This window comes from Loxodonta africana, chromosome 4 (genome assembly GCF_030014295.1).
Source record: "Loxodonta africana isolate mLoxAfr1 chromosome 4, mLoxAfr1.hap2, whole genome shotgun sequence".
NCBI classification, from domain to species: domain Eukaryota; kingdom Metazoa; phylum Chordata; class Mammalia; order Proboscidea; family Elephantidae; genus Loxodonta; species Loxodonta africana.
The window spans coordinates 66,612,257-66,684,345 of record NC_087345.1 but is presented as its reverse complement, the minus strand read 5'-3'; the positions used below and the strand labels follow the sequence as shown (position 1 = coordinate 66,684,345).

The window sequence follows — 72,089 nt, the reverse complement described above, 5'->3', positions numbered from 1 at the left end:
TAAATAAAGGGCATCCAGATTGGCAAGGAAGAAGTAAAAGTATCTTTGTTTGCAGATGACATGATCTTATACACAGAAAACCCTAAGGAATCCTCCAGAAAACTACTGAAACTAATAGAAGACTTCAGCAGAGTGTTGGCATACAATATAAATATACAAAAATCAGTTGGATTCCTCTACAACCACAAAAAGAACATCGAAGAGGAAATCACCAAATCAATACCATTTACAGTAACCCCCAAGAACATAAAATACTTAGGAAGAAATCTTACCAGAGATGTAAAAGACTTATACAAAGAAAACTACAAAACACTTCTGCAAGAAACCAAAAGAGACCTACGTAAGTGGAAAAACATACTTTGTTCATGGATAGGAAGACTTAACATTATAAAAATCTCTATTCTACCAAAAGCCATCTATAGATTTAATGCAATTCTGATCCAAATTCCAACAACATTTTGTAATGAAATGGAGAAACAAATCACGAAATTCATATGGAAGGGAAAGAGGCCTGGGATAGGTAAAGCATTGTTGAAAAAGAAGAAAAAAGTGAGAGGCCTTACTCTACCTCATTTTAGAACCTATTATACCACCATAGGAGTCAAAACAGCCCAGTACTGGTACAACAACAGATACCTGGACCAATGGAACAGATTTGAGAATCCAGACAAAAGTCCATCCACATATGAGCAGTTGATATTTGGCAAAGACCCCAAAATAGTTAAATAGGGAAAAGACAGTCTTTTTAACAAATGGTGCTGGCATAACTGGATATCCATCTGCAAAAAAATGAAACAAGACCCACACCTCATTCCATGCACAAAAACGAGCTCAAAATGGGTCAAAGACCTAAATATAAAATCTAAAACGATAAAGATCATGGGAGAAAAACTAGGGACAACATTAGGAGCCCTAATACATGGCATAAACAGTATACAAAAGATTACTAACAATGCAGAAGAAAAACTAGATAACTGGGAGCTCCTAAAAATCAAACACCTATGCTCATCCAAAGACTTCACCAAAAGAGTGAAAAGATTACCTACAGACTGGGAGAAAGTTTTTAGGCATGACATTTCTGATCAGGGCCATTAGCCATTAGCCTTTAGCCATTAGCCATTGCCATTGAGTCGATGCTGACTCATAGTGATGCTATAGGACAGAGTAGAACTGCCTCATAGAGTTTCCGAGGAGCGCCTGGTGGATTTGAACTGCTGACCTTTTGATTAGCAGTTGTAGCACTTAACCACTACACCACTAGGGTGTCCCGATCAGGACCTGATCTCTAAAATCGACATGATACTGCAAAAACTCAACTACAAAAATACAAATAATGCATTTAAAAAATTGGCAAAAGATACGAAGACACTTTACTAAAGAAGGCATGCAGGTAGCTTACAGATACCTGAGGAAATATTCATAATCATTAGCCATTAGCAAAATGGAAATCAAAACTGCAATGAGATTTCATGTCACTCCAACAAGGCTGGCATTAATCCAAAAAACACAAAATAATAAATGTTGGAGAGGCTGTGCAGAGACTGGAATACTTATACACTGCTGGTGGGAATGTCAAATGGTACACCCACTTTGGAAATCGATTTGGCACTTCCTTAAAAAGCTAGAAATAGAACTACCACACGATCCAGCAATCCCACTCCTTGGAATATATCCTAGAGAAATAAGAGCCTTTACAGGAACAGATATATGCACACCCATGTTCATTACAGCACTGTTTATAATAGCAAGAAGATGGAAGCAACCAAGGTGTCCATCAACGGATGAATGGATAAATAAATTATGGTATATTCACACAATGGAATACTATGCATTGATGAAGAAAAGTGATGAATCTGTGAAACATTTCATGACATGGGCGAATCAGGAAGGCATTATGCTGAGTGAAATTAGTCAGCTGCAAAAAAACAAATATTGTATGAGACCACTAGTAGAAGAACTCGAGAAATAGTTTATTTAAACAGAGAAAATATTCTTTGATGGTTATGCAAGGAGGGAGGGAGGGAGGGAGGGTGGAAGATGGATATTCACTAATTAGGTAGTAGATAAGAACTACTTTAGGTGACGGGAAAGACAACACACAATACAGGCGAGGTCAGCACAACTGGACTAAACCAAAAGCAGTTTCCTGAATAAACTGAATGCTTCGAAGGCTAGTGTAGCAGGGGCGGGGGTTTGGGGACCACGGTTTGTCGGGACATCTAAGTCAACTGGCGTAATCTATGAAGAAAACATTCTGCATTCCACTTTGGAGAGTGGCGTCTGGGGCTTTAAATGTTAGAAAGAGGCCACCTAAAATGCATCAATTGGTCTCAAAACACCTAGATCAAAGGATAATGAAGAACATCAAGGACACGAGGTAATTACAAGCCCAAGAGACAGAAGGGGCCACATAAACCAGAGACTACGTTACCCTGAGACCAGAAGGACTAGATGGTGCCTAGCTGCAACCGATGACTGCCCTGACAGGGAACACACCACAGAGCCCCTGAGGAAGCAGGAGAGCAGTGGGATGCAGACCCCAAATTGCCAGAAAAAGACCAGACTTAATGGTCTGCCTGAGACTAGAAGGACCCTGGTGGTCATGGCCCCAGACTTTCTGTTGGCCCAGGACAGAAACCATTCCCAAAGCCAACTCTTCAGACAGGGATTGGACTGGACAATGGGTTGGAGAGGAATGGTGGGGAGGAGTGAGCTTCTTGGATCAGGTGGACACTTGAGACTGTTGACAACTCCTGCCTGGAGGGGAGATGAGAGGGTAGAGGGGGTTAGAAGCTGGTGAAATGGACATGAAAAGAGAGAGTGGAGGGAGGAAGCAGGCTGTCTCATCAGGAGGAGAGCAACTGGGAGTATGTAGCAAGGTGTATATAAGTTTTTGTGTGAGAGACTGACTTGATTTCTAAACTTTTAATTAAAGCACCATAAAAATTAAAAAAAAAATTATTTAGCACTCTTAATATATTTCCTGTATCCTCACTTGCACCCAAACAGCTGGATATTGCTGCAGAAAAATACAGAACCTTCCTGATGGTTCTCACTTTAAATTCATCCCTACAAGTCTCAAATGAACGCTCAAACTTGTCTGGCCATCTTAGTTATTTCTCTGCAGTCCTTCTCTGTTGGTGTCCCCACTCTAAAATAACTATTACTATTTTACTTCTCCTCTCTCTCCAAAGTCCTCCCCCCAGTCCTCCACTTCGCCGAGCCCCCACTCGCCTCATATCATACTGAGAGAATAGGTGTGTTCTTCACCCCACTCAGGCTCTGATACCTCTCATTGGGCTGCCACTCACACACACCTGGACCTCTCCTTACTGTGTCACTGCTCTGACACACCCTGCTGAACCCCTCTCCTCATAGAAAGGAGGGGAAAACTTTTTTACCCTTATCTTCACGCGCACCTGTGTGGCACAAGCAGTTTGCCGTCGGCTTCTAAGGTGAAGGTTGGTGGTTCAAGCTCACTCAGTGGCTCCACGGAAGAAAGACCTAGTGAAGTACTTTCATAAAGATTACAGCCAAGAAACAGGACCCATACCTCACACCATGCACAAAAGCTAACTCCAAGTGGATCAAAGACCTAAACATAAAGACTAAAACGATAAAAATCATGGAAGAAAAAATAGGGACAACCTTAGGAGCCCTAATACAAGGCATAAACAGAATACAAAACATTACCAGAAATGACGAAGGGAAACCAGATAACTGGGAGCTCCTAAAAATCAAACACCTATGCTCATCTAAAGACTTCACCAAAAGAGTAAAAAGACCACCCCCAGATCGGGAAAGAATTTTCAGCTATGACATCTCCGACCAGCGCCTGATCTCTAAAATCTATATGATTCTGTTAAAACTCAACCACAAAAAGACAAACAACCCAATCAAGAAGTGGCCAAAGGATATGAACACGCACATCACTAAAGAAGATATTCAGGCAGCTAACAGATACATGAGAAAATGCTCTCGATCATTCGCCATTAGAGAAATGCAAATTAAAACTACGATGGGATTCCATCTTACTCCAACAAGGCTGGCATTAATCCAAAAAACACAAAATAATAAATGTTGGAGAGGCTGCAGAGAGATTGGAACTCTTATACACTCCTGGTGGGAATGTAAAATGCTACAACCACTTTGGAAATCTATCTGGCGTTATCTTAAACAGTTAGAAATAGAACTACCATACAACCCAGAAATCCCACTCCTCGGAATATACCCTAGAGAAATAAGAGCCTTCACACGAACAGATATATGCACACCCATGTTTATTGCAGCTCTGTTTACAATAGCAAAAAGCTGGAAGCAACCAAGGTGTCCATCAATGGATGAATGGGTAAATAAATTGTGGTATGTTCACACAATGGAATACTACGCATCGATAAAGAACAGTGATGAATCTGTGAAACATTTCATAACATGGAGGAATCTGGAAGGCATTATGCTGAGTGAAATTAGTCAGAGGCAAAAGGACAAATATTGTATAAGACCATAAGATCTTGAGAAATAGTATAAACTGAGAAGAACACATACTTTTGTGGTTACGAGGCGGGGAGGGAGGGAGGGTGGGAGAGGGTTATTTACTGATTAGTTAGTAGATAAGAACTACTTTAGGTGAAGGGAAGGACAATACTCAATACATGGAAGGTCAGCTCAACTGGACTGGACCAAAAGCAAAGAAGTTTCCAGGATAAACTGAATGCTTCAAAGGTCAGCGGAGCAAGGGCAGGGGTTTGGGGACTATGGCTTAAGGGGACTTCTAAGTCAATTGGCAAAATAATTCTATTATGAAAACATTCTGCATCCCACTTTGAAATGTGGCATCTGGGGTCTTAAATGCTAACAAGCGGCCATCTAAGATGCATCAATTGGTCTCAACCCACCTGGATCAAAGGAGAATGAAGAACACCAAGGTCACATGATAACTATGAGCCCAAGAGACAGAAAGGGCCACAGGAACCAGAGACTTACATCATCCTGAGACCACAAGAACTAGTTGGTGCCCAGCCACAACCGATGACTGCCCTGACAGGGAGCACAACAGAGAACCCCTGAGGGAGCAGGAGACCAGTGGCATGCAGACCTCAAATTCTCACAAAAAGACCAGACTTAATGGTCTGACTGAGACTAGAGGAATCCTGGCGGTCATGGTCCCCAAACCTTCTGTTGGCCCAGGACAGGAACGATACCCCAAGACAACTCATCAGACATGGAAGGGACTGGACAGTGGGTAGGAGAGAGATGCTGATGAAGAATGAGCTATTTGTATCAGGTGGACACTTGAGACTGTGTTGGCATCTCCTGTCTGGAGGGGGGATGGAAGGGTAGAGAGGGTTGGAAGCTGGCAAAATTGTCACGAAAGGAGAGACTGGAAGGGCTGACTCATTAGGGGGAGAGCAAGTGGGAGTACGGAGTAAGGTGTATATAAACTTATATGTGACAGACTGACTTGATTTGTAAACGTTCACTTGAAGCTCAATAAAAATTAAAAAAAAAAAAAGATTACAGCCAAGAAAACTCTTTGGAGCAGTTCTACTGTGTAACATAAGGGATTGCCATGAGTCGGGGCTGACTCAGCAGCAGCTAACAACATATCCCAAACACTTAGAATAATGCTTTCAATAAGGGACATTCTCAATAAACACTGGTCGATTGAATGAATCTGTTGTACATTCTTTAGTATGTTTCTCCATGTTGATTCTTGCAAAGCTTTCATAGTTTTAAGCCCACTTCATTCCATTACAACAGCTTCCTGTATTCTAAGAGTCAGCCTCAAGTCTATGTGAATGTAGTGCATAAAGCATCCGAGGGGGGTGGGCAGCAGAGGGCCCCAACACAGGTGCACCTTCAGACTCTGGGCCTATCTTGATATGAATAAACTCAGGAAGCTGACACAGGATTCTCTGAGGTGTACGACGTATAGGTCAACATAGGGATGTTGTTGTTGCTGTTCGGTGCCGGCAAGTCGTTTTTGACTCACAGTGACCCTATCTACAACAGAAGGAAACACTGCCCGTTCCTGCACCGTGGTCACAATTGTTATGCTTAAGCCCGCTGTTGTAGCCACTATGTCAGTCCATTCTGTTGAGGGTCTTCCTCTTTTTCAACAACCTAAACTATACCAAGCACAATGTCCTTCTCCAGGGACCAATCCTTCCTGATAACATGTCCAAAGTATGTGAGACATAGTCTCACCATCCTTGCAGGTAGGGGATAGACACTTGAAGAGTGACAGTTAAGAAACAGAGGTGAGACATATCCAAGAAGGCTGACTGAGGAAACAGCAGAAGTTGGCTGAAATGAATGTTTCTTAGAGATTTTATTTAGTGTTTTCGGTAATACTGGTTGTTTTAATACGACCAAAATCCCACACCAAATTTCTACTCTTATGCTGATAACCGTATAAAAATCAGTATGAGCGTCTGATCATTGTCAAAAGAAACTCACTTTCTGTGTTGCTTAGTTTCACCCCTGGATGCTATTTGAAATTCAGAGTGGTAACAATGCAATGAGTGAGCTAGCTCTTGATGTGCACTAATTATAACTAAGCTCTGAGCTCGTTTTCTTAGGCTTCAACTTAGTGGAGTCATTTTAAAAACATTTTTTATAAGTTGCTCAAGGGAATTACTAAAAATTGGAATCACTTGAAGTTGTAGTCATTAATAGAAAAGGTATTTTTCAAAAATCATTTTTAATGCCTAACATATAAATTTTAAAATTGCTTTAACTTTTAATTACATTAAAAATCCTCAGTGTTTATAGAGTCAAATAGCTCTACAAAACTTCTTACAAAAAATGTACCCCCCATCTCTCCCTCTTCAGACGCAGCCACCTTCTCCTCTTTTAGCTTATTTATATTTAGCTCTTCTTATATTTACATTCATGACTTTAAATATTAGGATTATATCGCTCCTTCTTGATTTTTCCATTTTAGGACACTGACTTCCCACTATGGATATTGAGAATTAAGCTCTAGCCACCCTTCCCACCCCCACCACACACACACTGTTCCCCAAAGCCCATCCTTCCAATGCAATTACATTATTTCTTTTTTTGTTGTTGTTAGTCAATACTCAAGGTTTACATAGCTGTAAATACAGTTCCTTTCTTTTCTTACACAAGATTTTGTTTTCCCCAGAGTCAATAGATGCATGATTTTAAATTTTGCCTAGGTTTCCATGTATCTGTCATTCATTGAACTCCCAAACTCTAAGTCTTATATTTAAGTCTCCTCTCATTTCCTTAGATACAGCTGGACTTTTATCAATTTCATCTTCCTGAAGCAGTATCACACAAAGATTTCTGACCAAATCTGATCTAGACTGGTTGCTGGGTATGCCTACTACATAGCTGTCATCCTACGCTCTTTCTTTCAGCACCATCTTGAGATTCTCTTCTTCTCTGTCCATGTTTGACATTTATTGTGCTTCCTATATTTCATGATTTCCTCTTTTTTGGCTTGTTCCCTCATTTTGGTGGATTACATCTCCAGGCCTTTCTGAGGAAGGGCGTATGAGAGGTTTTGTCTTGAGTGTTAGCATGTCTACAATGTCTTTATTTTATTACACACCTGACTGATAGTTGACTGTAAATATATCCAACTTAGTACACAATACTAAGTTGGAGGTAATATTCTTCAGAATTTTGAAGGTGATACCTCATTGCTCCCTAGAGTCCAATGTTACTCTTCCTATTAAGCAGTCTGAAGCTATTATGATCCCTGAATCTTTATGACCCAGACATTTGTGAAATCTTCTTGTTATCCCCTCCCACGCTCTGAAAGTTCATAATGATGTGTCTTGATGTAGGTCTGTTTTCATCCTCCTACTGGTACTTGGTGGGATCTTTCAGTTTGGAAACATATCCTCTAGTTTTGGAAAACTTTCTTGAATCATTTATTGTTGATTTGTTTCCTTCCATTTTCTTTGTTCTGTCTTTTGGGAACTCCTAGACTGATCCTCTGTTGTTCTTGTCTTTCCTATCCTATTTTCCATCTCTTTGTCTTTTGTTCTAGCATTTGGGAGATTTCTTCAATTTAAGCTTCTAATATATTTGTTGAGTTTTTCATCTCTGCTACCGTATTTTTAATTTCTAAAAGCTCTTTTTTGTTTCCTGAATGTTCCTTTTTCCCTGTTTTTGTGTCATATTTGCGTGCGACATCTTTTTTTATCTAAATAATGATAATAGTTTTAATTTGTGTTGTTTTAGTTTTCTGTTTCCTCCAATTTGCCATTTCTGTTCGTTTCTTCTTGGATTATCTCTTTCACAATAGAGGCTTCCCTCAGAAGTCTGGTAATCCTTGGTCACTTACTTAAATATAGAAGTGGGCAACTAAATGTTAATTTGAAGTTCCCAGCCCCTAACTGGATTTAAACATTATGTACTTCACTGTAGGATGATAAAGCTGGTTTGGGTCATTTTCACTGGAGATCCTTAGATCTCTCCTCTTAGGCTGGTCAGATTCCCCAGAGAAGCCTCTCCCTATGCCCTACTAGAAAGTGAAAGCCTGGTTGCCAGCATTTTAAAGAGCTGAGTGAGGGTCTCAGCAGCTGGTAGGCACATCTTTGGTTATTTTACCTGTTTTCTGGATGATATACTCCCTCAACTCTGTTTGGTGTTCCTCAGTGCAGAGACCCTGTATTATGCTTTGGAGTAGAAAAGGGGCAATTGGTTGGTTATATTGATCTTGAGGCGGGTGGCGGGAAGGGGCAGATGCTGCGGTGTAAATTGAGTTGGTTATTAGCTATGCCTGCTCAGTTCTCAGGTCTGTCCTTTACCACTTGCCATTTGCATATCAGATTTCAATTTTTTGTTGCTGCTTTCTCTCCCATTTTCCCCATTGTAATAGGATTATGCCTTTCATAAAAATCCTTTACTTACTTTAGAGGAGCCTGGGGAAGAAGCAAAAAGATGTGTGTTCAGTCCATTGTCTTTCCCCAAAACATCCAAATGTGTTATATGTATTTGTTTAATTTTACCTTAAAAATACTAAGGGTAATATTTTAAGCAAAAAATAAAATCCACTTAGATAGAGAGGAAAAAAAAATCAGGAAAACTGGAGAAAAATTACACAAAAAAGGGGGGGGCGGGGAGTCCAGGGATCCCATTCTGAAAGCACGTTTAGAAAAAACTGAAATTCAAGAAGGGGCATGGGAAAGAAAAAACCCTATCTTGTGTGTGGAAGACCTTGTAGAACAGACTGCTTTAACAGATCTGGCTGATTTCAATTACCTTTTGAAGAATAGCCTCAAGTTTTCTTGATGTCTCTGTTCTTCATTAATTCATCTATTGAACAGACGTTGATTATAAGTCACAGCAAATAATCACCAGAGGCTGAGGTTAGTAAACTGAATGTCATTGTTGTTGTTAGATGCCGTCCAGTTGGTTCCAACTCATAACCGCCCTATGTACAACAGAACAAAACGCTGCCGGATCTTGCGCCATCCTCACAATCATTGTTATGCTTTAGCCCATTGTTGGAGCCACTGTGTCAATGCATCTCCTTGAGGGTCTTCCTCTTTTTCACTGACCCTCTTCTTTACCAAGCATGATGTCCTTCCCCAGGGACTAGTCCCTCCTGGTAACATGTCAAAGTATGTGAGACAGTCTCGCCATTCTTCCTTTTAAGAAGCATTTTTGTTGTACTTCTTCCAGGACAGATTTGTTCATTTCTTTTGGCAGTCCATGGTATATTCAATATTCTCTGCCAACAGGACAACTCAAAGGCATCAATTCTTTGATCTTCCTTATTCATCATCAAGCTTTCGCATGCATATGAGGTGATCCTAAACACCATGGCTTGGGTCAGGGGCACCTTAGTCTTCAACGTGACATCTTTGCTTTTCAACACTTTAAAGAGCTCTTTTACAACAGATTTGCCCAACGCAATGCGTCTTTTGATTTCTTGACTGCTGCTTCCCTGGGTCTTGACTGTGGATCCAAGTAAAATGAAATCCTTGACAACTTCAACCTTTCCTCTGTTTAGCATGATGTTGCTTATTGGTCCAGTTGTGAGCATTTTTGATTTCTTTATGCTGAGGTGTAATCCACACTGGGGGCTGTGTTCTTTGACCTTCATCAGTAAGTGCTTCAAGTCCTCTTCGCTTTCAGCAAAGGCTGTTTCATCTGCATATCACAGATTGTTAATGAGTCTTCCTCCAATCTTGATGCCCCATTCTTCTTCATATAGTCCAGCTTCTCAGATTATTTGCTCAGCCTACGGATTGAATAGGTATGGTGAAAGAATACAGCCCTGACACACACCTTTCCTGACTTTAAACCACGAAGTATCTGCTGTTCTGTTCAAACAACTGCTTCTTGATCTATGTACAGGTTCCTCATGAGCACAACTGAGTGTTCTGGAATTCCCATTCTTTGCAGTGTTATCCATAATTTGTTATGATCCACACAGTCAAATGCCTTTCCACAGTCAATAAAACACAGGTAAACCTCTTTCTGGTCTTCTCTGCTTTCAGCCAGCATCCATCTGACATCAGTTATGATATCCCTGGTTCCAAGTCCTCTTTTGAATCTGGCTTGAATTTCTGGCAGGTCCCTGCTGATACACTGATGCAACCGCTTTTGAATGATCTTTAGGAAAACTTTACTTGCCTGTGATACTAATAATATTGTTCGGTAATTTCCACATTTGGTTGGATCTGTAATTGCTCTCATGAAGTTTGTCAAGAATTAAAATATAACATGATAAATGTTTCAATCCCTCAGGCACTACAGGAACATAGATGAGAGAGTGATCACCCTGGAAATCGAGGATGTGGCACAGAAGTAGGAGGAAAACCAAAAGAAATTGGTGTCACTAAAGGAGGCCGTGGATACTGCCAAGAGGTTAAGCGAAGCAAATAACACTGGATTTACTGATATATACGACAGTATCTTTGGTTTCAGTGAGGGTGGAAATCAGAAGTGATGGATTGAAGAGAGTATGGAAACAGGAAATATTGTCAGCTTTTCCAAGCTCTACTACGAAGGACGACAGAGAGCTATGTGGGATTACAGTTTGCTTGGTTAGCTTTAAATAGGAAAGATGTAAACTTGTTTAAATCTCAGGAGAAAAAGTCAAAACACAAGGAAAAGCTGAAGTGTGGATGGTTGAAGGTCAACATTCTAGAGAGACCAAAAAAAAAAAAAAATGATATCAAGAACACAGATAAATCCCTTGCGGGTCAAATCGATTCCAACTCATAGTGACCCTCGAGATAGGGTAGAACTGTCCCATAGTGTTTCCAAGTAGCTGCTGGTGGATTCAACTGTTGATCCTTCGATTAGCAGCCAATCTCTTAACCACTGCGGCATGTGGGTTCCAAGAACACAGATAAGGAGATTGTTTTTAAACAAAGTTTGCCTCCTCACAGAAGAGAAGGAAAGGAGTGTGGCTGTTGGGCAAGCCAAAGCTTGTGTTTCAGTGTGGTAGCAAGGCGTCTGTTACTTCTGCGAAGTAGGATGCGAAGTCATCTGATAACAATGAGGGAACTGGCATCAGTTACAGGTTGAGACTAGAGAAACTTAAATTACTGAAGAGAAAGTAAGAGAGAACCTTCGACCACTAACCAAGACTTCCATTAAACTGGAGAACATAAATTTAGTACAGCACTCATCTTTGCAATAGTGCCACAGAAGGACAATGCGCAATAGAAGAGAGCATTGTGACAAGTCATAGAACTTGAAATTTAAACGGAGTAGGAAAAGAAAGGAAGAAGCGGGCCGATAGGAAGCAATCAGCGGGGTCGGGGTGGAGGTCTGGATGAGAACAACGAAAAGCTGCGGGGGGAGGTTTGGGTCAGCAAGATTTCATGATTTTGACTTCATCATTGAGGAGACACTTAGTCGATGACAAGGTATTCCCTCCAAATGGCAATTTCTCGGTCATCACGAAGCTAAGTCATGCGGGCAGGTGACAGGATTATTCACGATCCCCAAGTTCCAGTCACCTAGACCGCCATGCGCCGGGACAGCTGCGAGACGCATGCGCGCTCTGCGCGCGATCCCGCCGCGCCTGCGCAGGGCGTCGCCGTCGCCTCTCCTTCCTTCCCGAACTTCTCCGGCGCGTAACTGAATGGGCTTCAGGGACGACGGCAGCCGCGAGGACTTGGCGATTACTCGGTGTCTTGAGCACAGGTGACACGTCCTCCCTCGACCAGAAACCCTCCGCCTGGGCCCGCGCGGGAGGAGCGGGTCCTCTGAGGGGAGCGGCGACCCGCCGGCCCCGGTCTCTTTCCCTGGCGGCAGCGGCGGTGGCGGCTTCTCCCGTGGGACAATATGTTCAAGAGAATGGCCGAATTTGGGCCTGACTCCGGCGGGAGAGTGAAGGTCAGTGCCGGCCCGCGACTCCCTTCCGGCGGTGGCTGTCACGGCCTGGCCCCTCCCAGGGTGGTGCGGCGCGGCGTGGGCCGGTTTGTTTCTCTTTCGCGCCTTCTGTCCTCGGGTTTGAATCGCCGCTTGAGGGCGGGCGGGGAGTCAGAGGCCGAGGTCACCGCGTCACTACAGCCCCCTTCCCGGCCAAAAGCAAACGTAATCAGTGATGACCTGGAGGTTGTGGCAGAGGAAACAGGCCACTTAGCGGGCTGGGGAATCTTGGCTTGGTGCTCACCGGCTCCAGCCCAGGTCATCCGCAAACGGGGGATGCCGCCGCCTGGCTGTGAGGATAACAACAACAACAACAAAAAAATGGCAACAAATACCCGATAAGCGCTTACTCTGTGCCCGACAGAGGCTAAACACTACCCGATGCTCTGCTTTAATCGTCACCACAACAGTATAGAGTCACTATTACCCGCTGTACTTACGGTATTTACAAGTGCCGAAACCGAGGGGGTAGAAAATTGGAAGCTTCTACGGCCAGAATATTAATCGAGGCATGTTATCCTAACACAGTGCCTGGTACATAGAGAACAGTGAGTAAATGTTAACTTCTGCTGTTTTTAGTGAACGGTAGGATATAGTCTAGCATGTGACGCTTACTTTGCTTCTACTTCCCACAGACCCTGGCATGTTAGCTAATTTTTAAGGAGGGACCAATTGTTTCTGGTTTTTATTTTATTGTGAAAGGAAAATTCTTTAAAAAGAAATCAGGCATTATAGCACCAATCTAGTTAATCTACAGTTTTTTTTTAAAGAGTCCTTACCTATGTCACATTTTTACATATACAGCTATCTTATGAAGTGTTGTAATATCACATGTAAAGTAGGAATTCTAAAATTTAAAACACGGGTGAAATTTAATGGAATGGTAACAAGATGCAGGTAAAATCTCTTATTATTAGACACTTTATAAATTCATGCAGTTATGGCAAGATTTTGGGGTGGTAGGGAACTACTGCAGAACAAAAGGTTAAAACGATGATTTTTTTGAGGGAGAAGTTACAGAATTTTTTCTGCTTGTAATCATGTTAGGTTCTAAAAGTTTGTAAGTTTAAGTTCAGAATGACTTGAGGTTAACCCTGCAGTCCCCAAATGCTTTTCCAGCAAAAATGGGTGTGAGTTAATCCTGGAAAGCTTGAAAATTCCAGATTCATTTTTCCTCCTTCCTCATTGTTACATGCTCTTTCAGGCATATTTTTCCAGGTTAGGTAAATTTCATCCTGTTAGAAAACCTGCAGGCTGGTGACCACTTTTTACCATTAACAAACTGCAAATTCTTAGCAATACCATAGCAGCTATGGAAGGTTACGCACACACTGTCCTATCAGGGCTCCTTGTACTTCAGTCAGGCCTTGAACCTGAGGTCCCACCTATGGTTGCCCCAAAAGTTTCATCAGTAGCGCATACTATGTTTATTTAAGTTCTTGTACAAACAGTTTGCCTTCTTCTGAACTAATTTTAGGCTAATAGGTATTAGATTTAGTTGTTGATTATCCAACCACAATGAAAAGGTTTTCTAGTTAGTTCACTATTTTGCCACATTTCCTATCGTTGATTACACTGGCACAACCTTTTTCATGTGTAGTACAACTTGTTCTTTGTCCTTCAGGTACATTCTTACTGTTGAACAATTTGTCCCAGATTCATGTACAACATTTTGTATTTTCAGTTGAAATTTCATTTCATTTCCATCATAATCCCCCAACACTGCCTTTGTGCTTGTTAGAAGTGATGAGAAACATGTTGAATGTACGTTCCAGAACTGAGCCCAGAATGTACGCAAGCATGCCATAGGGCAGTGTTTACCAAGCTTCAGTCATCTAAGGGCCAGATTACCATTTTTGCCATATCTCAGTCCAAGTATAATATTATTTTAACATTTCTATTGACATCAGGTCAATTTAAAAAATACATTAAGTATTAAGATTTTAAAATTCGGGGTTTTATTTACTATTTGTAGTATGTTCTTTCTAATACTGCCTAAGTATTAAAATGAAAACACTTTGCCTTTGTTCTACCTAATATCCTCACACGAACTGCCTTTGGTATTTGTCCAGTGTTTTGGTCCACACTCAATAACCTGTTGCTTTCAGGTCAATTCCGACGCATAGTGACTCTGTGGGGCAGAGTAGAACTGCTCCATAGGGTTTCCAAGGAGTGGCTGGTAGATTCAAACTGCTGACCTTTTGGTTAGTGCCGAGCATTTGAAGACTGCGCCACCAGGGCGCTAAGTACTCCATAGGCTCATTAAAGAGGAGATGATTGACTAAAATGTCCTGAAACTACTGACGTAACTAGCTGTTGATGGCAGTCAACGTTGGTAATTTTTTCCAAAGGCTAGCTTTAAAGTTTGTAAGTAACAGACCTTTTGTGCTTCTTTTTACAAATTCCTCAAAGTGCTTTACATGGGTAATTTAAAAAGACATCTTCAAAAGGAGAAATTTTAATTAATCTGGTATTATTTGTATTAACATGAGATAAGAATGAGTGGCTGAAATTGATTTTATTTTATAGCCTAGCCAAACTCTAGGTTCTCAGAGTGTGGGCGTAATCCATTACTTAAAACACAGTTTCAGAGCTCTCATCCTGTTGATTTGGGTATTGGCACAATATTTATTGTCTTTTAAATTATTTTTCTTTTAGGGAGTTACTATTGTTAAACCAATAGTTTATGGTAATGTTGCTCGATACTTTGGAAAGAAAAGAGAGGAAGATGGACACACCCATCAGTGGACAGTATATGTAAAACCATATAGAAATGAGGTAGGCATTTTTTCCTTATAATTTTTCAAAGCTATAATTTGTTTTGCTTGAAGAAAGATTATAATATTCTTTTATAGTAACTTTCTGATTAAAAATTGACCCATTATAGAAATTTTGCAAAAAGAGTTCAGTGAATTTTTTTAAAGTCTTAAATTTCACTAACATTTTTAATAAAGTTTTTCTATCCAAGCTGTGAATGTGTGTGTGTGTGTATGCTTCAGGAGCATACTGTATATAGGCTTGTATCTTAGTTGTCTCACTTGACATTTTAACTGATCATGTCATTAAAACATTATTTAAGTGTTAGAACAACTTTTTCCTTATGGGAAAAAATTAAATTGGATCCATGCCTGTAACAGGATAAATTGCAAAGGATCAATTTTTTAAATGAAAGAAATAAAACCATGAAAGTATTAGAAGAAACCGTAGAATTTTTTAAATCTCTTGACTAAAAACGGTCTTTTTTTCCTGACAGAACACTTAGAAGCCATGAAAGAAAAGGTAAATTCAACTACGTAAAAATAAAAAACACTATAAACGGGTCAAATGCAAATGATGCGCTAGGAGAAAACATTTGTATCTCATACCCTTTGTCCCAGGAGTTTCCTTATAGGAAGTGATCTATATGTATGCTTGCACTGTAAAATACGTGCAGTGTTGTTTATCGCCACCTTGGTGGTAAAAGCAGAAGATTAGGAATAACCGAAAACCATCAGTAAAGGACTGGTTAATAATTATAGGACGTCCTTGTATTAGTATGCAGCTATCAAAAAGTGAGGATACTTTTTGTGCAGATACATGAACCAACCAAAAAAACCCTGAATCCGTTGCCATCAAGTTGATTCTGACTCATAGTAACCCTATAGGACAGAGTAGAACTGCCTCACAGGGTTTCTAAGGAGCAGCTGGTGGATTCAAACTGGCGACGTTTTGGTTAGCAGTCGTAGCTCTTAACCACTGTGCTCTCAGGGCTCTGTATATATGAAGGAGCTCCAAAATACGTTACTACATTTAAAAAGTGGAGTACAGTGTATAGTTTGCTAATGTTTAAGTCAATATGGAGAGGAAAGAATATTTTTATGTGCATAAAATATTTCTGGAGGGATGTGTATCCCTTGTCCGCCTGCCTCATCTTTTCCTCATACCGTATATTTTTCTGATACTGATTACTCTCAATTTCTCAAAGCAACATTCTTAAAACTTTTCACTCATTCCTTTCCAACCACATCATTGCTATTAATCCTTCAGGTCTTAGTTCAAATGTCATTTTCTTTGGAACTACTTCCTTGACCTTGGAAGACTAAATTAGGTGCCCTTCATGTATACTTGTTCGTAATGCCCTCATAGCATATACCAGATTGTGTTGTAAGTGCTTATTTTCATGTCTGTCCCCCATTCCACAATGAGCTTCTTGAGGGTAAGGCCCAATTTTATTTTCCATTATATACTCAGCATATCATGCACAGTAGTCACTCCAATATTTGTAGAAGAAATGAATGGAAGTGTTATTAAGAGTCTTCAAAGATACTTATGAAAATCTACCTCAGAAAAATGCTCACAATAATGTTGTGACAAAAGCAAGATAATAAGATATCATTACAATATGATCCCAATTTTTTTAACTAAATTTATGTAGATATAAGTCACAAAAGGACAAATATTATATAATTCTACTTATATGAATAGGTAAGTATGTAGAGACCAAAGATTATTAGTGGTTACCAGGGCTGGCAGAGAAGGGAAAGGGGAAGTCATTGCTTAGGGGGCAATGAGTTTCTGTTAAGGGCGATGGAAAAATTTGGAAACAGTGGTAATGGTTGCATGACATTGTGAATTTAATTAATGTCAATGAATTGCACATGTAAAAAATGTTGAAATTGCTAATGTTTCGTTATATTTATTTTTACCACAATTAAAAAAAAAATCAAAATTGACTTAGAGTATTGTCTGTAGAAGAACCAAAAAAGATTTGCAAAACAACTTAGGGGCATATGTGTTCCTGTGTGTTATATATTAATGCATAATTAATGAAGGAATTCAGCACAGACTGCCTTTGTTTAAAAAAAAAAAAAAAACTTCCTAGGTATAATTCGTGTGTTTTAGGAAATTCGATTTCATAAAATTTGAGGGGAAATGTATTTTATAAAATTAGGTTCATATGCACAGTGTGTTTCTCGCCTAGATCTTATATGTAGATGGCGGAATAATTTTACTAATTATATTTTAGGATATGTCAGCATATGTGAAGAAAATCCAGTTTAAATTACATGAAAGCTATGGCAATCCTTTAAGAGGTACAGCTCATTTTTTTTTTTTAATTTGTAACACACAAATATGAAAAGGAGCTAGGAAACAAAAATAAGTCAGTAATTTACAATTTTTTTTTTCTCTTCAGTTGTTACTAAGCCTCCATATGAAATTACTGAAACGGGATGGGGTGAATTTGAAATAATCATCAAAATATTTTTCATTGACCCTAATGAACGACCTGTGAGTAACATTATCCTTTGCAAGTATAAATTAGTTTTTAGCAATTGTGAAAATGTAACAATATTTAGTAACTAGCTGGTTATATGTTGATATTTTCATTCAGATATACTTTATGTAAGCTTATCACTTGGTTTCTTTTTTTAATTTCTCATTCAAAAATATATTCACATATTGTTTTGTGACGTTGGTTACAATCCCTACAGTGTAACAGCAAGCTCCCCCTTTTTACCCTGGGTTCTCTATGTCCATTCGTCCAGTTCCTGTCCCTTCCTGCCTTTTGATTTTGAACAGGTGTCTTGGTCACCTAGTGCTGCTATAACAGAAATACCACAAGTGGATGGCTTTAACAAAAAGAAATTTATTCTCTCACAGTGGAGTAGGCTACAAGTCCAAATTCAGGGTGTCAGCTCCAGGGGATGGCTTTCTCTCTCTGTTGGCTCTGGAGGAAGATCCCTTGTCATCAATCTTTCCCTGGTCAAGGAGCTTCTCAGGCGCAGGGACCCCAGGTCCAAAGGACGCAGGACGCGCTCTGCTCCTGGTGCTGCTTTCTCGGTGGTATGAGGCCCCCCCATCTCTCTGCTGGCTTCATTCTTTTATATCTCAAGAGATTGCATCAAGACACAATCCAGTCTTGTAGGTTGAGTCCTGCCTTACTAACACAACTGCCGCCCGTCCTCCCTCGTTAACATCATAGAGGCAGGATTTACAACATACAGGAAAATCACACAATACCTGGAATCATGGCCCAGCCCAATTGATACACACATTTTTGGGGGGACATAATTCAATCCAGGACAGTAGGAGTTGCCCATTTGGTCTCTTATTTGATTGAACTAAGAAGCACCTTCCACATGTGTTATTTATTTTTTTATAGACTTGTCTAATCTTTGTCTGAAAAGTGTTCTTCAGGAATGGCTTCAGTTCTGAGTTAGAGTGTCTGGGGGCCATAGTCTCTGGGGTTCCTCCAGTCTCCGCACATGGAATTTCTTTTTTTTCTTTTCATTTTTTTATTGTACATTAGATGGACGTTTACACAACAAACTAGCTTCTCATTAATTAATACACATACCGTTTTGTGACATTGGTTGCCAACACCATGACATGTCAACACTCACCCCTTCTCAACCTTGGGTTCCCCATCATCAGCTTTGCTGTCCTCTCCTGCCTTCTCGTCCTTGCCCCTGGGCTAGTGTGCCCCTTTAGTCTTGTTTTGTTTTATGGGCCTGTCTGGTCTTTGGCTGAAGGGTGAACCTCAGGAGAGACTTCATGACTGACCTGAAAAGGTGTCCAGGGGCCATACTCTCGGGGTTTGTCCAGTCTCTGTCAGACCAATCAGTCTGGTCTTTTTTTTTTTTTTTGAGTTAGAATTTTGTTCTACACTTTTCTCCAGCTCTGTCCAGGACCCTCTATTGTGATCTCTGTCAGAGCAGTCAGTGGTGGTAGCCGGGCACCATCTAATTGTTATGGACTCAGTCTGGTGGAGGCTATGGTAGTTGTGGTCCATTAGTCATTTGGACTAATCTTTCCCTTGTGTCCTTGGTTTTCTTCATTCTCCCTTGCTCCAGATGGAGTGACACCAGTGATATATCCTAGATAGCCGCTCACAAGCTTTTAAGACCCCAGACGCTACTCACCAAAGTAGAAGGTGGAACATTTTCTTTATAAACTACATTATTCCAGTTGAGCTAAATGTTCCCCGAGACATGGTCCCCACAGCCCTCAACCCAGTAATTTGGTCCCTCAGGGAGTTTGGATGTGTCTTTGGCGCTTCCGTGACCTTGCCTTCATCAACCTGTACATGGAATTTCCTGACATGAGTTAAGATTTTCCATTTTTAAATGAAGTGCCTTTCAAACTCCTTCGCCCCCTTTTTTGAAGTATGAAAATAAGATATAATGTGAAAATTTTTGGAAAGAAACCTTGAAAATTACATGATTATTATAGCAAAAAAGTTTAAAATTCATTAGTATCATTTGGGTGTTATAAATAAGAAGTTGAGTCTATATGCTGTCTGAAATGGGAATATCCCTTTTTTGATAATAAAGCATCATAAAAAGTCTTTTTTGCTTTTTCAGGGTGCCATCAGTACCAGCAGCTTTGCTTTGTCTTCTTATGAATTATTTATAATCACTGATTTTTTCATCTTTTTCTCTCTTATCATGTTATTGCTTGATAATATCAAAAATCCCTCAAAGATTTTGCTTTAATAACTCAATAACTTTGTGAGGCTGGTAATACCTTCATATGTATATGAGGTTGCTAAGGCTCAGAGGCCAAGTCATATGCTCAAGAATTTAGTTAACTGTGGACGAGCTAGTTTTTGACTCGGGTATTCGCTGTCAGACCTCATTCTTTTTCCAGTACTCTTTCTTTTGACTAAAACCACCAAACCTTTTTTTTTGTATAAGGTCACAACTCAATTATGACTCATTCTACATTTGTGTGGCCAAGTTTAACTCCAGTCTTAGGGCTTTCACATTTATCCCCATTAGTTTTCAGTTTGTTAAATTCAGCTCTTTAGCATCAAATGTTTATATTTTAATTATCAGATTATATATTTTTTACTCTGTGTTAAGTGCTTTCAAAGCATTTGAGTTGACTGTCATCTGGGCCAGTGGTTTAGAAAACTAGTTGCTAACTGGCTACATCAAAACTACCTGAGGTGCTTTTTAAAAATTGAAATTTTTAGACCCTACTCCCTGGAGAGTCTATTTCAATTGTTTTATAGTAGGGCCAGCACCCCGAGTGATTTTGATACACAGATTTGGTACCCACTGATTTAGGCCATACTCTCACATATTCTTCTTAATAAGCTTCTAGTTTGGGCTTGAATATGTCTGGTATGAAGGATGTTCAGTTCTGTGATTAAGTGAAACATCCCATGCGGGTGTGAGGTGGTTCTAGTTTTCAGAAACTTTTCTTAATGTTGAGCTTCCTTGAACTGTTTACTGATAACTGTTCATACATTAGTTTTCTCTTGAATAAACATCCAAATTCATTTAAATATTTTTCATGTCATAGGGTTTCCAGATTCCCTATCATTCATGTTTCCCTTCTGGAATATGCTCGCAGACATTATATCCTTTTGGGCAAGATATTATTAAATACCCACTATTTGCAAGATAGGAAACCATGGTGGCATAGTGGTTAAGTGCTGCAGCTGCTAACCAAAGGGTTGTCAGTTCGAATCCACCAGCCGCTCCTTGGAAAACCTCTGGGGTAGTTCTGCTCTGTCCCATAGGGTTGCTATGAGTTTGAATCGCTTCGACAGCAATGGGTATTTGCAAAATACTGTTCAGGGATTGTGAAGAATACAAACATGAGATACTGCTTATCTTCAGTGAGACTAGTCTGTTAGAAAAAACATAGAATTTAGCAGATGTTGAGATGTAGAGAGGAGGAGAAGCCAATAATATTACTAGAGCTGAAACTTGAACTTTAAGATTTCTTTGAGTTCATTTTTATTTTAAGGATTTGCTGCCTTACCTTTCTGTCTGCCCATGTGTCACCACCCCTCATTTGGAAAATACATCTCTGAAGCAAATCATATCCTGTAACCTCATTATGAGGGAGCTCTCAAAGCCAATTCTTGAAAAGGTAAAGCAATATAGTCTAATGTACTTCAGCAGTGATTTATTAACTAGGTTCCCATATAGATCTACATGGATCTGAATCTGTTCCTTAAAAAGCATTGTAGAGTTATAAAATAGTTAATACAGCTTTTCAGTAGTTAGCTCTTATAGAAAATACTTCACGTGAAGCTTTCTTTAAAATATAATACGAAAGAATGGTATAGGCAGATTGTGATTTACTTCTTTTAGCCTATAACCTGTTGTTATTGTTGTTAGGTGCTGTCCAGTCAGCTCCAACTCATAGTGTCCCTGTATACAACAGAACGAAATGCTGCCCGGTCCTTTGCCATCCTCACAGTTGTTGCTATGCTTCAGGCCATTTTTGTAGCCACTGGTCAGTCCATCTTGTCTAGGGTCTTCCTCTTTTTCACTGACCCTCTGCTTTACCAAGCATGACGTCCTTCTCCAGGAACTGATTCCTCCTGAAAACATGTCCAAAGTACATGAGATGAAGTCTCACCATCCTTGCTTCCAAGGAGCGCTCTGGCTGTATTTCTTCCAAGACAGACTTGTTTGTCCTTCTGGCAGTACCTGGTATATTCAGTATTCTTCGCTAACACCATATTTCAAGGGCATTAATTCTTCAGTTTTCCTTATTGTCCAGCTTTCACTTGCATAAGAGGTGATTGAAAATTCCTTGGCTTGGATCAGGCACACCTTAGTCCTCAAAGTAACATCTTTGCTTTTTAACACTTGAAAGAGGTTTTTTGTAGCAGATTTGCCCAAAGCAATGCGCCATTTGATCTCCTGACTGCTGCTTCTGTGGGCATTGACTGTGGATCCAAGTAAAATTAAATCCTTGATAACTTCAATCTTTTCTCTGTTTATCATGATGTTGCTCTTGGTCCAGTTGTGAGGATTTGTGTTTTCTTTATGTTGAGGTGTAATCCACACCGAGGGCTGTGGTCTTTGATTTTCATCAGTAACTGCTTCAAGTCCTCTTCACTTTCAGCAAGCAAGGTTCTTCACTGTCATCTGCATATTGCAGGTTGTTAATGAGTCTTCCTCCAATCCTGATGCCCTGTTCTTTTTCATATAATACAGTTTCTTTGATTATTTGTTCAGCATACAGATTGCATAAGTACGGTGAAAGGATACAACCCTGAAGCACACCTTTCTTGATTTGAAACCACGCAATATTCCCTTGCTCTGTTTGAATAACTGGCTCTTGATCTGTGTATAGGCTCCTCATGAGCACAATTAAGTGTCCTGGAATTCCCATTCTTCGAAATGTTATCCTTAGTTTGTTATGATCCACATAGTCGAATGCCTTTGCATAGTCAATAAAACACAGGTAAACATCTTTCTGGTATTCTCTGCTTTCAGCCAGGATCCATTTGACATTAGCAGTGATATTCCTTTTTCCACGTCCTCTTCTGAATTCGGCTTGAATTTCTGGCAGTTCCCTGTTGGTGTACCACTGCACCTGCTTTTGAATGATCTTCAGCAAAATTTATTTGTGTGTGATGTTACTGATAATGTTCCATAATTTCCACATTCTGTTGGATAGCCTTTCTTTGGAATGGGCACCGATATGTGTGTCATCAAGTCAGCTGGCCAGGTATCTGTCTTCCAAATTTCTCACACAGACAAGTGAGCACTTAAGTATTGCATCTGTTTGTTGAAACATCTCAATTGGTATTCCGTCAATTCCTGAGCCTTGTTTTTCACTGATACCTCCAGTGCAGCTTGGACTTCTTTCAGTACCATTGGTTCTTGATCCTATGCTACCTCCTGAAATGGTTGAATGTTGACCAGTTCTTTTTGGTACAGTGACTCTGTGTATTCCTCCCATCTGCTTTTTTTTTTTATTGTGCTTTAAGTGAAACTTTATAAACAAAGTCAGTCTCCCATACAAAAACTTATATATACGCCTTGCTATATACTCCTAATTGCTCTCCCCCTAACGAGACAGCCCAGTCCTTCCCTCCACTCTGTTTTTGTGTCCATTTGGCCAGCTTCTGATCCCCTCTGCCCTCTCATCACCTCTCCAGATAGGAGCTGCCCACATAGTCTCATGTGTCTGCTTGATCCAAGAAGCCCACTCTTCATTAGTATCACTTTCTATCCTATAGTCCAGTCCAATCCCTGTCTGCAGAGTTGGCTTTGGGAATGGTTCCTATCTTGGGCTAACAGAAGGTCTAAGGACCATGACCTCTGGAGTCCTTCTAGCCTCAATCAGACCATTAAGTCTGGTCTTTTTACGAGAATTTGAGGTCTGCATCCCACTGCTCTTCTGCTCCATCAGGGGTTCTCTGTTAGGGCAGTCATTAATTGTAGCCAGGCACCATCTAGTTCTTCTGGTCTCAGGCTGATGTAGTCTCTGGTTTATGTGGCCCTTTCTGTCTCTTTTTTTTTTTTTAATAATTTTTATTCAGCTTTAACGAACGTTTACAAATCAAGTCAGTCTGTCACATATAAGCTTATATACACCTTACTCCATACTCCCACTTACTCTCTCACTAATGAGTCAGCCCTCTCCCTCCTTCCAGTCTCTACTTTCGTGACAATTTTGCTAGTTTCTAACCCTCTCTACCCTCCTATCTCCCCTCCAGACAGGAGATGCCAACACAGTCTCAAGTGTCCAACTGATACAAGTAGCTCACTCTTTGTCAGCATCTCTCTCCAACCCATTGTCCAGTCCCTTCCATTTCTGATGAGTTGTCTTCGGGAATGGTTCCTGTCCTGGGCCAACAGAAGGTTTGGGGACCGTGACTGCTGGGATTCCTCTAGTCTCAGTCAGACCGTTAAGTCTGGTCTTTTTGTGAGAATTCGGGGTCTGCATCCCACTGATCTCCTGCTCCCTCAGGTGTTCTCTGTTGTGCTCCCTGTCAGGGCAGTCATCGGTTGTGGCCGGGCACCAACTAGTTCTTGTGGTCTCAGGATGATGTAAGTCTCTGGTTCCTGTGGCCCTTTCTGTCTCTTGGGCTCATAGTTATCGTGTGACCTTGGTGTTCTTCATTCTCCTTTGATCCAGGTGGGTTGAGACCAATTGATGCATCTTAGATGGCCGCTGGTTAGCATTTAAGACCCCAGATGCCACATTTCAAAGTGGGATGCAGAATGTTTTCATAATAGAATTATTTTGCCAGTTGACTTAGAAGTTCCCTTAAGGCATAGTCCCCAAACCCCTGCCCTTGCTCCGCTGACCTTTGAAGCATTCAGTTTATCCTGGAAACTTCTTTGCTTTTGGCCCAGTCCAGTTGAGCTGACCTTCCATGTATTGAGTATTGTCCTTCCCTTCACCTAAAGTAGTTCTTATCTACTAACTAATCGGTAAATAACCCTCTCCCACCCTCCCTCCCTCCCCGCCTCGTAACCACAAAAGTATGTGTTCTTCTCAGTTTATACTATTTCTCAAGATCTTATGGTCTTATACAATATTTGTCCTTTTGCCTCTGACTAATTTCACTCAGCATAATGCCTTCCAGGTTCCTCCGTGTTACGAAATGTTTCACAGATTCATCACTGTTCTTTATCGATGCGTAGTATTCCATTGTGTGAATATACCACAATTTATTTAACCATTCATCTGTTGATGGACACCTGGGTTGCTTCTAGCCTTTTGCTATTGTAAAGAAAGCTGCAATAAACATGGGTGTGCATATATCTGTTTGTGTGAAGGCTCTTATTTCTCTAGGATATATTCCGAGGAGTGGGATTTCTGGGTTGTAATTTTTTATGGTAGTTCTATTTCTAACTATTTAAGAAAACGCCAGATAGATTTCCAAAGTGGTTGTACCATTTTACATTCCCACCAGCAGTGTATAAGAGTTCCAATCTCTCTGCAGCCTCTCCAACATTTATTATTTTGTGTTTTTTGGATTAATGCCAGCCTTGTTGGAGTAAGATGGAATCCCATCGTAGTTTTAATTTGCATTTCTCTAATGGCGAATGATCGAGAGCATTTTCTCATGTATCTGTTAGCTGCCTGAATATCTTCTTTAGTGATGTGCGTGTTCATATCCTTTGGCCACTTCTTGATTGGGTTGTTTGTCTTTTTGTGGTTGAGTTTTAACAGAATCATATAGATTTTAGAGATCAGGCGCTGGTCGGAGATGTCATAGCTGAAAATTCTTTCCCGATCTGGGGGTGGTCTTTTTACTCTTTTGGTGAAGTCTTTAGATGAGCATAGGTGTTTGATTTTTAGGAGCTCCCAGTTATCTGGTTTCCCTTCATCATTTTTGGTAATGTTTTGTATTCTGTTTATGTCTTGTATTAGGGCGCCTAACGTCCCTATTTTTTCTTCCATGATCTTTATCGTTTTAGTCTTTATGTTTAGGTCTTTGATCCACTTGGAGTTAGTTTTTGTGCAGTGTGTGAGGTATGGGCCCTGTTTCATTTTTTTGCAAATGGATATCCAGTTATGCTAGCACCATTTGTTAAAAAGACTATCTTTTGCCCAATTAACTGACACTGGGCCTTTGTCAAATATCAGCTGCTCATATGTGGATGGATTCCTGTCTGGGTTCTCAGTTCTGTTCCATTGGTCTATGTGCCTGTTTTTGTACCAGTACCAGGCTGTTTTGACTACTGTGGCTGTATAATATGTTCTAAAATCAGTTAGAGTGAGGCCTCCCCCTTTCTTCTTCTTTTTCAGTAATGCTTTACTTATCCGAGGCTTCTTTCCCTTCCATATGAAGTTGCTGATTTGTTTCTCCATCACATTAAAAAATGTCATTGGAATTTGGATCAGAAGTGCCTTGTATGTATAGATGGCTTTTGATAGAATAGACATTTTTACTATGTTAAGTCTTCCTATCCATGAGCAAGGTATGTTTTTCCACTTAAGTAGGTCCTTTTTAGTTTCTTGCAGTAGTACTTCGTAGTTGTCTTTGTATAGGTCTTTTACATCTTTGGTAAGATTTATTCCTAAGTATTTTATCTTCTTGGGGGCTACTGTGAATGGTATGGATTTGGTGATTTCCTCTTCGGTGTTCTTTTTGTTGATGTACAAGAATCCAAGTGATTTTTGTATGTTTGTCTTTTAACCTGAGACTCTGCCAAACTCTTCTGTTAGTTTCAATAGTTTTCTGGAGGATTCCTTAGGGTTTTCTGTGTATAAGATCATGTCATCTGCAAATAGAGATAATTTTACCTCCTCCTTGCCAATTCGGATGCCCTTTATTTCTTTGTCTAACCTAATTGCCCTGGCTAGGACCTCTAGCACAATGTTGAATAAGAGCGGTGATAAAGGGCATCCTTGTCTGGTTCCCGTTCTCAAGGGAAATGCTTTCAGGCTCTCTCCATTTAGAGTGATGTTGGCTCTTGGCTTTGTATAGATGCCCTTCATTATGTTGAGGAATTTTCCTTCAATTCCTATTTTGCTGAGAGTTTTTATCATGAATGGGTGTTGAACTTTGTCAAATGCCTTTTCTGTATCAATTGATAAGATCATGTGGTTTTTGTCTTTTGTTTTATATATATGGTAGATTACATTAATGGTTTTTCTGATATTAAACCAGCCCTGCATACCTGGTATAAATCCCACTTGGTCGTGGTGGATTATTTTTTTGATATGTTGTTGAATTCTATTGGCTAGAATTTTGTTGAGGATTTTTGCATCTATGTTCATGAGGGATATAGGTCTGTAATTTTCTTTTTTTGTAGTGTCTTTACCTGGTTTTGGTATCAGGGATATGGTGTCTTCATAGAATGAGTTAGGCAATATTCCGTCATTTTCTACGCTTTGAAATACCTTTAGTAGTAGTGGTGTTAAGTCTTCTCTGAAAGTTTGGTAGAACTCTGCAGTGAAGCCGTCCGGGCCAGGGGTATTTTTGGGGGGGGGAGTTTTTTGATTACCGTTTCAATCTCTTTTTTTGTTATGGGTCTATTTAGTTGTTCTACTTCTGATTGTGTTAGTTTAGGTAGGTAGTGTTTTTCTAGGAATTCATCCATTTCTTCTAGCTTTCCAAATTTGTTAGAGTACAATTTTTCATAATAATCTGATATGATTCTTTTAATTTCAGTTGGGCCTGTTGTGATGTGGCCCATCTCGTTTCTTATTCGGGTTATTTGTTTCCTTTCCTGTATTTCTTTAGTCAGTCTGGCCAATGGTTTATCAATTTTGTTGATTTTTTCAAAGAACCAGCTTTTGGCTTTGTTAATTCTTTCAGTTGTTTTTCTGTTCTCTAATTCATTTAGTTCAGCTCTAATTTTTATTATTTGTTTTCTTCTTGTGCCTGATGGATTCTTTTGTTGCTCACTTTCTATTTGTTCAAGTTGTAGGGACAGTTCTCTGATTTTGGCTCTTTCTTCTTTTTGTATGTGTGCATTTATCGATATAAATTGACCTCTGAGCACTGCTTTTGCTGTGTCCCAGAGGTTTTGATAGGAAGTGTTTTCATTCTCGTTGCATTCTATGAATTTCTTTATTCCCTCTTTAATGTCTTCTATAACCCAGTCTTTTTTCATGAGGGTATTGTTCAGTTTCCAAGTATTTGATTTCTTTTCCCTAATTTTTCTGTTATTGATTTCCACTTTTATGCCCTTATGGTCTGAAAAGATGCTTTGTAATATTTCGATGTTTTGGATTCTGCAAAGGTTTGTTTTATAACCTAATATGTGGTCTATTCTAGAGAATGTTCCATGTGCGCTAGAAAAAAAAAGTATACTTTGCAGCAGTTGGGTGGAATGTTCTGTATAAGTCTATGAGGTCAAGTTGGTTGATTGTAGCAATTAGGTCTCTCGTGTCTCTGTTGAGCTTCTAACTGGAAGTCCTGTCTTTCTCTGAAAGTGGTGTGTTGAAGTCTTCTACTATAATTGTGGAGGTGTCTATCTCACTTTTCAGTTCTGTTAAAGTTTGTTTTTATGTATCTTGCAGCCCTGTCATTGGGTGCATAAATATTTAATATGGTTATTTCTTCCTGGTTAATTGTCCCTTTAATCATTATGTAGTGTCCTTCTTTATCCTTTGTGGTGGATTTAAGTTTAAAGTCTATTTTGTCAGAAATTAATGTTGCTACTCCTCTTCTTTTTTGCTTATCGTTTGCTTGATATATTTTTTTCCATCCTTTGAGTTTTAGTTTGTTTGTGTCTCTAAGTCTAAGCTGTGTCTCTTGTAGGCAGCATATAGACGGATCATGTTTCTTTATCCAGTCTGAGACTCTCTGTCTCTTTATTGGTGCATTTAGTCCATCTACATTCAGCGTAATCATAGGTAAGTATGTGTTTAGTGCTGTCTTTTTGATGCCTTTTTATGTGTGTTGTTGACAATTTCATTTTTCCACTTACTTTTTTGTGCTGAGACGTTTTTCTTTGTAAATTGTGTGTTCCTCATTGTCGTAGTATTTGAATTTATATTTGCTGAGTCGTTAATCTTTTTCTTGGTTTTTATTTTGAGTTATGGGGTTGTTATACCTCTTTGTGGGTACCTTAATATTTATCCCTATTTTTCTAAGTAAAAATCTAACTTGTATTGTCCTATATTGCTTTGTATCCCTCTCCATGTGGCAGTTCTATGCCACCTGTATTTAGTCCCTCTTTTTGATTATTGTGATCTTTTACATATTGACTTCAATGATTCACTGTTTTGAGTGTTTTTTTCTTTTTAAAATTAATCTTAATTTGTTTTTATGATTTCCCTATTTGAGTTGATATCAGGATGTTCTGTTCTGTGACCTTGTGTTGTGCTGGTATCTGATGTTATTGGTTTTCTGACCAAACAATTTCCTTTAGTATTTCTTGTAGCTTTGGTTTGGTTTTTGCAAATTCTCTAAGCTTGTGTTTATCTGTAAATGTTTTAATTTTCCCTTCATATTTTAGAGAGAGTTTCGCTGGATGTATGATCCTTGGCTGGCAGTTTTTCTCCTTCAGTGCTCTATATATGTCATCCCATTGCCTTCTTGCCTGCAAGGTTTCTGCTGAGTAGTCTGAACTTACTGATTCTCCTTTGTAGGCAACCTTTCTTTTATCCCTGGCTGCTTTTAAAATTTTCTCTTTATCTTTGGCTTTGGCAAGTTTGTTGATAATATGTCTTGGTGATTTTCTTTTTGGATCAATCTTAAATGGGGTTCGATGAGCATCTTGAATAGATATCCTTTCATCTTTCATGATGTCAGGGAAGTTTTCTGCCAAAAGATCTTCAGCTATTCTCTCTGTATTTTCTGTTATCCCTCCCTGTTCTGGAACTCCAATCACACACAAGTTATTCTTCTTGATAGAGTCCCACATGATTCTTAGGGTTTCTTCATTTTTTTTAATTCTTTTATCTGATTTTTTTCCAGCTATATTGGTGTCAATTCCCTGGTCCTCCAGATCTCCCACCCTGCATTCCAATTGCTCAAGTCTCCTCCTCTGACTTCCTATTGCATTGTCTAATTCTGTGATTTTATTGTTAATCTTTTGCATTTCTGCATGCTGTCTCTCTATGGATTCTTGCAGCTTATTAATTTTTCCACTATGTTCTTGAATAATCTTTTTGAGTTCTTCAACTGCTTTATCAGTGTGTTCCTTGGCTTTTTCTGTAGATTGCCTTATTTCATTTCTGAGGTCATCCCTGATGTCTTGAAGCATTCTGTAAATTAGTTTTTTATATTCTGCATCTGGCAATTCCAGGATTGTATCCTCATTTGGGAAAGATTTTGATTCTTTATTTTGGGAAGTTGTAGAAGCAATCATGGTCTGCTTCTTTATGTGGTTTGATATCGACTGCTGTCTCTGAGCCATCTCTAAGATATTGTAGTGATTTATTCTGTATTCGCTCACTGAGTCTTATCTTGTTCTGTTTTCTTTCAGTGTATGTAGATGGGCTACTAGATTGCGCTGTCTAGGTCGTTGTAGCCCTTGAATCACTTATGTCCTATTACCAGCTGGTTTGGGCTGTTACCAGATATATAAGCCTAACAATCCATTCACTATTCTAGAGTAGAATCTGAGTTTGGGTCATCAAGTGTGTGGTGCAGACTGTCACCTATCCACCTAGAGGAGTAGTGGTGATAGTTGTGTGCACCAGATTCTAGTAGCAGCAGGGTTTCACACTCCAGGGGGGGAAGGATGCTGACAGGCTTCTGCCAAGTGCCAGTGAGGTAGGTATGTCTCTATTCCTAAAGCACTTTGGTGGGTGGGCTCTGCAGCTGTACCTTAGGCCCCCAATACAAGTACCTCTACGGATTGGTAGGTGTCACCCTCTTTAGACCACTAAGGCAGAAGGCTAGGTGGTCTGGGGGGAGCTTCAGCCCTCAGTTCCCTGTTGTGGGTCAGTGAGGCCTCTGTTGAATACGCAGAGATATCAGACCTGGGAAACTTGTCTTTCCAGTAATCCGCTAAAACAGTTACAGTCAGATCCCTATCAGAAATGCCTTTGCATTATAATAGCCACCTTGTTCCCTGTAGGGATGAAAGCCCGAGACTGTGGATCACATATGCTTGGCTGGAGCTGGTTCTGTGTTTTTAGTCCAATTAGGCAAGGATTTTTGGTCCCTGGGTTTTTTGTAGCTGCTTCTCTCAGGCCAGGAGAATGGGTTAGGAAAAGATCAAAAAAAAAAAAAAGGAAAGAAAAACCGCAGCGCACTTTTCTCTCTGACTCAGGAAATTCCAATGTTAATGAAGCTGCCTGGGAAGGGGAGGGGAGGAATCAGATAGATAGGAGAGAGTAGCACCCCGGAATATAGACAAAGTTACTTATCTTGCTTGGGATGACTGTTCTATCTGAGATTCCCGAGGGGCGTGTTGACTGTGTGCACTGGCTGGGTAGAGATTGCCCCTGAGGGTCAGGCCCCCGTCCTGTGCTTGTGCTGTCTCAGAAGCCGTGGTCAGTTCCTCTGCTCCCAGTCCAAAGCCCAGCGCCAAGGTTCCCCGGCTGGGATGCTGCACTCCAGGCTCCAAAACCAGTCGCTGCCTCCTGGAGACTTCTCCTCCTGTCAGCCGCGTCGCTGCACTGCCTGTGTGCACTGGCTGGGCTTCCCCTGAGGTCACTTCTGGGGGCTAGGGCTGCGTCCCGTGTTTCCGCCGTCTCAGGATGTCGTGCTCAGCTCCCCTGCACCCAGTCCAAAGCCCGGCGCCAAGGTTTCCTGACTGGGACGCTGGCTCCAGGCTCCGAAAACAGTTGCTGCTTCCCCATGGTTGTTCGTTCTCAGTCTCTGTCACTCAGGTGAACTCTTTAGATCTGTGTTTGATGGTCAGGGTTCGTAGATTGTCATGTATGTGATCGATTTACCTGTTTTTCTGAGTCTTTGTTGCAAGAGGGATCCGAGGTATCTTCCACCTAGCCAGCCATCTTGCCCCCCTCATCTGCTTTTGATGCTTCCTGTGTCACTCAGAATTTTGTCCAAAGAATTGTTCAAAATTGCAACTCGGGGCTTGAATCTTATCTTCGTTCCTTCAGCTTGAGAAATTCCAAGCATGTTCTTTCATTTTGGCTTTTTAACTCCGTGCCTTTGCACATTTCATTGTAATATTTTACTTTGTCTTCTTGAGCTCCCCTTTGAAATCTTCTTTTCAGCTCTTTCACTTCATCAGTTCTTCCATTCGCTTCAGCTACTGTACATTCAAGAGAAAGTTTCCGAGTCTCTTCTGACATCCATTTTGGTCTTTTCTTTACTGTTTTTTTAAATTATCTTTTGCTTTCTTCATGTATGATGTCCTTGATGTCCTCCCACAACTTGTGTGCTCTTCAGTCCTTAGTGTTCAGTGCATCAAACCTGTTCTTCAGATGGTCTCTAAATTCAGGTGGGATATACTCAAGGTCATATTTTGGCTCTTGTGGACTTGTTTTAATTTTCTTTGGCTTCAACTTGAACTTGCATATGAGCAATTAATTGATGGCCTGTTCCTCAGTGAGTCTCTCCCCTTTTTCTGACTGATGATATCGAACTTTTCCATCATCTTTTTCCATAGATGTAGTCGGTTTGATTCCTATGTTTTCCATCCAGTAAGGGCCATGTGTATAGTAGCTGTTCATGTTGTTTAAAAAAGGTATTTGCATTGAATAAGTCACTGGTTTTGCAAAATTCTGTCATGTGACCTTCGGCATTGTTTCTGTCACCAAGGCCCTATTTGTCAACTATTGATCCTTCTTATTTCCAGTTTTCGCATTCCAATCACCAGTAATTATCAATGCATCTTGATTACGTGTTTGATCAATTTCAGACTGCAAAAGTTGGTACAAATCTTCAGTTTCCTCATCTTTGCCATTAGTGATTAGTGTGTAAATTTGAATAATAGTCATATTAAGTGGTCTTCCTTATAGGCATATTGATAGCCTATCACTGACAGCATTGTACTTCATGATAGATCTTGAAACGTTCTTTTTAACGATAAACTCCACATCGTTCCTTTTTGGTCTGTCATTCCCAGCACAGTAGACCATATGATTGTCTGATTCAAAATGGTCAATACCAGTCCATTTCAGCTCACTAATGCCTAGGATATTGATCTCTATGCATTCCATTTCATTTTTGACAACTTATAATTTTCCTAGATTCATACTATGTACATTCCATTTTCGATTATTAATGGTTGTTCGTAGCTATTTTTTCTTATTTTGAGTCGTGCCACATCAGCAAATGAAGGTCCTGAAAGCTTGACTCCATCCATGTCATTAGGGTGGACTCTACTTTGAAGAGACAGCTCTGCCCCAGTTGTATTTTGAATGCTTTCCACCTGAGGGGCTTATCATCTTCTAGCACTGTATCAGACAGTGTTCCGCGGTTATTCATAAGGTTTTCACTGGCCAATTTTTTCGGAAGTAGACTGCTAGGTTCTTCTTCCTACTCTGTTTTATCCTGGAAGCTCTGCTGAAACCTGTTCAACCAGGGTAACCTTGCTGGTATTTGAAATACTGGTGGCAGAGCTTCCAGTATTAGAGCAGCACACAAGCCACCACAGTACGGCAGACTGACAGATGTGTAGTGGACCTATAACCTATTATGTCATAAATCATTTTAAATGGAGCACTTATTTCTAAAAGCAGTATGCTAGATTGGGTTTTCATTCCTAGAAATACCTCTGTGGCAAGTATAAGCATTTTCATTGTTCTCAAAGACCTTCAAATACTGCAAATTAGGGACATCTGTCTTGAAGACTTTCATTGCCTACATCTGCATGAATATCTGGAAGTCTAAAAATAAATTTTGGGGAGGACAGTTGCATGTTGCAGTTTCAAATTTTTCTTAGATGTGCACATGGTTTTTAAAAAAATTTTTTTTTTTAATAAGAAGTGAAAGCACCTCTTTTCCCCATTTCGGGCCCCTCCCCAAGAAAACCACCTTTTTAAGTTACTGTTTTCAGTTCCTCTGAAAATTACCCTGAGACACCTCGTGTATTTAATTCCCTAATTTTGGGTTTTTCGGCTTATAGTGTCTGTCAACTCCCAGTGGTGACAGATGGTTCTTTTTCTTCTTCTTTCTTTTCATTTTTTATTTTTCTGGAAGAATTTTTTCAGAAAAGATGCCTGAAAAATAAACTTTCTGAATAATTGCCTGTCTGAAAATGTCTTTATTTTGCCCTCATACTTGATGAGTTGTTTAGATGTAAAATTGTTGGTTCCAAAAGGGGCTATGCTGCCTTGTATATTAGTGGTGGGAGAAGAAGGGATGGTCAATAGGCCCAGCGCCCCACAGCCTTCTTGGTGTTGTTTACTTGCCAGCTCTGAGCTTGAAACCTCTCTGGGGCTGCACTGGGAGTACTGGCTACCATCTCTGATGCAGTTTTCAGATTACAGTTTTCTCTGCTATGATTTATCCATCATATGTAATTTTTGTCTGCTTACTGTCTGGTCCAAAAATTTGCCAAATTATCTGCTTTAAATATGGCATACGTATCATATTCTTTCATTTTCAGATTATCTATTTCTACTGTTATTTCAGTGGAATTCCTTTCTCCCTTTGCCTTTTTTTTTTTTTTTTTTGCCATATTCTTAATGTACCATCTTGAATCTGGAAGATGTCCTTAATATAGGATCTTTCCTCTAGCTTAGCCATGTCCAGGGATTGTATTTGAAGGGAGTCAGTAGTGCCTGTTCAAATTGTTCATCTCTCAGTTGCAAGAATTTTTAGATTTTTTGACTTCTTTAAGAGGGTACCCTTTTCTCCCATTTCATGAGTGTTCCTGAAGAATAGCGTTTCCTTATACAGGTAGTCCCTGACATACGATGGGGTTCTGTTCCGATGACTCCATCATTAAGTCAGGTCTGATATAAGTTGAATACCTTTTTTTTTTTTTTAACCTAGTTTTCATTATTAATGCCTTTTATTATCAGTATCTTTATAAATTTGATCTTTATTTGTCTTTGGGGGTTGGAAACATTACATGTAAACTTACAGATATATTTTAATACATATATAACGTAGATAAAAAACACAAATCATAAAAATTTACCCCAACAATGAAGAGGAGGTGGACGACGTTGGCGTTTTGTTGTGGTAGTAGCCCCACAGGTGGAAAGTTATGGACCACATGGATTATCCCTGGGAATGGGGATGGTATTTCTAGTCAGAAAATTAGTGAGAGTTGTCTCTGTGGTCCTTTTCTTTTTTTCTTCATGTATTTCACAATAACAGCTTACTGCTTCCTGAATCTGCCTGTTGTCTTTAGCAAAGTGATCAGCATCTGAGTCCATGTTTTCAAGCAACTAAAGCCCTTGATTTCATTTAGAAAAAACTTCAGCTAATCCTTTCACTCTGAAATTTTTCGACAACTTCTTCCTCATTATTTCTTTCCTCTTCAAAATCCGTTAAATTCTAATCTGTCAGTTCCACTTCTTTGTGGTCTCAGAGGTATTCCACATCGGCGATATCAAGTTCTCAATTCAGTATTCTTGCCATATGGATGGTGTTTCCACCAATCTCTTCCATCATATTATGCTGATCAAATGCTTGGAGTGTGTTCACATAACTCAACAATTTTTTCCATATCCCCTACGTGCATTTTCTCGTAACTTCCTCCCAGGAAGATGCAGTGTTCTGGATGCACTGAAGAATATTATAATTCTCCCAGAAATCACTTAATGTTACCATACCTCCATGTATTGCAGCTATTGCCTGAGCAACCGTAGTCTGTAGGTAGTATGCCTCGAAGGTGGCGATTGCACCTTGATCTGTGGGCTGAATCACAGCTGCCATGTTGGGAGGTAGATATACCACTTTCACATCGTGATTTACATCATTTACATGGGGAGGATGTCATGAGGCATTATCAAGTAATGGCTGTAGGGCACGTGCGCAGTTTGGTTGTTCGTCATTAGAGTTGAACTTTGCCCAAATTTCTGTCGTTTGGACTCCTGATACTGACTGCATTGTAGACCAGGCCATTGCCTGCTATACAGCAGTGTTTTGAACATTAAATCACACCGTTGAACATCTGTAATTGAATATCTGAGAATGATAACATCAGCAAATAATACACTGTAACGTTGTATGTAGTACATACTACTAAATGATAAGATGTATTAAAAAACAGATGGTCATAAGTGCGGTTTGGTTCGTCATAACTTGAGGATGTTGTAAGCTGGAGGATTTTAACTCTTTGGGAAAATTCTTTGAAACCTCTAGATTGGTTTCTACAGCTTCTATCTGAATACTGATAGTCTGCCGAGTCTTTTTTTTTTTTTGCTAAAGTAATCACATTATTATGCTTCAAACCTCTTCCTTCGATGTCTTATTACATCTGTCTTTAAGTATTTTTGAGGACATGTTGCTTTTGCCAAAGTGAATTATCACTGACCAGCTTTTTATTTGTTTATTACATGTTGATTATGTAATAATCTTATAGGTCATCAAAGAGATTATCTTGCCCTCATTGAACATTTTAGTATTCAGTATTGGTTGTTCCTTCTGAAGTCTTAAATCTTTTTTCCCCACAGTAAATTTGTGAACTTTAATCTTAAGAACAAGTGTTAATCTGATTATCACATGTGAGTAAAGGAATTCATGTGATTCGTTAGTGATATCTCAGTTTAATTTCTGTAGCTGTATCTTGTGTTATTTTTCCATAGAATCACTCTCTAAGGAAGCTTGAACAGATCCTGACTTACCTGTATCTTGAAAATATTCATGTTAAGTAGACGTGGATGGATGGTGGTATCTAATAGGAAAGGAAAAAAAAAGTACAAAGAATTTGGGTGATTTGCCAGAGGGAGTTACAGTTGAAACATGATTCTGCATTTGATGTGTTTACCAACTCCAGGCTTTAATTCAGTTACAGAAATGAGATGCCACCTGATGATGGTGAAAACTCTTGTACAGATGCAACATGTGTTTTCATTTCACAGGTAACCCTGTATCATTTATTAAAGCTGTTTCAATCAGACACCAATGCAATGCTGGGAAAAAAGACAGTGGTTTCAGAGTTTTATGATGAAATGGTAAGAGGATTTTATAATGAGAGTTTTAAAAGCATTTTAAGTTGAAGAATTTTGAAGTTACTGAGCTCTTTTCCATTCTATCCCATTAGATATTTCAAGACCCAACAGCAATGATGCAACAATTACTAACAACATCTCGTCAGCTTACGTTAGGTGCCTATAAGCATGAAACAGAATGTAAGTGTCATGTAGTCATAATTAATCCTGAAAAAATAGTGTATTCTGTTAGGGTGAAAGGAATGTATAATTAGTGCCTATTAAACTTTTTGTTTTAATGTTATAGGTAAATTTTACAGAAGTTAAAAAACAAAAGTATGTAACACTGTAGAGTACTGAACAGAGATGTTTTAAATTGTTCCCAAAGTAGGCCTGCTTTCAGAAAGGTAACAGACAGGCTCTCACATTCTCTGAAAAACTGGTTTGTCTCTACTTCACCAGATTACATTTAAGCATAGCTTTCCATTAGTCTCGCTTAACCTATCATTCAATCATTTTCTGTTTACTAGTCTTTGCTAGCAAAGTCTGTGTGAGGAACCTTGCGGAACATAATTACACTTCTGTGCACTATAAACTAGTTTATTTCATATTTTTATTTATATGGTTTAACATACAGTTTCAGATTATGCTGGGGTGGTGGTAATACCTGAATGCCACATTGGTATATAGTCACAGTATATCTTCCCTCTGAGTTGACAGTCTCAGAATCTTCTACATACCACTCCATGCAGCTGCTGGCACTCATTTGGAGTTGGCACTTGAGATGTCATCCCTATGTTAATATTTCAGTGTTCATTCAGTCATTCTTTTAATCCTCCATTCGTTTACAGTATGTATTGAGTACCAGTTTTATGGCAGGCATCGTTCCAGGTCCTGGGGATAGGAGCAGTGTCGAAGACAAAAAGCCCTGTCCTCATGGAACTTACATTTTAGTGAGAGAAAAACAGCTAATTAGTAAAGAAAGTATAAGATATGATTGGGTGGTATGGAAAAAAATAAAGAGGGGAGGGGACCCCGAGAGTATGGCCCCCAGGCCCCCTTTTAGCTCCGTAACGAAGTCATTCCTGACGTTCATTCTTCAGCCAAAGATTAGATAGGCCAATAAAACAAAACGAGACTAAAGGAGTACACTGGCCCAGGGGCAGAGACTAGAAGGCAGGAGGGGACAGGAAAGTTGGTAATAGGGAACGCAAGGACAAGAAGGGAAAGCGTTGACATGTCGTGGGGTTGGTAACCAGTGTCGCAAGACAATATGTGTATTAACCGTTTAATGAGAAGCTAGTTTGTTCTGTAAACTATCATCTAAAGTACAAAAAAAAAAAGCAGAGAGGGGGTACCTTTGGTGGAAGAAGATGGTTGAAATTTTAAATATCATCAGAAAATGCTTCCTGAGATTGTATCATTTGAGCCAAGACCTAAAGGAGTAAGGGAGTGAGCCATGTACCTATCTGAGGAAAGAATGTTCCATGTAGAGAGTATAGCAAGGGCAAAAGCCCTGAGGCTTCCCCGTTGGCATATCTGAGGAACAGCAAGGAGGCCAGTGTGACTGGAGTGGAGTAAATAAGGGGATGAGGAATAGAAGAAGAAGAGGCCAGAGAAGTTAATAGGGGACCAGGTCATATAGCAGCTTGTGGGTAACTGTGAGGATTTTAGATTATTAAACTGAATGTAATGGGAAATCACTGATGGGTTTTAAGCAGAGGAGTGTGACATTATCAGACTAACATTTCATTCCAGATATGATAGAATGGTGGCTTGGATTAGAGTGGTAGAAATGGAGGTGGTGAGAAGGGGTCAGATTCTGGATTTATTTTGAGAAACAGGTACAATAGGATTTGCTGATGGTTTGAATAATGTAATGTAAGAGAGGGAGACAAATGAAGGTTGACTCTTAAGGTATTGCACCTGAGGAATTAAATAAAGGCATTGTTTTTTATACAGTGAAGAAATCTTGGGCAAACAGGTTTATGGGGAAAGGTTAGGAGTTCAGTTTTGGACATGTTAGAGGTAGAATGCCTGTAAGACATGTAAATGGAGATGTTGAGAAGGGAGATGCACCCAAAAGTCTGGTATTCAAGGAGAGGTCTAGGCTGAAGATACAAATTTGGAAGTTAATAATGTATAAATAGAATTATAAGTTGTGAGACTGAGTTGTATTATCGAGTGAGTGAAGATAGAAAAGAGGTCCAAGGACTGAGCCCTGGGCACGCCAACGTTCAGAGATTGAGATGACCAGCAAAGGAGAATGTGAAAGAACAGTGAGTATGGGGAAAGAAGAACCAGGAGAATATAATGCCCTGAAAGCCAAGTGAAAAATTCCAGTTTAATTAAAGATGGTTAAGTGTTTTTTTTTTTAAAAATAAACTTATTTTTTAAAAATTAGAGAAATGAGTATCTACAACTGTGCTTTGATAGTCCTCAGCAGCAGTTACCTAAAATGTCCACAAGATGGAAATGTAGGATAAAAGTAGACATTTTTCTTTGTGAAGTATTATGTTTCACTGTTCTAGTGGAATTTTTAAATACGTGTATCCTATTTTGCAGTAATGACATTTTCTTTAGTAATTTGCTATGTGGCCAGCTAGAATATTTTAAATATCATTTAATATTTCTCTGTCATACTAATAGTTAATACGGCTTTTTATGAGTACTCTATGCACTGATTCATTTAAAATCTACTCAACAAATAATATCATGAAGTATTTTTCTGTTACAATTTTACATGTGAGGAAACAAACATAGGTTATTAACAGAGGTTAACAATTTACTCAGGATCTCACAACTCATAAGTGATATAGCTGGAATTTATACCTAGGCAGTTATTGTTCTTTTTTGAGAAAAGATATGTTTTTTTTTTTTCCTTTTTTATTGTACTTTAGATGAAGGTTCACAGAACAAACTAGTTTTTTGTTAAACAGTAAACATATTGTTTTTATGACATTGGTTAACAACCCCCATGACATGTCAACACTCTCCCTTCTCAGTCTTGGGTTCCCTATCACCAGCTTTCCTGTTCCCTCCTGCCTCCTAGTCCTTGCCCCTGAGCTGGTGTGCCCCTTTAGTCTCGTTTCATTATGTGGGCCTGTCCAATCTTTGGCTGAAGGGTGAACCTCAGGAGCTGAAAGGGTGTCCGGTGGTCATACTCTCAGGGTTTCTCCAGTCTCTGTCAGGCCAGCAAGTCTGGTCTTTTCTTTTTGAGTTAGAATTTTGTTCTACGTTTTTCTCCAGCTCTGTCCAGGTCCCTCTATTGTGATACTTGTCAGAGCAGTCAGTGGTGGTAGCTGGGCACCAACTGGTTATACTGGATTCAGTCTGGTGGAGGCTGTGGTAGATGTGGCCTGTTAGTCCTTAGACTAATCTTTCCCTTGTATCTTTAGTTTTCTTCATCTTCCCTTACTATGGATTGGTTTCGACAGTGTGATTTTGGTTATGTAAGTTTCACCTACACATAAATTTTGTAAACCCTGGTGGTGTAGTGGTTAAGTGCTGTGTCTGCTAACCAAAGTTTGGCAGTTCGAATCCACCAGGCACTCCTTGGAAACTCTGTGGGGCAGTTCTACTCTGTCCTATAGGGTCACTGTGAGTTGTAATCAACTCTATGGCAACGGGTTTGGTTTGGTTTTTATATATAAATTTAAGAATATTTATTTTTTCTATATTAGCTGAATGTCTCTTGGGCTAGTATGCCCCTTATTTTCAAATTAATATCTATATGGAGAAAGATGAGGACATTATATCTTAAAATCTTACCTGTGAGTTATAATATTAGTGACCAGAATTTCACTGTTACTTGTCGAAAACATCTTAGATCCTGTCTGGGAATTCAGACTTTTTTACAGCTACGTTTAATGATAGATATCTTAAGTTGTCCACATTAGCTCATGGAAAGGTCTACCTAGAGAAATATTTATTACTCTCTGAAATATCTTAGACATGTGAGAAAAGTGATATAATTTAGTAAAAGTATTTGCTTTCCTTAGTTGCAGAACTTGAAGTGAAAACCAGAGAAAAATTAGAAGCTGCCAAGAAAAAAACCAGCTTTGAAATTGCAGAGCTTAAAGAGAGACTAAAAGCAAGTCGTGAAACTATAAATTGTTTAAAAAATGAAATTAGGAAACTCGAAGAAGATGATCAGACAAAAGAGATATGAACAGTTCCTAAGAGAACTTGGTAATAAGCTAGACTGAAAAAGAGTGGGCGTTAATGGGGAAATGGACTTAATGCAAATACTATTATGTTTCTTAGGGGAACTGTGTATATAAATGTTGACCGTGGATGTCTCAGCAATGAGTCAAAGTATTTGTCCTGTTCATGTACTCTTTAATGTGAAACATATGTGTGTAACATGAATGGATGCTGTATAGGCATTTTACCAACCCATTTTGGGGTAATCCTATGATATTAAGCACAATTTGGGGGAAAATTTTTTTTTATTGCATTGTATTTGTAGCTTATCCTTTTGACAGACATCAAAATTTTATTTTAAGTATAACTTGTACAACTTTTGTACTTCTTCAGCAGTTAAAATTAGTGCTAAAATTAATGTGTATATTTCTTCAAGTTCTTATTTGCCCCTTTCCTGCTTGTTTTGCATATGATCTGCCCAGTAAGTGCCCAATAAATGTAGTTTATGAATCCTGTGTCTGCCTCATGATGTTTCCCTTCCTCTTTGAAGACCTCCTGAAGCTCCCGTATTACAATTAATGTATCTCCGTAGTATTGTGACCACACATCTGTTACTGACACTCATTGTAGAATACAGAAGCTATTTGGTGGCAAAGATCATATCTTAGGAATTGTTCTGATTAACTGCTACAGAGCCCTTATTCTTCATATAGAAAAAGATTCAATCCCTCATGAATGTTCTAGAGACACTGAGCAAGTAGCTGTGTATCTGCTTCACTCACCTCCCCTAATGTCTCTACCTTCTCCTTGGCCTCTCCTAATCACATCCACATAGTGAGCCCTCTTCTTTTGGACTCATCTAGTTTGATGTTCAGTAATACTTAATTTTTAAGGGCATGTTAACTGAACCATCTTTGTCAACCTAGAAACAATAATAGGTTGAAAAATATGTAAACATGTAGCATTAGTGTAAATTACACAACTCCTGTAAAGTGGCAACTATGCCTAATGCAGGGATTCTGTATTCCCAGTATAGTGGAAACTGGCCACTCCAGCAATTTATAATACTTTTTATCTTATCTGCCCTGGTTGATTGGTTACTTTTTACTTGGTTGCTATTTTTATTTTTTTAAGTTGTGGCATTAGTAAACATGGAAGGTCGAGCAAAGTTCTCTGGTCTGAAATTTCTGTCAGGGGCCCTCTGGTGGAGTGGCCTTCTAGCTGTGCCAGGCATCATCCAGCTTTCCTCCATGTCTTAGCTCAGTGCCATCCAGGCCTATTAGGATGAGGTTCCCCACAGTATAAGGTGGGATCTGGGGATTGGCCAGAAAAAAAATGCTGATTGGGGGAAAAAGTCCTGTTCATTTGAGGAGCCCTGACATGAGAGATCATTCCTCCATTCTTTTAGTCAGATTAGACCCCAAAAATGCTTTGGCTTATAAAACTGAAGTCCATGGAGGTAAGTCTGGCTTTATGCATGGATGGATACAAGGATTTCAAATACGCTATCATGGCTTAATCTTTCTCTGTCAGCTCTTATTTCTTTTGTTAGCTTTAATCTTGGTAGGATCTCCCCATCATGTTGCAAACAAGGTCCATGGTAATCCTGTGATTGCTTGGACCTCACAACCAGCGATCAGAAAATAATGTTATATCCTATGGGGCAGTTCTATTCTGTCCTATAGGGTCACTATGAGTTGGAACCGACTTGATGGCACCTAACAACAAAACAGCAATCTCCTTCTATCTCAGGGACTACAGTTGTCCCTCTTTGGGTCAAGTTTTTACCCCAGGCATATCACTCTGTCCTGGAAGATGAGGTACTCTGTTTGGCCAGCCCAGATCATCGGAAAGGAGTCTACATGAATAATGGCATTTAAACACAATATTTAGACAACTGAGTAGAATCATTTCCATGGTTGCATCCAGTTCCTAATTGAATATTTGAAGAACAAACCTTAATATCCAATTTTACAATTCCTGTGTATTGTCTGTTTTTTACTGTCTATTACTGTGAAAATATCTTAGGATTTAAAATTAATACAATGTAAAATAATAGTCTTATTTAAAGCTGAATTAATCTTCCTCATTTTACAGATAAGAAAACTGAGGTAGAAAAATGTAAATGACCTGTCCAAGTAAAGAGTGGAACTAGAATTAAGTCTCCTAATTTGAAGTCCAGTGTACTTTTTATTACGTTGTATCCTATAACCTCCTTAGGAAACCCTGGTGGTGTAGTGGTTAAGAGCTATAGCTTCTAGCCAAAAGGTCAGCAGTTTGAATCTACCAGGCCTTCCTTGGAAACTCTATGGGGTAGTTCTACTCTGACATATAGGGTCACTATGAGTTGGAATTGACTAGATGGCAATGGATTCGTTTTTTGTTTTTTTTTTTTAATAACCTCCATAAGGAGCCCTGGTGGTGCAATAGTTGAGTGCTTGGCTGCTAACCAAAAGATTGGGTGTGTGAACCCACCTGTCAGATCTGCAGGAGAAAGACCGGCTTTCTGCTCCTGGAACGATTACAGCCTAGAAACCCCTATGAGGCAGTTCTACTCTGTTACGCCGGTGACTGGCCGGCACCACCAACAACAATATACCCTCCTTTAGTATTGTATATAAATTGCAATCACTGTAATTTCTAAGTAATGAAAGGTTATATCCTTATCTAAATGGTTTTGGGGAAGTGTGATAAGATAGACTCCCAGGTATTTCCCCTACCCCCCAATTTATGGTCTTACTTTAACTAAAGTAGAAGGCCAAATTTTTCCCTACTCTTTTCCATGACTTTTAAAGTAAGACTTAAGCTTTTTTTCTGGTTTGTTTTCTAAACTTACATGTGTAATGACATTGCAAAATTTTTACTCCTGTTATAAAATATAAAAAAAATATAGCCATAGAAAAATATTTAAATGGCACACTATCATGAAAGTAAAAAGACAACCCACAGAATGGGAGAAAATATTTGCTAATCGTGTATCTGAAAAAGGTCTAGTACCTAGCATATGGAAAGAACTTACAACTAAACAATAAAAAGACAACCCAATTAAAAATTGGGCAAATTATTTGAATAGATTTTTCTCTAAAGTGGATGTAGAAATGGTCAACAAGCACATGAAAAGAGGTCCAACATCATTAGTCACTAGGGAAATGCAAGTTAAAATGACAATGAGATTACCACTTCACACCCATTAGGATAGCTATAACTAAAAAACAAAACAACAATGTTTTTTAGTTATAGCTAAATGGAAAAAATAGGAACTCTGTCATACGTGGCTGAGTGAGAATGTAAAATGGTGTAGCCACTGCAGAAGAGGTTGGCAGTTCCTCAAAAATTTGGAAGTTCCTCATATAGTTACCATATGACCCAGAATTCCACTCCTAGGATAGACCCAAGAGAATTAAAATGTATGTCCGCACAGAAACTTGGAAATACAAACGTTCATAGCAGCACTATTCACAATAGCCAAAAAGTAGATACAAGCCAAATATCTGTCAACTGATGAATGGATAAACAAAATGTGACATATCCATACAATAGTTCAGTCACAAAAATGAAGTACAGCATGGATGAATTTTCAAAACATTATGATAAGTGAAAGAAGCCAGACAAAAAAAGTTACATATCGTATGATTCTATTTTATGAAATGTCCGGAACTGGCTAGGCAAATCCCTAGGGACAGAAAGATTTAAAATAGCCAGGGGATACAAGGAGGAGGGAATTGATGGGAGTGGAGCTTTGTTTTTTGAGAATGATGGAAATGTTCTGGAATTAGCGATAGTTGCAAAATCTAGTGAATATACTAAACACCACTGAATTGTACACTTTAAAGTGGCTGAAATTGTGAATTTTACCTCAATAAAAATATACTTTTTTAATTAAGTGGCATGTTTTGTTTAAAATTATAAAAATCTTTGAACTATTGTGCAAGTGTTGATTTCTGTTTCCCTGTTCTACAAATAGAAGAGAATCTTTTATACCAAGGAATAATTCCTTAATCGAGATAAGGACTAAGAACAATTAGAGGAAACTCAACTAATTAGGCAGCTCCTTTATTCAAAGATCAAAGCATAGGTCTGTTTTTCTAACCAATGTGGTAGATGGTTAGTGCAGTTATCCATTGTGATGGTTAAGGTTGTATATCAACTTGGCTGGGCAGTGATTCTCAGTGGTTTGGCAGTTATGTAATGATGTAGTTTGGCAGTTATGTAATGATGTAGTCATCCTCCATGATGTGATCTGATGTGATCAGCCAATCAGTTGTAAGGGGAGTTTCCTCAAGGGTGTGGCCTGCATCCAATATATTTATGGACATTCTGGCAAAGCTTGCTTGCTTGCTCTGGATCCTGCATCCAGCTCAATTGATTCTCAAGTCTCACTAGTCTTAAAAGGGCTGATGACTCTTCTTCCAATAGTAAAGGGGGTGCTGCTAATCCATGGTGTGATCTGACCTCTGGTTCTTGGGGCTTGAGACAGCCAATCTCGGGATACATTAACCCCTGCAGCCTATGAGCCAGCAGCGTGCCCTTGTATCAGCTGGTCTTGGATTTGTCAGCCTCTGCAGCTACATGAGTCAGGAGAAGCCTCCAGCCTGATGCCTGACCTATGGACTTGGGACTTGCCAGCCTCTACAAGTAAGGAGCAATTTTCTTGAGATAAATCTCTCTCTTTGTCTCACTCTCTATGTATTTATATGCTTCATAGATTTTGCATCTCTACAGAACCCAGCCTAAGACATCCATAGTTTACAGATAGGAGATTAAGGGACAATAGCTTGATCTTGAGTCAAACAGCAGTGACTCAAACTAGTAATCTACAACTATGGGTCTCTCTGCCTCAACAATACTTAATTCTCTTCATGTTCAAAGCATTAGAATTTTTAATTATCTGTTACTCATGCATAAATACTCCTCAAACTTTCCTTTAAATAATTGGAATAAATTAAGACTGTATCAAATATGAACATCAAGTGGCATGAATGAAAAACACTGTAGATGATAATCTTGCTAGCTGTTAATAATGTATAAGAAAATTCTGGTGTTAAGTCCTGTTGGTGGGAATCCTAAAGAACAGATACTTAAAAACTCCTGTAGAAAACATTTCAATTATCTGTTCCTTAGGACCCCAATGTCCAGTTTTTTTTACCGTGTTTTTGTTGTTGAAATAGTAATAAACTTCAATCTCTTGAGATTAAAACATGTAAAAAAAGATCATAAAAGTGCTAGCTAGAAAAAAACATGAGTGAATATTATTTTGTAGAACTTGGAAAGAACTTTCTAAGTGCAACATGAGAGAGACACCCAGAAGCCGTAAAGTTCTGGATCTCAGATGTCAATGAGTTTAGGAATCCCTTGGGATTTGCTGTAAAATAATCTGGGGAACAAGGGAAGAGGGAAAAATGAGGGTTTAGATGAAATAAGATCGGCCACATGCTGATAATTGTCAAAGCTGGGTGATGGGTATATGGAAGTTTATTATATTATTCTCTCTACTTTTTTATATGCTTGAAATTTTTTATAATAAAAAGTTTAAAAAAAAAAAGACATCAGAAGAAACCATTACAATTCCTTTTTACTTCTCCCTGAAATAAAGAAGTGATAAAGAATAAGTCATTTTGATCACAGTGCACTCTCAGAAGAAGACAATAGCTTCCGATTGTATAGTTTACGTGTCTACTTCTATATTAAAAAAAAATAGATTTTAATAATTCTAGCAAGTTGTTCATTGTTGATAATGGAGTATCATAAAACTCTGGAAGAATGTATAGAAGGAAGGGAGGGAGGGAGGGAAATAAGAAGTAATGGTGGTAGGAAAGGAGAGAGGAAGAATATCACCTGGGGAACTTTTTAAAAACTACAGAGCCCCAATTTCCACCTCCAGATACTTGATTCAGTAGGCCTGGAATGGGGTCTGGGAATTTTTTGTTCGAAGCATCCACTGTCATAGTGGCTGAGCTTGATAAGTTGGACTATATAAAAAGATAACACTTCCATATGGGAGAAAAAAAAAAACACAATAAAAATAGTCAAAAGGAAAATTGGGACATATATAATAGGGTCTTATTTCTTAATATAGAAAGCTTTTTTTGATAAATAAAATGTGATATATACATACAATGGAATATTATTCAGCTGTAAAGAGAAATAAAGTTCTGGTACAGGCTACAACATGGATGAACCTTGAAAACATGCTGAGTGAAATAAGTCAGACACAAAATATCATATGATCCTACATATATGAAATATCTAGAATAGACAACTGCAGAAAGACCGAAGTTCATTAGTGGTTACCAGGAGCCTATAGGCGAGAGGAATGGGGATACTGCTTAATGGGTACGGAGTTTTTAAGGGTGATGAAAAATTTTGAGAACAGTCAGTGGTGATGTTGTACATTGTGAATGCAGTTAATGTCTCTGAATTATATACATAAAAAAGGTTAGAATGGCAAATTTTATGCTATATATATTTTACCACAATTATGTTGTTTTTTTTTTTTAATTTAAAAGAATGGCCATTGTTATCATAAGTTAAGAAATATAATCATTTATTTTTAGTAATCAGTAAGAAAAAAAGATGGACAGAAGAAACTGGGGTGGGGGGGCGGGGAGTGTCTCCTGCTGTTGCCAGAGGATAGGCAGTCTGAGAAGGCTTTCAACAGAACTAACGAAAAACCATTTCTCCATGATGAAACCTGAGCTGACATGCTAGTCCCTAGAGCTGCTTGGGCACATCTGATAACTAATCGGACATTTTATCAAGACCACGTGCATGGCCACAGCCTAGCTGACAGAGCATCCAAACTGCCAAAGAAAGTGTTGAGGCCGCACAAAGAAAGGGCTTTGTGCAATACCCCTTTTCTTGAAAAGACCCATTTAAATGGAATCTATCTAGGGCATATGCCAAAAGTGCAAATAAAAAATCTTTGCTTTTCTCACCTAGAAGAGTTGGACCTTCTGGTAAACTTACCAACTCATAGTAATTATAAGCTAAAGGTATGTGTAGCTCTTCATGTGTGCATGTATGTGTGTGTGTTTTATATGTAACCATTTGATCAGTATTTATTGAGCACCTTGTTTATGTCAGGTACTGTTCTAAAGGCTTGGAAATATATCAGTCAATAAAACAAAGGTCTCTGCCCTGTGGCATAAGCATTCGAGAAGGGAAAGTCAGAAAATAAACAGTAAATAATTTAATTACAGCTTAAGTTAGAAAGTGTTAAGTGATATTTTTTTTTTATTTAAGTTAGAAAGTGTTAAGTGATATGAGAAAAAGGAAATTACGGCAGGGTAAGGGGCTTGGGAGTGTGGAGGTGAGGGTAGGTGTGGTTGCATGATAAATAGGGTGGTCTATGCAGGCCTTAAGAGTCACTGCATGGTGCAAACAATGAAGCACATGGCTACTAACCGAAGGTTTGCAGTCAAAACCCAGCTAGAGGCACTTGAAAGGCCTGGAGGTCTGCTTCCAAAAGGTCACAGCCATGAAAACCCTACAGAGTGCAGTTCTGCACTGCAACACATGGGGTTGCCATGAGTCAGGATTGACTTGACAGCAACTGCTGTATGCAGGGCTTACTGAGAAGGTAACATTTGAGCACGACATCAAGGGGGTGAAGGAGTTAGCCAACAATTATCTCCAGGAATAGTGGTCCAGGCAGAAGGCACTGCCAAGGCAACCACTCTGAAGCAAAAGCTTTCCTGGTGTGTTCGAGGAACAGCCGAGAGGCCAGTGTGGCTGGAGCCGAGTGAGCCATATGAGAAGAGTAGCAGGAGATGAGGTCAGAGTGGTTAGTAGGGAGCCAAACCATGTAGGGTGTTGATGCCCATTGCAAGGACTTTTAGTTTTTACTCCCAGTGAGATGGGAAACCAGAACAGTGATATGATTTGACTTGGGATTGGCAAAATCCCTCTGGCTGGTACTGGAAGGAACAAGGAATAGAAGCAGGGGTATCTTTCAGAATAAGACGAGAGATGATGGTGGCTTAGGTTGGGAGCAGTGGACGTGCTTGTTTGTGCAACTGGAGATTCCTTTGTCTGGCAAATATTCACAGGTGCTGTGCAATGGCTGGGATGTTGTGGAGACCTACTTAGTCACAGTCTCTCCCCTATTACTGTAAACAGGTAAGGTATGGTTAACATTTACAGTGGGCTCACCACAAGTCACATTGCTCTAAGTGTATTCTAATAGTATTCGCTCAGTGAATCTTTTCAACCACTGTAAGGATTCAGGTGCTACTATTGTCCCGTTTGAAGATAAGGGAAGTAAAACACTGAGCAGGTGGATGAGCAGCCCAACATTGCACAACCAGGCAGTCAGGATTCAAGTGCGCACAGCCTGGATCCAGAGCGCCTCCTGAAGACAGGAGGGAGCGCAGAGAGGGCTGCCTGGAGGAGGCGACATTGAAGCTGAGACTTAATAGAAGTAGCCAAGGGAAAAGTGAGTACAAGGAGGGCAGAAAGTAGTGGTCGGAGGTAGTGTTCCAGGTAAAGGGAAGAGCACGAGCAAAGAAAGACCTAGAGGTGAGAAAGGAGGACTTAGGGAAAACTAAAAAAAAAAAAGTTATTAAATCTCTAAATATGCAGGGGGGTGGCCATATGGAATGAACCTTATAAACAGGCAGCAAATAGAATTTGGGGTTAATCTATTAATCAAAAAATCTACCAATAGCAGCTTAATCTTTAAACTTTTCTTACTGAAATCTTTCATTGCAAAATGTATCAACTGAAGAAAGTAAATGAAATTACTAGGCTTTTTTTTTAAAGGTGAAGGACCACAGACTTGGGGGCAACCACATCAATTGGCACCGCATAGTACATAAAGAGAAAGTTCTGAATCCTAATTTGGTGAGTACTGACTACTCTGACTGGGATCACAATAGAAAGTTCTGGATAAAGTGGGAGAAAAATTGCAGGAAAAAAAAATCAAATTCACAAAAAACGTTCAGACTTACTGGTCCGATAGAGACTAGAGGAACCCTGACATTATGGCCATAAGTCACCCTTATGAACTAGAACCAAAGCCATTGCTGGAGACCACCTTTCAGCCAAACCATAGATAGGCCCATAAAATGAACAACAACACCCGAAAGGAACATGTTTATTAGAACAATCTATTATATGAGATCGAAAGGGCAATGTCTGCCCAAAAGCAAAGATGAGAAGGCAGGAAGGGGTAGCAATTCAGGACGAAAGGAAACAGGGAAACTAGGATGGGAATGGAGAGAGGGCACGCACATTGTAAGTAATGGAACCAATTTCATGGAACACTCTGTGTATAAACTATCGAATGAGAAATTAATTTGCTCTGTAACAACAGAAAACCTTGGTGGCATAGTGGTTAAGAGCTATGGCTGCTAACCAAAAGGTCAGCAGTTCGAATCCACCAGGCGCTCCTTGGAAACAATACGGGGCAGTTCTACTCTGTCCTATAGGGTCCCTGTGAGTCGGAATCAACTCGACAGCCACTGGTTTGGGTTTTTGTTTGTTTAATGCACAATAAAAAGAAAGAAAGAAAGTGGATCTTGGAGTTAGAGAAGCAATGGCATCTGTCTTAGTCATCTAGTGCTGCTATAACAGAAATACCACAAGTGGATGGCCTTAACGAAGAGAAATTTATTTTTTCACAGGCTAGTAGGCTGGAAGTCCAAATTCAGGATGTTAGCTCCAGAGGAAGGCTTTCTCTCTGTCAGCTCTGGAGGAAGATCCTTGTCATCAATCTTCCCCTGGACTAGGAGCTTCTCCATGCAGGAACCCTGGATCCAAAGGATGCTCTCTGCTCCTGGCATTGCTTTCTTGGTGGTATGAGGTCCCCAATTCTCTGCTTGCTTCCCTTTCCTTTTATCTCATGTAAGATAGAAGGTGGTGCAGGCCACACTCCAGGGAAGCTCCCTTTACACTGGATCAGGGATGTAACCTCAGTAAGGGTATTACAGCATCCCCTCAATCAAACCCAAATAAATGTACTAAGCCAAGCACTGAGCTAGCTTTGAAAATACAACATCAAGACAAGTCACCTGTTTACATTTCCATCAGACAGCTGCCCTGAACACTTTTACTAGTTTTTTTATTGTTGTAAAACCCAGTACTCTTCAAATAAACATTTTGGAGCCACTATTACAATGGATCTCTGGTGGTGCGGTGGTTAAAAGCTTGGCTGTTAACCAAGTGGTCGGCAGTTCAAATCCATTAGCTGCTCCTTGGAAACCCTATGGGGGCAATTCTACTCTGTCCTGTAGGGTCACTGTGAGTCAGAATCAGCAACAGTTTTGTTTGTTTGTTTTGATATTACAGACAAAAGGAGTCTTGGTGGTGCAATGTTTAAGCACTGTACTACTAACCAAAAGGTGGCAGTTTGAACCCACCTAGCAGCTCTGTGGGAGAAAAGCCTCATGATCTGCTCCCATAAAGATTATAGCCTAAGAAACCCTACGGGGCAGTTCTACTCTGTCACATGGGGTCTCTACGAGTCAAAATCGACTACAGCACCTAACAAGAGCAACAACCTTACAGACCAGCCTGATTGAGTCCTGTTCTACTATTAGTAAAATTTCCAGAGAGTGATTTCACATCTCAGCCAAAAACCAAACCAAACCAAACCCATTGCCGTCAAGTTGATTCTGACTCATAGCGACCCTATCAGACAGAATAGAACTGCCCCATAGGATTTCCAAGGCTGTAGTCTTTATGGAAGCAGATCTTTCTCCTATGGAACAGCTGTTGGGTTCAAACCACTGACCTTTTGGTTGGCAACTGAGCACTTTAACTACTGTGCCACCAGGGCTACTTCTCACTTCTTAATGACCAGTAATTCTTATTTCATTGCTCATCCCTGGCATTGAGAATGAGTTTTCACTACCCTGCAGTTGCATGGCTTTCTTTCTCAGAAGAAATGTTGCCACAAGTTTTATTGTGGGATATCAACAACTTGGCAAGGAAGAAAGTCTTCAGTGAAGTACTGTTGTCTTTGGATGGGCAAAAACTATGGGTAACCCCTCCCAAATTCTTACACACGTCGACAGAGAACAGAAACAGAGCAATTCAAAAGTCACAGAATCCAGCATTGTGCCAAGCTGGTACTCACATATATGAGGAGCAGTACTTTTTTGAGAAGCCACAGACCAGGAAGTATGAGAGGAAATGAAAACTTGTTTCGTCTGTTGGTCTTGGTATCCCTTCACGCCAATATTTTTAACTGAAGTTTCTAAGTGGGCAAAAGTCCAGTGTACACAGTGGTTCCAAAGCAACTTTCAGTTTCAAAAGGACTTGGAGCTTGAAATTGATGTTGTGAGCAGTAACAAATACAAAACAAGTATGGAGTCCCTGGGTGGTGAAACAGTTAAGTGCCAGACTACTAACTGAAAGATTGGTGGTTCAAACCCACCCAGAGGCACCTCGGAAGTAAGGCCTGGCAATCTGCTTTTGAAAGGTCACAGCCTTGAAAACCCTGTGGAGTGCAGTTCCACTCTGCACACACGAGGTCGCCATGAGTTGAAATCAACTCGACGGCAACTGACAACAAAGGTATTCAATGACAAAAATGGGAGACGAGTGGCCTCAATGCTTGGTAAAAGTGGATACATCTACGAAAGCAACAACTGTCTGTACATGAAGACAGGTGGGGAGAAAGCATCTGTGCAGGAAAACGACCACATGTGAAATGGATAAGGAGGGGAGAAATGTCTGAAAGGCAAAGAGGAGGAGAGGTGGGAGGAGGAGAATGGCATGGGAGAGTGTCCAGTGGATCATGGGGGAAACATAGCCCTTCTTTAAATGTGATGAACATCACTGCCTGAAGGTGGCATCTTCCTACGAAGATTAAGAAGCCTTGAAATACATTTTTGGAAGGTCAGCTTACATCTGTTTTCTATTTGTCATTTTCTGTCAGCACTTCTGTGAGAACAGAGCCATTACACCAGCCTTGGAAGCCAGAGGCAGCTGGATCCTCAAGGACTGGCATCTCCAGGGCCCTTGGTCCTACCTCTGTGGAAGAAGAGTGGAAAATGTTGTTACATCCCAGCTTCAATCCTCTGTTTCAGCTGCCCACCACCAACTCTCACCTGCAAACTGTGTTTCAAATAGCAAACAAGTGCAAAGAATTCAACCTCATTGATCTATTTTTAAAAAACTAGAGGCTTTTCAATCCTCACGTGTGTTTAATTTGTTATCTAAAAAAAAAAAAATCTAGCAAGCAATAAATAACAAAATCAATTCTTCGATTTTTATAATATTTGCAGTCCTCTAGCTAGGGAACTTGGGTGATGCAAATGGTTAAGTGCTCAGCTATTGACTGAAAGGTTGGCAGTTGGAATCCACCCACAGGCACCTCGGAAGAAAGGCCTGGAGATGATCTACTTCTGAAAGACCACAGCCAGGAAAGCCCTATAAAGCAGTTCTACTCTGAAGCACATGGGGTCACCATAAGTTAGAATCAGCTTGAAGGCAACTGGTTTGGGTTTTTTTCTTTGTTTAGCTAGGAAACTAGGGTTTGCCCAAGAGATATACTTCTGCAAAATGATTGACCCTAGGGAAAGACTCAGAACTCAATAGCATCTCAGTGGCCTAGTGATGGTTATCAGAATGGTGAAGATTTCCAAATGTTGCTTAGCCAGGTGTGCGGAGGCACTTACCACCATAAGGAAAGATTTCCATTGATTTGGTTCAAAGAATTGCCCAAGAAGCACACTGGTTCTCATTTCCTGCCCATCTCCTTGCGTCTCTCACACCACAACTGATGACCCAGGCTGGCATCACCAGGGTTTGGGTTTGAAATTCCGAGGACTCTGTGAGAGTAAATGCGTATCACGATAGACCTCCAATGCTTAGTTTTGATAGAATGCATTTGCTGGGAGATGGATGGTAGGTGCCCAGTGTGGGTAAATACCTTTGAAGCTTCTGAGCAGATGAGAAAGGATGACCAATAACTAATGCATAAACGCTGCCTGGTGGGAGGCTAAAAATCCCATGATTATAAATCCTTTGCTTTTCAACACTGATTATCCATGTTCTCCATTAGCAATCCTGTGGCGTTTTAAAGGGCTATCTTTAAAATGAAGAAATATTTAACTTTATTGATCACTATCCATATGCTGTGTTTCTAGGACTGTTTATTTACTGGTGTTTCTGTAAAAGCAATAGCAATCACTTGTTATTGTAGAAACAGTCCCAGTAGACCCAGCAGGACTTAGTGTGATGTTGGCATTTTTGTTGCATGCCTTCCCAGAAATACTTGACTTAATATTTTTACAATAGAAAAAAAAAAGCAATAAAAGCTTTTGAAGCCATATGTCCTTTAGAAAAAAAAAAACGCTGGTGGAGAAATTTTTTCTCACATGGCAAGATATTTCAGTTAAGATGTTCTAATGAAGTTATATTTAAAGTTTCTGGCTTTTTTTTTACCTCAGTCAAATAAAGCTGTGTGTTCCAGTGATGAAATCAAAGGTCATCCTTCTGATGGAGACAGATCCTGGGGATTGTCTTATATTAGGGTAGCCATTTTAGCAGTGACGTCCGCTCTGGCAGGTGATAATGCTGGTCAAGTCATGTTCAGAGGGATGGAAGCATTCCAAAATTTAAGTCATTTTTGCAAATTCTGTGCTTGCAATATGTACCCAGAACATATGTACAAAGCACTTTTCATTAGTTTTTCTGAGCTGTACCAAATCTTGATTGCCAACACTCTATCCCAGTTTTAAAAATCCTATAATAAATGTTAGCCTAAAGCATTCACCTGTCAACAGAGTGACATATGTGCTGGAGAGCGTCAACAATCTAGAATTACTTAAGTTGCCCACCTCCTCCCCCACAAATTTTCCTCGGTAGATAGCATCTCTGCATGATGAACTTTCATTTATCCGTTTTATACAAAATAAAGCCTACATAATCTAAATATATTTAGGCGAATCCTTCAACCTTGTTATCATCATAGTTGCCAATAAGTTTTGCTCCAATCATTTCTCCTGCCAACTGCTCTGGCCATTCTTCCTTTGGTGCCTGATTCAGATGTCACGTCCTCTGAGGCTTCCTTTCCCGTTTTCAATCGCCCCTCCACCAATAAATCTTCCCTATACTTTGTATATACTACTACTGTGCTCATCATACTTTGCAACCATGTGTCATGTGTCATTTTCACCAGTTCTGATGAGAACCCCATAAGGGCTGTGCCTCATCCATTTTGTATGCCAGCACCTGGCTCAGTGTTTGTCATCGAAGGAGCCTTATATAAATGTTTATTGACTCCAAGAATGTCAGGTGCTGGGCATTCTGATAGAAAAGTACAGTTCCAGTTCTCAAGGAGAGTACAATGTAAAAAAAGTAGTGGCCATAAATACTTGGAATACAAGAATGTGTGTGACAGGTGACATTATCAGTAAAATGTCTAAGATGGGCCTTGAAGACTGCTGGCAGACCTTCTAAATAATGGGCCTGCATCAGCAAAGGGAGAAAGCATGAAGTATCTTCAAATCATCCAGTGGAACTTCAGGTTGACATTAGGTGGATGTCAGGAAGCAGACGGAGATAAGGTCAGAGACCTGGTTGGGATGGTTGAGGGTCATAAGCTTCACATTTTCTTATTCAACAATGGAGAACTACTAAAAGTCTCTGATGCACTAAGAACTGTGCAGAGAAGGTGGATTTTCACTGTTCTGAGGTTAAATATAACTGGATTGCTGAGAGGAAAGTAGACAAGAATCTTGACTAATTGCCAAGTCTCATCCCCTCAGCTACGGACTGGAGAATAGTAGAATGACACCATCACAGTAATGTTTTAGAAAGATGGTTTTGCTATGGTGCAAGGGATGAGATTTGGATGAGGAGCAGGAGGCAGAAAGACCAATTGGGAGGCCAGACATTATGAGCATCTGAAGAAATGCAGTGGAGGTCAAAAGGAAAAGGTAGTCAAGGTGATTTGTAGCCTGGATCACTGTGAGAACTCCATTAAGTAGTCAGGAGGGACCTGGTTTGGTGGGGGAGGAGGACGAGGAGGCAAGATAACCAGTAGTGTTTCAAAAAGGTGTTAAATTTGCCATGCTGGAAACTCATCTAGCAGGATATTTCCAGCATACCATTGGAGATGTGCGAAAGAATGAGAGGGGGAGGGGACATTAGGGACAGAGAGAAATATGGCAGTTCTTCAGATAAAGGAGATGGATGGTAAGAGCCACACGACCAGGTGAGCCCATGGCAGTGAGTAGGGACCTAGATAGTAGGGCCAAAACTTAGGGAAAGGCTTCATTTAGGGAGCAAAAGGGAAACAGCAAAGATGGCATTAGAAACCTAAGAGAACCAGGAACATACGGTGCTAAGGAAGCCAAGCTGGGGTAGTTTCTAGAGGTGCAGAAAGTTCAAGGACAATGAGGATGGGATCAAACACTTGTGTATCTCAAAATCGCTGGTGATTTTCAGGAGGGCATTTCCAATCGAAGATGGGACAAAAAACTCTAGCAGGGGTTTGCAAACTCGAATACTTACAAGAATCTGACAGGTAACAGACGTGGACAGATGGTCAGAGAACAACTTGGTGACCACATGGCCCACCCAAAGGGAGCAGCTGTGCCAGCCCATTGTTACTACATGGAGAACATGGCCCAGGGTGGCCAGCCACCTGATCTTTACGAAGAAGACCTAAATCTTTATTTTTAAGTGAAATTTCCCAATTTTAAAACACTGCAAGGGTCACATAAAATACCATTTAGCCTGTGTCTAGTATTTGAGCCACCAGCTCTAGCAACCCTTGCTCTAAGGGCTTGGTTAGAAGGCAGTCAGGATAGGAGAGTAATGAAGAGAGGTTATTCTTTTGAGATGTCAGGCAGTAAACAGTAACTAGTCTGATGGGTGCTTTAGGGCTGGGGAGAAGACCAGAGTGTTAACAGGTATCAAACGGAAGATTGAAGATTCTGGGGAAAGAGGTCAAAGAGGATTGAAGAGGGTGAGTAACAAATAAATGTTAAGTGTTAAGAATGTGTGTCAAGGTAAATGGGAGAAGATTAACGTCTGAATTCAATGTCATTAATGAACTTTAAGTAGAAGCTGTGGTCACCTGCTGAGGACAAGGGAGGCAAAGCCTGGACTGTGGGCTATGGGAGGGTGAAGAGTATTTGGAACAGTCCCTAGGGGCAGGATTCAACAAGTGATATATAAAACAAATGAAGATTTGGTTGAAGTTGGTAACACACATCCATAGGGATTTTCCATTTAATCAGCACTTTTTAAGTGGCTTCTGCATTCTGGGCACTGGGCTAAGTCCTGGGGATTTCCAGTCAAGAGAAGACAGATGAAAAAACAAGTAACTACCACAAGACTGTAAATGCTATAAAAGGGGTATAAACAGGGCACTACTGAAAAAAAAAACAGAGGAGAAACATCATGGAAGCCTTTCTGAGGAGGGGGCATATAAGTTTATGCTTCAAAGAGGAGTTGTACTTTGCTATGAAGACAGTGGGAGAAGCCAGAAGAGTCAATATATACAAAGCCCTAGAGGTAACAAAGAGCACTCTGAGAATTTCAGCTAATTCCATGTGTTTGAAACAGAATGCCCTTGGCAAAGTGGGAAGGAATGAAACTGAAGGGTTGATATGAAGAAGTATGAATGATCATGAAACTTGGACTCGCCCTATAGGTAAAGAAGAGCTATAGAATGATTCCAAGCACGACAGTGACAGCATCAGTTTGCATGTTAGAAAGAGCATACTGACTAGAAGCAAGAAGATCAAGAAGGAGGCCAGCTTTGATGTGTAATTATGTACTCAGCCATAGTGGATAGATCTTGATTGATCTAAGTTAATCATGAAAATCTTATTCTATTTATCCACTGATTGATCTGGGGTTGGGGCTTGCAACCCAGTTCAGGTCAGTATGATATAAAAGGATGTCTGCAAGGACCTCTGGGAAAGAGTTCTTTGATAAGAGAAAGATACTTGAGAAGAAAGCTTCTATTGTTCCCTTCCTTCCCTCTTTTTCTGGTTGTTGCTCTGTGAAGATGTAATGGTTGGAGCTGCAGCAGCCATCTTAGAACAATGAGGCAATAAGCTTAAGGATGAAAATCCACAAGTTGAAGATGGCAGAGTAAAAAAAAGATCTTGGGCTCTTGGTGACACTTTTTGGTTTCCAAAACCACTTTAGGATGGCTACTTCTTACCAAGCCAATAATGAATGTCCTTATGGTTTAAATTATTATTAGTTAGATTTCCTTTTAACTGCCACACTGACTTATATATGACTCTTACTATGGAAAGTATAGGGAGCAAAAGACCTAAACTGCTAGAGGGGCTCACTCGTATATAATACTATATCTGTGTTCAAGAAAAAGGATTCATATTCTTGGTTAATCTTCTGTATTTCTTACCAGTCTTTGTCCTCTCCTACATGTCTCACCTGGATAAGGCCAAGCTGCCCTGCTTATCTGTATTCTCTTCTTTGTGGCTTTCTCTGTTTTCTACAAGAGAGAATTCATTTCTCTCATCTAGAGTCCCAGGATATTGGTATTTCTTATATTGAATTGTATGTAGTTCATTATGTTCTCTGCTTCCTTTAGCTTGTGAAACCCCAGAGATCAGGGGTCTTATTTTCTTTATCTTTGTGCCTCAAGTACAAAGTCTGGCAAATGATAGATGCTCAAAGTGTGTTAAATGGAATTTTGAGGTAGGGGGCCTGGATAACACACACTAAGGAGAATATTGATCACAATTGATATTCCATCAATTCCTGGAGCCTTGGTTTTCACCAATGCCTTCAGAGCAGCTTGGACTTCTTCCTTCACTACCTTCGGTTCCTGATCATATGCCCCCTCTTGAAATGGTTGAATATCAAGTAATTCTTTTTGGTATAATGACTCTGTGTATTCCTTCCATCTTCTTTTGATGCTTCCTGTGTAGTTTAATATTTTCCCCATGGAATCCTTCACTATTGCAACTCGAGGCTTGAATTTTTTCTTCAGTTCTTTCAGCTTGAAAAATGCCGAGCGTGTTCTTCCCTTTTGGTTTTCCATCTCCAGCTCTTTGCACATGTCATTATAATACTTTACTTTGTCTTCTCGAGAGGCCCTTTGAAATCTTCTGTTCAGTTCTTTTACTTCATCAATTCTTCCTTTTGCTTTAGCTGCTTGACGCTCAAGAGCAAGTTTCAGAGTCTCCTCTGACATCCATCTTGGTCTTTTCTTTCTTTCCAGTGACCTCTTGCTTCCTTCATGGATGATGTCCTTGATGTCATTCCACAACTCGTCTGGTCTTCAGTCACTAGTGTTCAATGCGTCAAATCTATTCTTGAGATGGTCTCTAAATTCAGGTGGGATACACTCAAGGTCATATTTTGGCTCTTGTGGACTTGCTTTGATTTTCTTCAGATTCAGCTTGAACTTGCATATGAGCAATTGATGGTCTGTTCCACAGTCGGCCCTGGCCTTGTTCTGACTAATGATATTGAGCTTTTCCATCGTCTCTTTCCACAGATGTAGTCAATTTGATTTCTGTGTGTTCCATCTGGTGAGGTCCATGTGTGTAGTCGCCGTTTATGTTGGTGAAAGAAGGTATTTGCAATGAAGAATATCAATTGAGATGTTCCAACAAACAGATGCATTGCTGGAGGTACTCACTTGTCTATGCCAAGAAATATGGAAGACAACTTCCTGGCCAACTGACTGGAAAAAAAAAAAAAAAAAAAACCACTGCCGTCGAGTCAATTCGACTCATAGCGACCCTATAGGAAGAGATCCATATTTATGCCTATTCCCAAGAAAGGTGATCCAACCAAATGTGGAAATTACAGAACAATATCATTAATATTACACGCAAGCAAAATTTTGCTGAAGATCATTCAAAAACGGCTGCAGCAGTGTATTGACGGGGAACTGCCAGAAATTCAGGCCGGTTTCAGAAGAGGACATGGAACCAGGGATATCATTGCTGATGTCAGAGGGATCCTGGCTGAAAGCAGAGAATACCAGAAGGATGTTTACCTGTGTTTTATTGACTATGAAAAGGTATTCGACTATGTGGATCATAACAAACTATGGATAACACTGTGAAGAATAGGAATTCCAGAACACTTAATTGTGCTCATGAGGAACCTTTACATAGATCAAGAGGCAGTTGTTTGGACAGAACAAGGGGATACTGATTGGTTTAAAGTGAGGAAAGGTGTGTGTCAGGGTTGTATTCTTTCACCATACCTATTCAATCTGTATGCTGAGCAAATAATCCGAGAAGCTGGACTATATGAAGAAGAGTGGGGCATCAGGGTTGGAGGAAGACTCATTAACAACCTGCGTTATGCAAATGACACAATATTGCTTGCTGAAAGTGAAGAGGACTTGAAGCACTTACTAATGAAGATCAAAGACCACAGCCTTCAGTATGGATTACACCTCAACATAAAGAAAACAAAAATCCTTACAACTGGACCAATGAGCAATATCATGATAAACAGAGAAAAGATTGAAGTTGTCAAGGATTTCATTTTACTTGGATCCACAATCAACAGCCATGGAAGCAGCAGTCGAGACATCAAAAGACGCTTTGCATTGGGCAAATCTGCTGCCAAGGACCTCTTCAAAGTGTTGAAGAGCAAAGATGTCACCTTGAAAACTAAAGTGCGCCTGACCAAGTCATGGTATTTTCAATCACATCATATGCATGTGAAAGCTGGACAATGAATAAGGAAGACCGAAGAAGAACTGACGCCTTTGAATTGTGGTGTTGACGAAGAATATTGAATATACCACGGACTGCCAAAAGAACAAACAAATCTGTCTTGGAAGAAGTGCGGTCTGAATGCTCCTTAGAGGCAAGGATGGCGAGACTGTATCTTACATACTTTGGACATGTTGTCAGGAGGGATCAGTCCCTGGAGAAGGACATCATGCTTGGCAGAGTACAGGGTCAGCGGGAAAGAGGAAGACCCTCAAAGAAGTGGATCGACACAGTGGCTGCAACAATGAGCTCAAGCATAACAATGATTGTAAGGATGGCGCAGGACCAGGCAGTGTTTTGTTCTGTTGTGCGTAGGGTTGCTATGAGTCGGAACTGACTCGACAGCACCTGATAAGAACAGGGAGAATATTAGACCTGTTTCATGTGCTTCCCCAGACCTGCCTCACCTGCCCCCAAGCTTCTTTCTAAATGGAGAGCTCTGGTGATGCTTTACCTCCCCTGGTGTGTGTATCATGGCAGGCATGACCTACGTTACACCATTCCCAAGCCAGCCCAGCCAGACTGTGAGGCTCTGGCTCCTCCCACTGCTTCTGGACTCAGAGGAAGCACTGTACCTAGGGCTATGGTTTCCCTCAGTAGCTGCCTGGAGGGATCTTCAGTTACACTGTCCCAAAGTACAAGGGAATTATCCCCCTGTGAGGTTGATGTTGGCCAAAGAGAGACAGGAGGAGGAAAGCACCCCGTGCACCATCAAGGAGGAAGGGAGAGGAGGTAATGTGATTCCATATGACTTGGCCAAACAACCCACTGTGTTTTCTCCTGAAGCTATGGCCAGCTTCTTAGTGCACCACTTTGTATTTACTTTTTCTCTATCCCGATTGACATCCTTTTTACTGACTCTTGCTTTTCTGGAATTGTACCTTTTCCCTTTGAATAAAGTATTAGCATATACACTTTGTCTTGAACTTTGTTTTCTAGGCCAAGACAGAATTCCAGCTATGTCTCAGAATCAGTTTCCTTATTGTACATTTATAGATGCTGCTTCAGTTTACATCCTGTTTCAAACATAGGCAGCTGAACATAAGCACAGGATTTTTTAAAAATTCTGTTTAAGTAAACTATTATCCAAGAGGAGCATTTCTTAGAAATTAGTCTGTCATTTTTTAAACACTCTTAAGTGAGGTGAAGCTAAGTCTCAAGGGCAATAAATGAACTCCAAGAATAAGCTAACATTTAATTGTCCTTGAGTGTAAACATCGAATTGTCAGCTTCAGCTTGATAGTAATTCCTTTAAAGTGGCATTATTTCTCAAGGCATCAAGCCTGTGTTGCCAGATTTCTTGAGAGAGAGTTAGAAGAGTAACTGACAGATGCACAATTATCCTTGATGTTTGATTATCCTAATGCTGTCTGATATCAATAAAAGCTACAGCAAATGATCAGAGGATCTAAGTTACTTTCTTTCGACAGATGTGAAATCCTATGCTACTTTTAAAGCATTATTTTATTTATCAAAGACATCTTTTTGATGCAGTTAATTTTTTTTATATTGAATACATGAAGGAGTAATATATACTTAAAAGAAATGTCCTCAGGGGAAGAATGAGTCTTCAATCTCAGCAGTAGCATAATCACCTTGATTTTATGGATGTGTCCGCTTGTCAGGGTCTGGAATCATTAACCAGAATAAATGAAAAACATGATTTACAATAAAGATATTAACCTACATAATCATATCTTAGATACGAAGCAAAGCCTGGAAATTTTAGCCTACTGCTGAACCAGCCAGAACAGAAATACATATGTAAACTGAAAAGGAAAATAAGAATAAATATTGGATCTGCTCTGGGAAGGATCAATAGGGAAATTGTACAAGTTGGAAGAAACCAGTCAAGGAAAAAAAAAAAAAGGAATACAATAAATGCCATAGAAAAAACTTCTGGCAAGGTGACAATCTTGATCATTTGAATTTGAAATTGTTCTCAAGAAGATATTCTCATATCTTCTTGAGAATAGAAAAACCTTCAGAACTCCCCCAGTTGAGATTGGGAAGTAACAGCATTAATAATGTGTTTAACATACACATTAAATACTACCAACTGTCAACCATCCTACTAATGGATGAAAGTACAGTGGGCCCCAAATCATTCAAGTGTTTGTTAAATTATAAGTCTCAGGGTATTTAAAAGGGAGACTTATGCCTAGAGATCACTGCCTAGCTTCCTGCAGCTATGTTGCCTTATCAACCTGGAAACTGCCAGAGCAACTACGACCTGCTTTATAAATAAGCTTACGCACCCACTAAGCCCACTGGAGGGGAGAAGACAATGAATGGGTAAAGAAGAAATGGTCAGGGTGCTAGGATGGTTCAAGAGAGGAGAGTTCTAGCAAAACAGTGGGGAGTGACTCAAATGTTGCCTAAGAACAACAGGAATAAGGAAAAGCTTTTATACTTAGTTAGAAACAGTCACTGATGTTTTTCAAAAGAGTAGTTTCAGCTACCCTCACTTCTGCCCATACCGGAATAACTGAAACTGGATTTAATCTCCTGCCTTTAACAACTAGACAACCAGGCAATACATGAAACAACTGTTTTCAGGTTTCAAACTACAGACAGTGTGGGGCTGTGATCCCTGAGAGAAAGTAGCCCTAAGATTGCCCTGGCATTCTGTCTGGAGGCACATTCTTGATCATGGAGCAAGGAAAGGGATCCCATGAAAAACACAGTAGTCTTATTGAGTTGAGGTTACAAAGACCAAAGTTCAGGAAGGCTGAAACAACTTCAAGTTATAGGGCAGAGTTCCAGAGAGGATTGAAAAGAAGAGCTCTAGAAATCTACATGAGGTTGCTTTGAGTCATTGCTGAATACTAAGACACAAACGCTTAGGGTGAAACTTCACAAGTTTGGGCAAAGAGACTGAGGAGCTATACACTGAACAGTTCCTAAGCTCACACAGCACTGGGAATTGCTCAAGTTCTGACTAGCCAGGGGCCAGGAGAGGAGTCCTTCTTGATCACTAAGAGTATTCAGTAGAGATCCTAGGAAGGCCATCCTTTAGTAGTGGGACAAAGCTATTCCTAGATTAAAAGCTATTTTAGGTCTGTTGTTGTCTCTGGATGCCTAAAGTCAATTTTGACTCCTACTGACCCCAAATGACAAAGAACTGCCCTATAGGATTTTCTTGGCTGTAATCTTTTTTTTTATGTTTTGAATTTTTTTTTTAATTGTACTTAAGATGAATGTTTACAGAACAAACTAGCTTCTCATTAAACAATTAGTACACATATTGTTTTGTGACATTGGTTGCCAATACCACAACATGTCAACACTCTCTCCTTCTTGACCTTGGGCTCCCTATTACCAGCTTTCCTGTCCCCTCCTGTTTTCTCATCCTTGCCCTTGGGCTGATGTGCCCATTTAGTCTCATTTTTTTTATGGGCCTGTCTAATCTTTGGCTGAAGGGTGAACGTCAGGAGTGATTTCATTACTGAGCTAAAAGGGTGTCCCGGGGCCATACTCCTGGGGTTTTTCCAGTCTCTGTCAGACCAGTAAATCTGGTCTTTTTATGTTGTTGTTAGTTAGAATTTTGTTCTACATTTTTCTCCAGCTCTGTCCAGGACCCTCTACTGTGTCTTGGCTGTAGTCTTTACAGAAGTAGATCACCAGGTTTTTCTCCCACAAAGCCACCGGGTGGGCTCAATGCACCAACCTTTCAGTTAGCAACCAAGCACTTAACCCTTGCACCACCAAGGCTGCTCAGGTCTACTCTAAGACAGCTTAAAAACAAGCCACAAAACAATCAAATTAAACCAAAAGTAACTACTGCCTGCCACAATAAAACACAACATTCTTTAGAGAAAGACAACAAAACCCAGACACTCAACAATGTAAAATATACAAGATCTAGCATCCAATAAAAAAGTGACTAAATACGCCAAGAAGCAGAAACATGTAACCCATAGCCAAAAGCAAAATCACTCAAAGGAAACTGACGCAGAATGACATAAATGGATGGAATTAACAGATAAGAACATTAAGACAGCTATTATAACTATGCTTGAGTATTTAAATGTAAACATGAACATAGTAAGGAGAGAAATTGAAGACATAAAACAAAAAGAAGATTTTGTTTTTTATGGTGGAGAGGAAGGCCAAACCAAAAAAGAAAGAATGAGGAGAGATAACATGAAGATACTGGGCAAAGAGTATTTATTTACAAAGTATGGCAGCAAAGCCAGAAGGGGTGGTAAGGCCTATCAAAGGCTTGTTGCCCATTTTTTTTTCCTAGGGTGGGAAAACATAAAGTGGTCTGATCATTACTCAAAAGTTAAAAGGAAGGAGGCAGTTGAGAAAGAAAGATTTCATTGTTGGAAAAAGCAAATGATGTGAGGTGAATGGTTCTAGGCAGCTATTGGAAATGTTTTATCTTTAAAGAAAGATTTTTTTTTTCTCAGAAAGAATGAAAAGAACCCATTCCTGTCAAGTTGATTCCAACTCACAGTGACCCTACAGACAGAGTAAAACTGCCCCATAAAGTTTCCAAGGAGCGGCTGGTGGATTTGAACTGCCGACCTTTTGGTTAGCAGGCAAGCTCTTAACCACTGCACCCCCAGAGCTCTGAAACTATGAAAAGAAGGTACTATAAAATAGAGACAGAAAGTTCAAGGGAATTAAACAAGGTCAGGATAATTAAGGAAGCTTCAGTAAACAATAGGCAAAATCATCACTAAAAGGAGGTAGCATGGGAGACTTGAGAAGAGGAAGCTTGAACCAGTGATGGTGGGAACAAGCCTCAGTAAAAATGTGAGATGAAAAAAGGATTGCAAAGGCGGAGCCAAAAAAGGACCCATTTCCTCAAACACTATATTAATGCCAGAATTAGTAAGAAGGAAATCATAAACTGCAAAAAAGATGAGATTGAGTTTACAAGTTACAGGGAAAGTAATACCTTTAGACTGAATAAAATTTTAATGTGCTAAGTCAGAATGAAAACTTCCTGGGGAAATAATGATGTCGAGGGGTGGAATTGTGAAGAAACTGAATTGAGAAAGAAGAAAAATCAGAGGTGGGAAAAACTTTGGATGAGTTGAATAAGACTAGAACAGCTGTAATCTTCAGACTACTAAAATTTTGCTTTTATAAAAATACATTTGTAAACTTGAGTAATAAAGCTGTGTACAGGTGATATTTGGTTTTCATAAAAACTACAAAATCAGATCACATTTCTGTGTAGTGTGGTAAACTGGAAGGAGTCAGTCCAGGAGCCAGAAGACATGATGTTGCATCTGGTGTCTGACACTGACTATCTTTATAGAATAATCATTCAATCTTTCTGAGTCTATCTCTGCATCTATAAAATGGGAAAAATACCAGTAATGCCTACCCCAAATGGATTTGCACAAATCAAATGAGAATATACATGAAAGTACTTGGTATAGTGTAAATACTTTAAAAACAATACATGTGTAGGCCTCTGGGGCTATCTATCTAGGTCACCATGACTCAGCTTTCATGGAAAGTTGCCTTTCTACACACTGGGTTGACAACACCCCCCATCCAGATTTACTGCATCACTCTACCCACCTGGCCACAATTGATTGGACCATGATTGAATACCTGATCCTACCTAGATGGACCAATCAGATCCTCTCTCCTGAGAATTTAGAATTGGGACCAAGACAATCCAGCCTGGACTGGTCATTTTAACAGAAATGAGAACTATGGAGCAATGGGTTAGCTATTTCTTGCATGGTGAAGAGATAAAGAGGCAGAAAAAGCCAGTGCTCAGAGAGTGAAGCTGATAGGCTGGGGGAGGCTGAGATAAGAGGGAGACAAGGAGGAGTGACATTTCTGGTAACTGCTCTATTCCTGGTTGTTTTTCCCAAGGCCTGGCTACATTATTGCCCTGAGAGTCTGTAAAACACTGCTGTTTCCTAATAATAAAATCCTCTTTTTTGCTCAAGTATTTTTCTCTAATTTTCAGCTGAAGAATCTTAATTAAGGCAGTGTAATTAGCAATAGCACATTTGCCTCAAAACTGCTCTTTTCTAGCTTTTTGGTAGTAGAACAGGCTAGACTCTATACTGAGGAGAAATCCTGGAAGATCTGAAGTGCCTACCATGCCCACATCCCCCCACTTCCGAGGAAACAGGCGCTTAGTGGTTTTTTCTGCATAAAGTTGTTATATTTTTGCCATGTGAAACCAATCCTACTACTCCAGCCACACTTGGTTAGAGCCAAAGACCCCTGTAGTATAAGCTAGTCAGAAGGAGGCCAAACTGCCTGATAGGGACACTCCATATTGGACTGTGGTTAAATGAACTCATTCAGGAAGTATAAATACTAAATAAAGAGTAGGCAGTTAACTCACACCATGCTAAGCCATTTGTTTCATCTCTCCATGAACTTGTAGACACCTTGTCTGGGAACCCCTATGACTGAGAATGGCTGCCTGGCTAAAGGCGCAGAGGACATCCCTTATTGCCCCACGGCCTCATGAATCCTAGCAATAAGTCCCATTATCAGGGATCACGGGAGCCCTCACGGCGCAGTGGTTAAACGCTCAGCTGCTAACCCAAAGGTAGGCAATTCAAACCTACCAGCTGCCCTATGGGAGAAAGACATGGCAGTCTGCTTTTGTAAAGATTACAGCCTTGGAAACCCTATGGGCAGTTCTACTCTGTCCTATAGGGTTTTTATGAGTCAGAATAGACTCAACAGCAATGGGTTTGGTTTTTTTTTTTGTTTGGATCAGGGATCATGTGGGAATGCTTCTTATTTTAATCTTAAAAGATCTAACTAACATATGCCAGGCAAAAGGTATTCATGTGTCAATATATATAACGACCACAGAGATTTAATATGTATTGGGAGTGCAGATAAAACTTGTCCTAAACTTGGCCCCCACTCCTTCCACCCCAAGCCTTGGTGGTGTCAAATGAAATCCTCAGCCCTCTGAGGTCTCCCCTCCAGAATGTCTGCTGGGCTTGCTTCACGGGATTGACCCAGACTTGTTGGAAGACAAAACGGATTCTGGGAATGTGAGTACAGGGTCAAATTTATTTTTTCCACTTGACATTTTTCCCCTTGTTAGAGTTTTTTAGCGAACAGCTGGCTCTTTCATGATCCCTGTGCAGGTGTCACAGTGAAAGACAATCTCAGATAGTTTCTATTACCTCATGAAGATATAGACTACTTCTAACTACACATTGTTGTTGTTGTTAGTTGCTGTCGGGTCAATTCCATCTCATGGTGATCCCAGGTGTGACAAAGTAGAACTGCTTTATATGGTTTTCTTGGCTGTAATCTTAACAGAAGCAGATCACCAGGGCTTTTCTTCTGTGCTACCACTGGGTGGGTTCGAACAGCCAACTTTTAAGTTAGCAGTCACGTGCAAACCATTTGTGTCACCTAGGGACCTTTCTAATTACATAAATGGAGATATATATATATACATATTTTCTATGTGCCAGGCATTGTGCTAATTGACTTATATATATTAGTTTACTTCATCCTTACAACAATCTTGTGAGGTAGGTAACATTTTCATTATTATATTATTAGCTGACCAGAAAATTGGGGCACAGAGAGGTTAAGTAACTTGCTATACCTCACCCAGGTAGTAAGTGCTAATGCTGGGACTTGACCTACACAGTCTGGTTTCAGACTCCATACTTTCAACTCCTACACTCTGCTGCTCAATTAATAAGCCGTAGGGGCCAGGGAACATTTTGCTGTGTTATACACAATGTCACCATGAGTCAGAGCAGACCCTACAGCGAGTAACAACAACCAAGTCGCACTATGAGAAACTGCTAGTGCAGTGATTAAGCAAAGGAACGAAGAAGGGACGTGAATGTGAAGATCAACATGTAAACAAAGCAACTACAGTGCAAAGTGTGAAAAGCACTGTAACAGAGGTTGTGTGCAAAGAGATATGGAATCAGAAAATTATTGTGAGAAAAACATTCTCCTAGATAAACCACCTCTTGGCCCGTTAGTGTCTACAGATTTTGATTGCCATGTAGTAGCTGATAGTCCCAGAAATAAACACAACTTGCCAAGGAATAAGAACGAATCAGACCATGTCACCGTGTGTTAATTTTATCTATCTCTGGACCGTGGGCAAGCTATTTGGTGTATTTGGGAAAAGCAAAATCCTTCTAGTCTCATTCTGCCTGTCCTGAGCAAAGCACTGATTACTCTGAATTTTTGCCCCCAGGGCAGAAAGAGGAGAAGAGTCCGCTCCTTCTCATTGCTCTTACTAATCAAGTGGCCCTGTGTGCTCCAACAAGAGGTGCTTCTTAGTTGGATGAATGCATGTGTAGAGAGGCAAGAGGCCAGGACTTATGGGCTCAAGAATGTGTAAGATTTATTGGATCTGCTGGTTAGAACACTGCTGTTTTCGTGAAATGGACCAAAATGCTCTCACACCAAGCTTTCACCAATAAAATAAATAGCCTCAGGTGTCCATCGACCTAAGAGGACCTGCTGGTAGTTGATATAATTGCCAAACCACTCACTGGGAACTTGACAGATTAGTCCTTTAGCTTTAGGTGAGAATTTGCACCCAAAAAAGAGATGAACGCTTTTTTTAAAGAGAAATACATATTCCTATTTTCTTAACCTTTCATTCATTCGACATTTATTGAGTTCCTGCTCTGTGATAAGCCTTGTTCTAGGAGCTTGGAAAACATCAGCAAGCAAAACAGACAAAAGTTTGTGCCCTCATGGGCCTTCCCCCCTAGTGTGGGGTATAGACAATGAGCATGGACATAACAAATGATTAAATTATATAATGTATGCTAGGAAACCCTGGTGGTATAGTGGTTAAGAGTTTGGCTGCTAACCAAAAAGTTGGCTGTTTGAATCCACCAGTTGCTCCTTGGAAACTCTATGGGGCAGTTCTACTCTGTCCTGTAGGGTGACTATGAGTTGGAATCAACTCAATGGCAATGAATTTTTTTTGGGGGGGGGGGGAAGCGGGGGAGTTAGAAGACTATAGAGGCTCCTGGGTGTCACAAATGGTTTCTTCTTAACTAGTAACCTGAAGGTTGGTGGCTTGAAGCCACCCAGTGGCATCACAGAAGAAAGGCCTGGTGATCTGCTTCCATAAAGATTACGGTCAAAGCAGGTGAGCAATAGGATGCAGACCTCAAATTCTCATAAAAAACCAGACTTAATGGTCTGACTGAGACTAGAATGACCCTGGAGGTCATGGTCCCCAGACCTTCTGTTAGCCCAAGACAGGAACCATTCCCAAAGCCAACACTTCAGACAGGGGTTGGACCGGACTATAAGATAGGAAATGATACTGGTGTGGAGTGAGCTTCTTGGATCAAGTATACACATGAGACTATGTGGGCAGCTTCTGTCTGGAGGGGAGATGAGAAGGCAGAGGGGGACAGAAGCTGGCTGAATGGACATGGAAATAGAAGGTGGAGAGAAGGAGTGTGCTGTCTCAATAAGGGGAGAGCAACTAGGAGTATATAGCAAAGTGTATATAAATTTTTGTATGAGAGACTGACTTGATTTGCAAACTTTCACTTAAAGCACAATAAATTTTTTTTAAAGAGTAGACTAATGAAGAACTGGGAATAATTGTACTGTATCAAATATAAATAAAATCTAACAATATTTCAAAAAAAAAAAAAAAGATTATGGCCAAGAAAATCCTATGGAGCAGCTCTACTCTGTAATACCTGTGGTTGTCATGAGTCGGAATCCACTCAACGGCAATGGGTTTGGCTTGGTTTTTAGAAGGCTATAGGTGTTGCGGAAAAATAAAAAGGTAGAGCAGAGCTGGGAGTATGACTGTAGGGAACTGGTTGCAATTTTACAGAGGATGGTCAGGGTAGGCATCACTGAGAATGTGACATTTGAGCAAAGACTTGAAGGATTTGAGAGGGTTAGCCACGTGGACATCAGGGAAAGAGCATTCCGGACAAAGGTAACAGCAAGCAGGAGTGTGCCGGCTGTTTCTAAAGAAGAGCGGGAAGCCAGAGTAGCTACAGAACAGAGTGAGGGAGGGGGAACCTAGTGGAAGATGGGAAGGGGTAAGTAGGACAAGATCATGTGCGCTTGTAGAAATTTTTACATTTACGTTGCAGGACTTTTACTCTGAATGAAATGAGACTCTATTAGAGAATTTTGAGCAGAGGAGTGACATGTTCTCTCTTTTATCAGTACAGTGTTTTTTATGTAATAGGCACTGTTCTCTCTTATGTCACTCTGGCTACTGGGTTCAGAATTGACTGTATGAATGCAAGGATAGAAACAGGCAACCAGTTAGAATGCAAGTGTAATTGTCCAGAAGAGAGATGATGCTGAGTTGGACCGGGTTATAGTAGTGGTGGTGGTGAGAAGTAGTCATATTTGGGGAAGAATTTGAAGGTAGAGACATTTGGAGTTGCTATGGAATGGATGTGGTATGTGAGGGGGAAAAAAAAAAAAGATGATTCAGGTGAGTACGACTAATTTCAGATGTCTGCCAACCATCAAGATGGAGAAGGCTGCTGGTAGGGCAGGTTACCGCATTTATGAGTTTGGAGTGCAGGGAAAATAGCGTGGGCTGGAGATATAAATGTGGGAGTTATTGGCATACGAATGGGTTTAAAGCCAAAGGCTGGATGAGATCACCAAGGTACTGAGTGTAGATAGAAAAGAAGACCTAGGATTTAGCCTCCAAGCACTCCTACGTTAAGGGATGGGGAGAAGAGGAGGGATCAGCAAAGGAGACCAAAACAGGGTGATGGCGACCCTATAGGACAGAGTAGAACTGCTCCACAGAGTTTCCAAGGAGCTCTATGTGGAGTAAGAGGAAAACCTAAATGGTAAATTCTGGAAACCAAGTGAAGAAAATACATTAATGAAAAGGTAAATGTCAAATGCTGTTGAGAAGTCGGGTAAGATGAGGACTAAAAATTGACCATTGAATTTAGGAACACAGAGATCATTGGTGATTTTGCTAACAAAATTTTAGTTGGAGTGGTGACGGAAAATCTAGACTGGAGTAGATACAAGTGAATAGGTTTATTTCAGTATATGTAAATTATTTTTCAATGAGGTTGATTTAAAAGTGCAAAAGAAGGGGGTGGAATAGGATAACCTAGAACTGGAAATAACACATATATCCATCAGCATAAAATGGAAAAATAAATTATGACCCATTTACTCAACGGAATACTATAGACTAAGCAAGTGTAAGTGCACTACAGCCTGGGGGTTAAATCTGGCACATGACCTGTTTCATTTGTTTCGCCAGATTTTTCAAAAATAAAAAATGCAACCAATGATTACCTCAGAATTAACTAACTTTCTTTTACTGCCAAGTTTGGGTTAAAAACTGTAAAACCAAACCCGTTGCTGTCAAGTCGATTCCAACTGATAGCGACCCTATAGGACAGAGTAGAACTGCCACCTAGGATTTCCAAGGCTGTAAATCTTTACAGAAGCAGACTGCCACATCTTTCTCCCACAGAGCAGCTGGTGAGTTTGAACTGCCAACCTTCTGACTGGCAGCCTCGCTCTTAGCCACTGCACCACCAGCTGCTGATTTATGAATAGAACGGAAAAACAAATCCCAATGGTTAGAGAATGGTAGCAAAATAGCATCAGGTTAAAGATTTTTTTTAAATCTGTTCCCAAATTATAATAATATGTCTATCACGTAATTGGAGGCCTGGTGGTGTAGTGGTTAAAAGCTCGGCTGTTAACCCAAATGTTGGCAATTTGAACCCACCAGCTGTTCCT

The 72,089-nt window shown here is 39.9% G+C and overlaps 1 protein-coding gene across 3 annotated transcripts; it reads left to right on the top strand.

Moving 5' to 3' along the window:
* Positions 1-12,020: 12,020 nt before the first annotated feature.
* On the top strand, positions 12,021-59,354 carry YEATS4 (YEATS domain containing 4). Of its 3 annotated transcripts, XM_064283894.1 has the most exons (11): positions 12,023-12,339; positions 15,034-15,153; positions 17,381-17,447; positions 17,549-17,643; positions 36,484-36,576; positions 36,666-36,753; positions 40,554-45,333; positions 48,747-48,816; positions 49,459-49,539; positions 50,322-50,493; positions 52,580-59,354. In XM_064283894.1, the coding sequence occupies exons 1-7, from the start codon at positions 12,289-12,291 to the stop codon at positions 40,721-40,723; spliced, it is 684 nt and encodes a 227-aa protein (XP_064139964.1). In that variant the 5' UTR covers positions 12,023-12,288; the 3' UTR covers positions 40,724-45,333; positions 48,747-48,816; positions 49,459-49,539; positions 50,322-50,493; positions 52,580-59,354. The 3 variants fall into 3 exon arrangements, with proteins under 3 accessions (XP_023414552.1, XP_064139964.1, XP_003405249.1); XM_003405201.4 differs by lacking the exon at positions 48,747-48,816; XM_023558784.2 differs by lacking the exons at positions 17,381-17,447; positions 17,549-17,643 and having other exon boundaries at positions 12,021-12,339.
* Positions 59,355-72,089: the final 12,735 nt, after the last annotated feature.

What these genes read in the sequence shown, in the direction of transcription:
- YEATS4 (XM_003405201.4), top strand. Translation starts at nt 12,289, where the DNA reads ATGTTCAAGAGAATGGCCGAATTTGGGCCTGACTCCGGCGGGAGAGTG. An exon ending in TAAAACCATATAGAAATGAG is followed by an intron (nt 15,154 to 17,380) that starts GTAGGCATTTTT and finishes ATTATATTTTAG; the next exon opens with GATATGTCAGCATATGTGAA. An exon ending in CTATAAGCATGAAACAGAAT is followed by an intron (nt 36,754 to 40,553) that starts GTAAGTGTCATG and finishes TGCTTTCCTTAG; the next exon opens with TTGCAGAACTTGAAGTGAAA.